This window comes from Thermobia domestica, chromosome 12 (genome assembly GCF_964235325.1).
Source record: "Thermobia domestica chromosome 12, izTheDome1.hap1.1, whole genome shotgun sequence".
Classification (NCBI taxonomy): Eukaryota; Metazoa; Arthropoda; class Insecta; order Zygentoma; family Lepismatidae; genus Thermobia; species Thermobia domestica.
This window is the reverse complement of record NC_137465.1, coordinates 101745078-101817166: the sequence shown is the minus strand read 5'-3', so window position 1 is coordinate 101817166 and position 72089 is coordinate 101745078. Positions and strand designations below refer to the sequence as shown.

General features: G+C 37.1%; 1 long non-coding RNA gene across 3 annotated transcripts; it reads right to left on the bottom strand.

The window, feature by feature from the left end:
- Positions 1 to 41405: 41405 nt before the first annotated feature.
- Positions 41406 to 71862, bottom strand: LOC145666555 (uncharacterized). Of its 3 annotated transcripts, XR_014127781.1 has the most exons (3): positions 71698 to 71856; positions 45339 to 45594; positions 41406 to 42412 (listed from the first exon to the last, which is right to left on the bottom strand). It is a non-coding gene; the product is annotated as an uncharacterized LOC145666555 (long non-coding RNA). The 3 variants fall into 3 exon arrangements; XR_014127780.1 differs by having other exon boundaries at positions 41406 to 45594; XR_014127782.1 differs by lacking the exons at positions 41406 to 42412; positions 45339 to 45594 and adding an exon at positions 59477 to 60087 and having other exon boundaries at positions 71698 to 71862.
- Between the last annotated feature and the right edge of the window lie 227 nt (positions 71863 to 72089).

Genomic DNA, 72089 nt, shown 5'->3' with positions numbered 1-72089 from the left:
TAAAAATTAAAGCAAGTACAACTGAAATTCTCAAGAAAATTAAAAGAAAGAGCTGGGAAACATTTTGTAATTCTCTCTCGTTTCAAACACCGAAACCTATAATTTGGAATTCTTTTAAACAACGCCTAAATAAATTTTCTACGTACTCGAATACAAAGCATATCGATGATTTTTCATGGATACAGGATTTTCATCGCTCACTAGCGCCTGATTCGGTGAATATGTACAATGCAAAAGTACAGGCTAGTTTAAATACTTCAAATAATACAAATCTTGAATCACATTTTACATTAAAAGAGCTAGATCTGGTTTTGAACAATGTTAAGAAGAAATCTTCGCCTGGCGTAGAAGGAATACAATATTGGCATTATAAACAACTTTCTACTGAAGGTAAACATATATTACTTAATGCATATAATAACATATGGGATACTGGAATAATCCCAAATACTTGGAAAAAGTCATTAATTGTACCAGTGTTAAAACATAACAAACCATGCCATGTGGCAACAAGTTATAGACCCATTGCTCTACTTTCCTGTAGTCTAAAAATCTTTGAACAGATGGTCTTGAACTGATTTCAGTGGTATGTGGAACATCATCATTTACTTCCAATAAATATGTCTGGTTTCAGGAAAAATAGTAGTACATATGACGCAAAGGACCTCTAATCTTAGATATATGGCGTACTTACCAACAAAAACAATTTTTAATTGCAGTTAGTATTGATTTTCAAAAGGCTTACGATTCAGTAATTTTGGATATATTACTTCAGAAAATGATTAACGTCAAAATTCCTAACAAATTCACTAGAATTATATATAATCTTCTATACAATAGACAAGTATATATCAAACTACAAAAAATAATAACTAAAGCAAGATTCACTTCATTAGGGTTATTGCAAGGCAGCAAGCTTAGCCCTTTGCTTTTTAATATATATCTCAGAGATTTATTATTAATGTTACAATCACAAATAAATGTTCAAGGTTACGCAGATGATATTCTCATTTGGAATAATTATTCATCAGTAGAATCAGGAATTAATCATCTTAGTAAAATTCTAAATAATTTACAAGAATGGAGTTTCAGGAACGGTCTAGAAATCAATTGGTCAAAATCATCTTACATAATCTTCACCAAAAAAAGAATTAAAAAGACCCCGAGTCTTAAGATACAGAATAATAATTTAAAATATACGACGAAAATTAAATATTTAGGAATAACCTTGGACCAAAAATTAACCTGAAAAAATCATTTACAATATATCACTAATGAAACTCATAAATATCAAAACATATTAAAAAGTCTATGTGCCAGAAAATGGTGTCTTAACCCATATTTAGTAAATAAAATTCTGAATCAAACTTTAATAGCAAAAATTTTATATGGCAGTATGTTTTATAACAAAAATTTAACCTACTTTTATAACAAATTACAACAATTACAATATCAAGCAATCAGCATTATCTTTTCACAGCCGTCCTACTGTCCAAAAATGCTCTTTTGGACACTACTTTAAACTATCCCATCGAATTTCAAATCTTGAAATTAACAGGAAATTACTTGCTATCGAGAATGGGCAAATCTTCGTCTAACACATGTCAAGCACTAGAGAAGCTATTTTTAATAAATAACAAAAAGAAACTACCATATCTAGATAGATTGCCATGGATATACCACTTATATAGTGTACTCAGACCTATTGGCAAGTGCATATCTAAAGCTCCGTCTATCACACCATATCTGTTTCAATATCACATTAACTTACTTCAAATACCAGCCATAATCCCAAATTATGTACAATTTCATAACAAAGAATATTTACCTGTTCATAAAAATATTTGGCTATATCATAAAGAGCAACTTCCGAAAGACTGTATTTTACTATTCACAGATGGCTCAAAACAAAAAAAAATACCAGTAGGTTTGGCAGTCATAATTCTCCAACTTGAAATAAAACGTCAATACAAATTGCCAAAAAATACCTCCATCTTTGAAGCGGAAGCTTTTGGAATAAGACAAGCTATGATTATAATTAAACAACTAAGGATAAAGATAGCATGCATATGTACTAATGCCTGAAGTGTAATAACTGCAATTAACAATCCCAAATGGACAACTACAACGACATGGAATATGCAAATTAAATCCTGTTACGATACTCTACGACGCCAAAATTATCAAATTATATTATTTTACACTAAAGCACATGTTGGCATAAAATATAATGAATATGTGGATGACTTATCTCGGAAAGCAGTTACGTCAGGAATAACAACTAACATAAAAATACCACATCATAACTTTAAATATTTAATCAAGGAATATCAACACCAACAAATTTTGGCATGGAGAAAGAAGAGTGAAACAGGTCCAGGACAGAATTATTGGAAAATAACAGAATGTCACACGCGCCTAATCTCAACAATCATAAATTCTTGGACAAGATCAAAAACTATAATACTACTTAGGTTACTTTTACATACTACGTTAACTCCCAGAAAATTGTGGCAGATTAAATGTAGAGATTCAGATACCTGCTGGTGTGGTAAATCCATTGGAACAATTAATCATTTGATATTTCAATGCGAATTATTCAACAAAAATCGAGACAAATTTATGGAACAAATTGTTAAATATTTTCATACAATACCAGTCAATACTAATTTTATTTCAACAAGCATAAATCAAGAGTTTTTACATATCTTTTTGCAATTTCTACAACAAAACAATTTAAACATATAAAAAAAGTTTAATAATATATTTTTCAAACAGTTTGATGACAGATTACAAAGCATACTGTAATTCAAAATTTCTCATATATATATATATATATATATATATATATATATATATATATATCCTACATAATCTTTACGTTTGATCTTGTGTTTGTTATTTTGATTTTAGTTACAAGAAGAATCCAGTGTTTGAACAAGAAGTTTTCGACTCAAGACTTTATTACAGGAACAATTAATCAAAGTAGCAGGACATAGGCAAACTGGGATGAGATGAGATCTGTGCCTTAAATCTAAACTCCTCGAAAGAGGAAGAAAAAAAACCTTCTAATTCTTTGAATTTTATATATATATATATATATATATATATATATATATATATATATATATATATATATATATATATATATATAATATCCGTCTAGTGTGATTATTTTAAATCAAACATCGAGCAAATAGTGTTATTGTATGCATTTTCTTGTGTTATTTTTTTCAATGTGTAGCACGATAAGTATTCTCAAAAACTACATGCGTGATTTAACATTTCATTATGTTACAGGTATAGTATGTTGAAAGTGGCGCAGTGCAAAGGTACATTTCTCTCTCTGCAAACATCCGGTGTCAGTATTGCCTTTTATACCCACCACAGGTTTTCTGTTCAAAATTATGGACGGGAGATGTTATGTCGTTTTGTCATAATATGGTTGACTCGCCAGGGATGGTGGGCACACGACTTAGTCTCCTTGTAGTAACCCCGGCACCCTAACCTGATAACCGTGAGTGTGTATTCTTCCTTTATAATAATGGGAATTTCGATATCATCATTACATGACATTTCCTCATAGGATATTCGGAATACCAGCCCAGGAGTTCTATTGATGGTCTATCCCAAACGGGAATAGGCAAGGAACGAACCCAGGACTGTGATGAATGGCTTTCCCGAATAGGGACAGGGAAGGATCGAACCTTAACACACTGTGATAAGGTCGGGCGACCGCGGAGGAAACTGTGGATTGGAACCTCTTCCGATCCAACGTTGCGGAAATATAACATTTAGCTCTTCTCTACACATGGCAGCATTATGGGCTGGATAGCCATCTAATTGAAACCACAGCGTCTGATGTATATCGAGCGGTACGTTTTCCAATAGCGGTTGTAGATGATGTCGCAAGAATTCACGAAACATTGCACCTGTTAAATGACCAGTAAAAAACCACCAGTCCCTACAGTTGAGTCCCAACAATGCCACCCCACACATTAATGCGCCATCGGTGTTACCGATTGACTTCTCGCATCCAGTGAGGGTCCTCTGCTGCCCAGTAATGTGCATTGTGGAGATTCACGTTGCCATCACTGCAGAATGTCTCTTCATCAGTCCATTAAATGAAGTGAATGAAATTCGGATGTTCTCTCTCGCGATTGACCACCCAGTTGCAGAACAGAAACCGTAAATTACAATCCGTTAGTTCTTGATGCAGAGAGAGGTGCTATGGGTGAAAATGTGATTTCCACAGAATACACACGACACTACCTTGACTGATACCACGATCTCGTGTGATCTGCCGCGTTTTTGTACGACTCTTCTCCGGACACCATAGCGTCCACGTATGTTGCCTGTCTGCCGCAATTGTGCTGCTAATTGCAGCAAATTGTGGGAGATAGCTTGTCGCTGTGGATAGCGTTCACCGTATAATCGAGCTGCAGCCCTATAATTTTCTCGGCATTCCCCTAAAATCATGAGCATTTGGAATGCTTCCAAATTCGTATACCGCATGAATATTATTTACTACCGACACTTCCTAGTACAATCACTCAAACATCAACAAAAACAAAGAGGTTTCACTGCTTCTGGAAGTTGCGTATTGTCCCGTCAGGAGCTTGTAATGCACAGGGGTAGTAGAACTCAATGCACGACACATTGTCCAGTACACGGACCACTTTAACTCACTGCAGAGATTAATCACTCTCGGTCTCTACACGCTTGTGTTACCTGTTTTGGCTACAGCATCGCTCCTTCTGCCCTCTGTCTGACATAGCAGCAATCGCCTGTTCGAGGCCGCATAGACTATGTCTTGAGCAAGGTCATATATGTGTTAGCTACTGGATCTACAAGAGTACCACCACACAATCACTGGCAACGATAAATGAGTGTGCTGTTCGAAACAACGACAAACAAGCCCACAACACATGCTCCCGGAGTTGGGAGATATTTCATATTGTACGTACGCACACAAGATACATCGGGCGTCCATGTCATTGTGGGTCTGGGCTACCCTTGGCTTAGGCCCCGAGTTAATCCTGCAAAGGCGTCGGCGGTTGTTTGCCAGGGCATGGTTTGCATGTACCCTCCCTGCATTCGCCTGGTGTGGCTGGGGACACCCTCGCACCATCTGACTTTCACCTAGTAATGCGACCGTGTTGCTGCCAACGAGGAAGAAATATGACAAGGTGTTTCCTCTCGACGTTTCTTCCATTGTGCGCTTGTTTCAATGGAGGCACAACCAATCCGTTTCCATGTCAAATTTTGCAGATGGCCCCATAGTAGATATTCACGATACGCCACTGATGTCGCTACTATTGTTATTACGTTCTACACATACAATTTGGCAGTTCAATTTTTTGTTTGAAGGCTCTACGTGCAGTATTAGCTGCGATATAGGCCTGGTACGTTTTTATTGAATCACCATATGTGTGTGCGTGTGTGTGTGTGTGTCGGCCTGATGCACAGATGTAAAATGCTTATTATGACAATATCTTGAAATTGGTTTCTTGGCACTCAAGAACAGATTACTTTGAACTGCTAGACCTCGTGGTTGGTCTTCCAAGTCAAATGTCAGGAAAACAAGGTAGCATTACTCCGTCTTCCCAAGTGACCAAAAGTTCTTCGAAGAAAGAGGAGGAGACACACTCATCGTTAAAAATATGCATTGCTCTCTCTCTCTCTCAATCTCTGCATTGCTTATATGAAATACCTACAAACACGTGACTTGGGATGGGTCAAGTGCAGAATTGAAAATAAATATTTGAATTCAGGGGGCGGTTTCCTCTATAAATCGAGCAAAGGCGTTGTTTGTATTTTGCCAGGAGATCAAGGACAAGCACGCGAAACGGAACATTTTTAAAAATAAAAATGGGACATGTGTTCGCTGGCTGGGGACTCGCTTGCTTTTTTTCTTTGTTGAAACACGGAAAGAGACGGTATTTATTGCCTCCCTCTCTCCTCCCCCTTACCCGTATACAAAAGCAAGAGCCATAAATCTATGACCTGCTACTTACACCAATAATGACTACTCGCAAATCCATATTTCAATTTTGGGTAAATGACCTGCCTACCAAACCCCCTTTGTATGGAATGTTATTTTCGGCTGATAAAGAAGGGATACTAATAAAATACACCATCTGTTGCCAGTTAGGCATTATAAATTTATATTTGTGCTAGGTAGTCAATGTTTCAAGTAAAAGAGGTCAAGTTACTTCAGTTGAGTTCGTAACTGTGTGGAAAATGCTTGTTGATATTTGTTTCCAATTTATTTTAATTTGTGCGTGTAATTAAACTAATAATAGCCTTTTTCTCTGCTCCGACAATGGACAGGAAAAGGAAAAAACAAACAAAGATTGATATATTCTTAAAAGAAACTACCTTTTCTAAAGATACTTCTTCTGCAGTAAGTGTTGGTGCAAATGTGAAGTTAAGTGATAGTGGAGAAGTGGAGTAATCAAATGACAGCGAAGGAGTGTATTTTCCTCCAAATGTTCCAAATTTGATTCCACATTTTCTGACAGTGTGTTACCTTATGCTCGGCATAACGTAACATGGCCCGGTGCTTTTGGGCACCTTGTATATAGAAAGGGAATTTTAATATTTTTAGAATGTTAGGAAAACATGTTTTATTTTGTAGTAGGAAACTGTAGGTCGCAAATTTTGCGTAATTTCATTTAAGTAAATCGTTTCAACGAGTATTAAATGAAGAATATATGATTAGTAATTATATTTTGTATATTTTTACGTATTTAGCCAAAAATATAACATTATCTTAGAAAATAAGTGTATATTTTAGCTTTTCCAATGGTTTTCAGTTTATTTTATATAGATATTTCGGCATAGGGAATCTTCACAAGAAAACTAAAATTTTAATTTCGTAAATTTTCTTCAAAATTCCAAATTAAGAAAGTCAGCCATAATTTCTTTTTGGTGCATCTCTTTGTTTTCGGAGTAAATTATTTGATTGGATAATCCGCAATCACAGCTGTGGCAGAGATTTTCGGCTTTCTTTGATCTCAGCACCGAAGCCTATCATCCGATAGTTACGTCACAATTATCTTCAAATTAGGGATCATCTTCTCATTGTTCTTTGTCTTACATCTTCAGCCATTACAGGAGACAGGCGTGCAGTGATCGTCGTCTATAACAAAATTGTGAAATTAACTAATATTTCTAAAACTGTGAATTGTTCTTCGTTTGGTATCAGTTAGTACTTGTATGGAATGGTGCTTCCAGTAAGTTTTACGTTCTTCAACAGCGAGGAATTGCAGTAAAGACGGTGGCAAAGACTCTTGTCTTGATTTTGGTGAGTAGTGACGAGAAGAAGAGGTGAGTTTAGTAAGCCAGATCTGCAGAAGGAGAATTCGTTTGGATATCTCGCAGCTATGTCAATTTTTGAAACCACCGTAAATGATTCTTTCTAGAATCAGGTGGAAAGATATTATGGTAAAATACTCTGGTTAATAGGTTTCGGCTCATCGTTGGATAAGTTACATCAAGTAAGTGTAACTAGGAAAGTCAAAAGGAAACCGTTTAGAAACTCCAACCTCGAAATCAATGTTTTGTGGCATACATTAGTAGTGTGGTTTCTTGTGCTTGTGTAAAATATTAACATGATGTGCTAAATGCATTAAGTTTTCCCCAACGCCTCTCACATACGGGTCTAGACAATGTGCCATCGTGAATTCATTCAATGGGGGGGGGGGGGGAAGAAAGCTAGAATTATCTCAACGCAGAGCGATTGTCATAACAACAAGAAAATGTGTGTACCACACTCATTTTCCCCCAGTGAAAGAGATGTTTAGATTCCCTGAAACCTCGAAATTATTCATTTTTCGGTAGTACTGCTCGAAATTAATTTGTATAATTTGGCATGTTTTCTTTGGTTTTTTAAAATAATTCTAAACGTTATAATAATTTTGGAAGTAAGTGTCAGAAATCACGGCTGAAGTCAAGTGCAAGGGTACATGAATGTTGCGTACCGGTAACAGGAAACTATCGTAAATAGGTTAAATCTCAGTGATTTTATTCTGATACCCATCGAGTTTTAAAAATTACAGTTTTAATGATTACTAGTAGAAATATTTTATTTTTTTTTCTTAAAGAAAACTGAGAATTTCAGAGCGACACTAAAGTAAATAGCCACTACGTCTTTGGTTATAATGTGGTAGCAAAAAAAAAACAATAATACATAAATGCATAAATGAGAATGGTGCTTCATAAATATGTGTATGACTTTTTTTCTTGCTTAGGTTAAGTTAGTATAGTGTAGCTAGGTTAGGATAGAGATTTTAGGTTTAAGTTGTGCCAATATGTTATATGAGTGTCTACCTGTGCTAGGTTGTCCAGTGGGTCCGAGCTTTAAGAGAGGTAGCGAAAAGCGTAAATCCTCTATGCCGGCCACAATCTCAATGCGCAGAGGATTTTGAGCACCAAAAGAATAGAGAAAGAAAGTAAAATGTAGCTAACCACAATCATATGTAGTGAAGTTTTTTTTAATAGTGTAGTGTATTTATATTGTGTTATTTTCATTTGTTTGTGTCGATCTCATGTGAATGTTTGAAAAGTCGAGAATATTAATGAATATGAATATTTCAGGAATATCTGTGGAAAATTAAATAATGTTTAGGCTCTGAATGTTAGAAAATCGATAATGTTAGTTTCTCAGATGGGTATGTCAGTATGAGCAAGTGTAAAGTTTTCTTTTTATCAAATTTCTTGTCCAATCCTCTTTTCATGAATATTGTCAAATAAAATTTACTAGCCGTGGAAAACATCTTTCTTTTTAAGAACAGAATATAATTATCTTGTAGTTTTAAGTAATAGAAATTTTGAGTTACAGTTATGTTTTGGTATGTATGTGAAGCATGATCAAAGCAAAGAGCAGTACGTACAGAATAATTTTACTGGGGAAATGAAATAGCTGTGAATCAAGGGAAGAGACTTTTCCTTAGTGTGACCGGGGTTGGAAACAACCGAATCTGTAGAAATTTTCTTTATTTTATCGGTTTTAAATCAAAATCTCAGTTTGGATTTTTTTAAAGTTGCTCGACAAAATTCTGTTTTGGGATTTGTAAGATTTTTTTTATTTAGATAGGGCTTTTACAGACAACATTAAGATCTTCATTGTGCTCATTGCCAGCTCCACTCGTAGGTCGATGTCCTGTGTCTGTGGTCGTGGTTCACAACCTATTTCCGGATGGGATGTGGATAATGAACTGCAGGCCTGGATACCGGACTGTGAGTTGAGATGGAAGAGACTTTGCAATCTTTACATTTTCGGGCAAGATTTGAGTTCTATTTTCCGTAGATGATTGGTTTGGTGAGTATATCAGTGACTGTTGATGACGAGCCCATACGGGCCCAGTAGGTTCGGTGTCACTAGTCAGTGATGCATTCAGCATAGCCTGTAGTCTCAAGGAAAGGGAACATCATACAAAACACAATATCAGCATCATCATCATTTTAAATTATTTTATTTTTTTTAAAGTAAAAATGGCGACCCTTACCCAGGATCTCTGTTGTTTCAATGCTACGCGAGTGCTAAGGAAAAACAAACAATCACAGCAAAGTATTTGTAATGGGGATCATTATGACAATCGACTCATTGAGTGATTCATGGTCACTTCTGGATCTGTATGTGCGTGATGTTGAGGGAAACAAATTTAATAAAAGTGAAGATGTCTGCTGGTAGCAGATCTAGTAACGAATCTCGTCATCCGAACGAGTATATATGTTGTAGTAACGAAATCGCAGGGTTCAGTGTATACTGTGACAGTTGCTTCCGATGGGTGCATGCCCAATGCTATGATTTGTCTGATGAACAAGTCCAAGAATTAGATAAAAATAGTGAACCGTGGTTATGTAAGCCTTGCATGGCGAAACAGGTGACAGTGTTGCCACTTCTGAAGTCATCGTAAACAGATACTGAGGAAGGTGAACATGAAACGCGGCGTAGCCCGAACGAATCTGACAAAGAGGAAGGAAATCGAGGAAATGTAGCTTCCGGTTCTAATGTACAGTTAACTGACTTTGCAGCTATGATGGAACCTTTCAGCCAGGCTTTAACTTTAACGTTAAATGAAAAATTTGAAAAAGTAGATTATAAATTTCAGGCTATGAGTAATCAGGTTGATAGTAAATTCCAGGATATGAATAACAGATTCGAAAAGGTAGATAGTAATTTTCAGTCAATGAATCAGAAATTCGACAATGTCAAATTTGAGATGTTGCAAATAATTAATGAGAAGGTAGCTCATGTAAACGAAGATGTACAGGCTATTAGGTCTGAAGTTCGCGATTTGCATACATCTGTTGGGAATTATCAGAGTAAGATAGACGCGCGGGTAGATGCCGTTGAGGAAAGTCTCCGGTTATCGGTTGAGGCGCAGAATCGACGATGTGATGACTTGACTAAGGAGTTCTCACATCTCGAACTAAGTACCCAGTGGTCGTATCAGGCACTTGAAGCCAAAATTCAGACATTAGAAGAGAACCAAAACCAAAGAAAAGACAAACAGTGTGGACGAAAACGATCGTGAGACTTTGTTGTCCGTGATGGGATCGAGTCTGATGGGACCGAGTCTGACATCCAAGTGGATGTACCAGTCTCTTCCGTTGGGGAGACTCGTGCTATTCCCACGGTGACTGTCTCTGTCTGTCAGCCGACCAGCATTCACGGCACAAATGTCCTTCCATTTGAATTTCCCTCACATATGTCGAGCTTAAGCAAGTCGAATACATCCTATGTTGAGTCAATGGGTTGTCAGGCTTTGTCCAGGAGGTCGAATCCATTGTTAGGTTCACCTCAGGTGTCAGGATCTTCAAATACCATGTGTCGGTTGACCCATATGGTGTCCTCCAGTAATGTAGCAGACATGACTCCGTCGTGTGCTGGAGTTCAGGAGGGAATGTGTGGTCACGCGGTGGTATCGATGCCAGACAATTTAACTTCTGGACAAAATTACCAACATTATTCCACTTTCGGACAAAATTATTCGGGTGCAAAGAGCCCCGTGGTTGGCCACAACTCTCCCGTGAACCCCAGTAGGAACGAGGAATGTTTTGGTAAACGAACTTTAAATTTAAGACTTTCTGAACTAAATCATTTACCTACATTCTCTGGTGAATACGGTTTGGCTAGATCATTCTTAGAAAATTTAGAACAAACGTTTAAGGTAATTTCGGCATCGGAACATGAACGCCTAACCTTGGTACCTTGTTGCTTAACAGCTGGGGCCAAGACGTGGTTTCAGACTGTTTGTAAAGACATCAGTAGTTATGCAGACTTTGTGCGTCTATTCCGGGAACACTATTTTTCGGCAAGGATGGAAAGATTGCAAAAGAAGTTTATTCAAGGAATGAAGTATGATAGAGCGAAATACAACCGGTTGACAGATTTTGCCTGGAAAATTGTAGCGGAGTATTATGCGGTGGCACAGAATCCGGATGAAACCGAACTCATTGAAATAGTCTTGGACTGTTTACCAGCTGGTGATGCCAAGTTACTGCGGGCTGTTGAGCCGAAAAATATCCAACACCTTATGGTTAAAATAGCCGAGATTGAAGGACATCCGGAGCCGAGTGAACCGGTCACTGACAAAAGGTTCATACGTTTTCAGGTGCGTCAGGCAAAAGTAGTCAAGAAGTCCGAAAACTCAGGAAAACAACCCACCAAGGATACTTCGTCTCAGACGGAGGAAGACGAAGGAAAGAGGAATGAAGGAGATTCCAATGGAAAAAGAGGAGATGGCCGATTTTCTAGAAACAGGGGTCGAAGAAGAAACTTTCAGACACGAAGACCTTGGCCCAATAATGGAAGGCCGAATTGGGTAAGAGATGACCATGGAAATCGGAATGCTCCGTATGGGTACAACCAGCAGCGATGAGTTACGGGTATCCGCGGAGTACATCTCAGACATGCGCGCCAAACGCGATGAACTCAGCAGGAGCGCAAGCCTATCCGGGATATGCGCCGAATTTACTTCCTGGAGGGGAAGTGGCGACTCCCACGTACACTCCTTCCCCAGGAGTGAACATGGCGATGTCCACTGGATGGCTTCCGCAATATCCGACATTTGTACCTACGATGGCTCAGCCACCGGAATCGAACGGGAATAGTTTGGGAAATGCATATCGCAGCCCTCATTAGGGGAGAGTGTGGACTGCGATGTGGATTCCTCAACTCCCCAAAAAGAACAAGATCAGTTAGCGAGTAGTCAAAATTCCAATTTGGTTACAACCTCATTCGATTTTGATACAAACCCTCCAAATTCAAAATTAATTGTTTCGGAAAGATCCGTATTGTAGAAAATTACATACCATTTGGAAAGGGTGTCAAAACAATAATAGGGTAGGTGTGAAGAATAATTTGGTTTACGTTAGAAATTCTCAAAATTCTGTTTGGTTGCTGGTCATTCCTTCCAGCTCAGTGAAAAATATTGTTTCGGCAATCCACAACAAAGGCCATTTTGGAGTGAAGCGATGTTTGTCGTTTGCTAAGGCCATGTTCCATTCGAGAGGTATGCGTGAGACTTTTACAAAGTATATTCAAGAGTGCCTTCTTTGTGCACGAACCAAGTACTCCTACAGGGTGATTAGAAAGGAGCCCTGTCATGTTGAGGCGTCTTCTTCCTTTGAAAAGCAATGCCTCGATCTGGTCGGGCCTCTTCCTAAGAGCCAGGGATATAAATATATCTTGTCCATCCTGGACGTCTACAGTCGTTTTGTGTGTTTCTTCCCTCTTCGGACGGCACACACAAGAGAGATTGTGGCGGTCCTTGAGAAGAGATATTATTATCAGCTACCATACCCGAAGTATTTGGTGAGTGACCAAGGTCCGCAGTTCTTGTCGGGCGTCTGGAAAGAGTTTTGTCAAAAACACCGGATAAAACATATACTTACCACGCCATACCATCCGGCCTCTCATGGCATTATCGAACGCAGACATCGTGACCTTCATCGCATTCTCCGCCTATATTGCAGTGACAACCAGTCCAAATGGAGTAATTTTCTAAAAGCCGCCCAAGATTTGTGCAATCACTCTTGGTGTGATGCTCTCGGATGTACTCCAGCAGAGCGTTTCTTGTCGTATTCAGCATCCAAGAGCTTCAAAGAAAACTTCATTTGGCCCAAAGAGACTGTGCAAGTAAAAGAAGACAAGAAATTTGTAGTCTCTTTTCCGGCAGCAGTACCGAAGAAGGAAAGAAAGCTGCGGAAACAACAAGGTACCATCACAGAAGGGTGTTTGGTGATGGTGAAAACTCACCATGTGTCGTCAATACCGAAGAAGGTATTCGCCAAATTTATGAATACCTATGTTGGACCGTATAAAGTTGTATCCTTAACTCGAAATTCAGCGAGATTGCAAACTCTGAAGGGAGAAAACATAGAAGTACAGAGTTTTGACAATCTGAAACTGTTCCGCTGTTCTGAAGAGAAAAGAAAAGAATTATTAGAAGGATGAAAAAAACCTTAGTTTATAGGTTAAGGTTAGGTTAGGATATTATATTATATAGGGAGTATGTATAGTTGTGATTAGGATCGAGAATTTATTCAAATTAAAAATTTTGTTTTGTCTTGTATAATCTTCAGTATTTTTGTAGTAAAAAATAAACTTAAGAAAAACTCATAAGTTCAGATTTTTTTTCTCCGAAGCTCCCGGAGGATGTTACCTTATGCTCGGCATAACGTAACATGGCCCGGTGCTTTTGGGCACCTTGTATATTGAAAGGGAATTTTAATTTTTTTTAGAATGTTAGGAAGACATATTTTATTTTGTAGTAGGAAACTGTAGGTCGCAAATTTTGCGTAATTTCATTTAAGTAAATCGTTTCAACGAGTATTAAATGAAGAATATATGATTAGTAATTATATTTTGTATATTTTTACGTATTTAGCCAAAAATATAACATTATCTTAGAAAATAAGTGTATATTTTAGCTTTTCCAATGGTTTTCAGTTTATTTTATATAGATATTTCGGCATAGGGAATCTTCACAAGAAAACTAAAATTTTAATTTCGTAAATTTTCTTCAAAATTCCAAATTAAGAAAGTCAGCCATAATTTCTTCTTGGTGCATCTCTTTGTTTTCGGAGTAAATTATTTGATTGGATAATCCGCAATCACAGCTGTGGCAGAGATTTTCGGCTTTCTTTGATCTCAGCACCAAAGCCTATCATCCGATAGTTACGTCACAATTATCTTCAAATTAGGGATCATCTTCTCATTGTTCTTTGTCTTACATCTTCAGCCATTACAGGAGACAGGCGTGCAGTGATCGTCGTCTATAACAAAATTGTGAAATTAACTAATATTTCTAAAACTGTGAATTGTTCTTCGTTTGGTATCAGTTAGTACTTGTATGGAATGGTGCTTCCAGTAAGTTTTACGTTCTTCAACAGCGAGGAATTGCAGTAAAGACGGTGGCAAAGACTCTTGTCTTGATTTTGGTGAGTAGTGACGAGAAGAAGAGGTGAGTTTAGTAAGCCAGATCTGCAGAAGGAGAATTCGTTTGGATATCTCGCAGCTATGTCAATTTTTGAAACCACCGTAAATGATTCTTTCTAGAATCAGGTGGAAAGATATTATGGTAAAATACTCTGGTTAATGGGTTTCGGCTCATCGTTGGATAAGTTACATCAAGTAAGTGTATCTAGGAAAGTCAAAAGGAAACCGTTTAGAAACTCCAACCTCGAAATCAATGTTTTGTGGCATACATTAGTAGTGTGGTTTCTTGTGCTTGTGTAAAATATTAACATGATGTGCTAAATGCATTAAGTTTTCCCCAACGCCTCTCACATACGGGTCTAGACAATGTGCCATCGTGAATTCATTCAATGGGGGGGAAGAAAGCTAGAATTATCTCAACGCAGAGCGATTGTCATAACAACAAGAAAATGTGTGTACCACACTCATTTTCCCCCAGTGAAAGAGATGTTTAGATTCCCTGAAACCTCGAAATTATTCATTTTTCGGTAGTACTGCTCGAAATTAATTTGTATAATTTGGCATGTTTTCTTTGGTTTTTTAAAATAATTCTAAACGTTATAATAATTTTGGAAGTAAGTGTCAGAAATCACGGCTGAAGTCAAGTGCAAGGGTACATGAATGTTGCGTACCGGTAACAGGAAACTATCGTAAATAGGTTAAATCTCAGTGATTTTATTCTGATACCCATCGAGTTTTAAAAATTACAGTTTTAATGATTACTAGTAGAAATATTTTATTTTTTTTTCTTAAAGAAAACTGAGAATTTCAGAGCGACACTAAAGTAAATAGCCACTACGTCTTTGGTTATAATGTGGTAGCAAAAAAAAAAACAATCTATATATATAAAAGAGAACGTACAAATCCTTTGTCCGCTCATCACGCTAATACGGCTGAACCAATTTCTTTTATTTTTGGGGGGTTATTAGGATTTGGACCCTAGATGGTTTTTATCATATCACTTTAATTTTCAATTACCAGTGTCTTGAGATAATTGACCATTCAGGTGTCCATTACGTACAAATCCTTTGTTAGTTCATCATAGGTATAAAAATAAACGTATGTATATGCAACCCGCATGACCGTGTCACTCGGCGGGTTAACATAAATGACAGGCGTTATAATGGTTTTTATCATATCACTTGAAAGCGAAAAAGTAAAAATTATCTAAGTAACAAAGTTTATTGCGTTCGGGGGTGACCGCAGCGAAGCGGGGCGGGTTAACATAAATGAGAGGCGATATAATGTTAACATTTACTGCAATCTTCTATGGTTTTTATCATATCACTTGAAAGCGAAAAAGTAAAAATTATCTAAGTAACAAAGTTTATTGCGTTCCGGGGTGACCGCAGCGAAGCGGGGTGAACGCTGCTAGTAATACATAAATGCATAAATGAGAATGGTGCTTCATAAATATGTGTATGACTTTTTTTCTTGCTTAGGTTAAGTTAGTATAGTGTAGCTAGGTTAGGATAGAGATTTTAGGTTTAAGTTGTGCCAATATGTTATATGAGTGTCTACCTGTGCTAGGTTGTCCAGTGGGTCCGAGCTTTAAGAGAGGTAGCGAAAAGCGTAAATCCTCTATGCCGGCCACAATCTCAATGCGCAGAGGATTTTGAGCACCAAAAGAATAGAGAAAGAAAGTAAAATGTAGCTAACCACAATCATATGTAGTGAAGTTTTTTTTAATAGTGTAGTGTATTTATATTGTGTTATTTTCATTTGTTTGTGTCGATCTCATGTGAATGTTTGAAAAGTCGAGAATATTAATGAATATGAATATTTCAGGAATATCTGTGGAAAATTAAATAATGTTTAGGCTCTGAATGTTAGAAAATCGATAATGTTAGTTTCTCAGATGGGTATGTCAGTATGAGCAAGTGTAAAGTTTTCTTTTTATCAAATTTCTTGTCCAATCCTCTTTTCATGAATATTGTCAAATAAAATTTACTAGCCGTGGAAAACATCTTTCTTTTTAAGAACAGAATATAATTATCTTGTAGTTTTAAGTAATAGAAATTTTGAGTTACAGTTATGTTTTGGTATGTATGTGAAGCATGATCAAAGCAAAGAGCAGTACGTACAGAATAATTTTACTGGGGAAATGAAATAGCTGTGAATCAAGGGAAGAGACTTTTCCTTAGTGTGACCGGGGTTGGAAACAACCGAATCTGTAGAAATTTTCTTTATTTTATCGGTTTTAAATCAAAATCTCAGTTTGGATTTTTTTAAAGTTGCTCGACAAAATTCTGTTTTGGGATTTGTAAGATTTTTTTTATTTAGATAGGGCTTTTACAGACAACATTAAGATCTTCATTGTGCTCATTGCCAGCTCCACTCGTAGGTCGATGTCCTGTGTCTGTGGTCGTGGTTCACAACCTATTTCCGGATGGGATGTGGATAATGAACTGCAGGCCTGGATACCGGACTGTGAGTTGAGATGGAAGAGACTTTGCAATCTTTACATTTTCGGGCAAGATTTGAGTTCTATTTTCCGTAGATGATTGGTTTGGTGAGTATATCAGTGACTGTTGATGACGAGCCCATACGGGCCCAGTAGGTTCGGTGTCACTAGTCAGTGATGCATTCAGCATAGCCTGTAGTCTCAAGGAAAGGGAACATCATACAAAACACAATATCAGCATCATCATCATTTTAAATTATTTTATTTTTTTTAAAGTAAAAATGGCGACCCTTACCCAGGATCTCTGTTGTTTCAATGCTACGCGAGTGCTAAGGAAAAACAAACAATCACAGCAAAGTATTTGTAATGGGGATCATTATGACAATCGACTCATTGAGTGATTCATGGTCACTTCTGGATCTGTATGTGCGTGATGTTGAGGAAAACAAATTTAATAAAAGTGAAGATGTCTGCTGGTAGCAGATCTAGTAACGAATCTCGTCATCCGAACGAGTATATATGTTGTAGTAACGAAATCGCAGGGTTCAGTGTATACTGTGACAGTTGCTTCCGATGGGTGCATGCCCAATGCTATGATTTGTCTGATGAACAAGTCCAAGAATTAGATAAAAATAGTGAACCGTGGTTATGTAAGCCTTGCATGGCGAAACAGGTGACAGTGTTGCCACTTCTGAAGTCATCGTAAACAGATACTGAGGAAGGTGAACATGAAACGCGGCGTAGCCCGAACGAATCTGACAAAGAGGAAGGAAATCGAGGAAATGTAGCTTCCGGTTCTAATGTACAGTTAACTGACTTTGCAGCTATGATGGAACCTTTCAGCCAGGCTTTAACTTTAACGTTAAATGAAAAATTTGAAAAAGTAGATTATAAATTTCAGGCTATGAGTAATCAGGTTGATAGTAAATTCCAGGATATGAATAACAGATTCGAAAAGGTAGATAGTAATTTTCAGTCAATGAATCAGAAATTCGACAATGTCAAATTTGAGATGTTGCAAATAATTAATGAGAAGGTAGCTCATGTAAACGAAGATGTACAGGCTATTAGGTCTGAAGTTCGCGATTTGCATACATCTGTTGGGAATTATCAGAGTAAGATAGACGCGCGGGTAGATGCCGTTGAGGAAAGTCTCCGGTTATCGGTTGAGGCGCAGAATCGACGATGTGATGACTTGACTAAGGAGTTCTCACATCTCGAACTAAGTACCCAGTGGTCGTATCAGGCACTTGAAGCCAAAATTCAGACATTAGAAGAGAACCAAAACCAAAGAAAAGACAAACAGTGTGGACGAAAACGATCGTGAGACTTTGTTGTCCGTGATGGGATCGAGTCTGATGGGACCGAGTCTGACATCCAAGTGGATGTACCAGTCTCTTCCGTTGGGGAGACTCGTGCTATTCCCACGGTGACTGTCTCTGTCTGTCAGCCGACCAGCATTCACGGCACAAATGTCCTTCCATTTGAATTTCCCTCACATATGTCGAGCTTAAGCAAGTCGAATACATCCTATGTTGAGTCAATGGGTTGTCAGGCTTTGTCCAGGAGGTCGAATCCATTGTTAGGTTCACCTCAGGTGTCAGGATCTTCAAATACCATGTGTCGGTTGACCCATATGGTGTCCTCCAGTAATGTAGCAGACATGACTCCGTCGTGTGCTGGAGTTCAGGAGGGAATGTGTGGTCACGCGGTGGTATCGATGCCAGACAATTTAACTTCTGGACAAAATTACCAACATTATTCCACTTTCGGACAAAATTATTCGGGTGCAAAGAGCCCCGTGGTTGGCCACAACTCTCCCGTGAACCCCAGTAGGAACGAGGAATGTTTTGGTAAACGAACTTTAAATTTAAGACTTTCTGAACTAAATCATTTACCTACATTCTCTGGTGAATACGGTTTGGCTAGATCATTCTTAGAAAATTTAGAACAAACGTTTAAGGTAATTTCGGCATTGGAACATGAACGCCTAACCTTGGTACCTTGTTGCTTAACAGCTGGGGCCAAGACGTGGTTTCAGACTGTTTGTAAAGACATCAGTAGTTATGCAGACTTTGTGCGTCTATTCCGGGAACACTATTTTTCGGCAAGGATGGAAAGATTGCAAAAGAAGTTTATTCAAGGAATGAAGTATGATAGAGCGAAATACAACCGGTTGACAGATTTTGCCTGGAAAATTGTAGCGGAGTATTATGCGGTGGCACAGAATCCGGATGAAACCGAACTCATTGAAATAGTCTTGGACTGTTTACCAGCTGGTGATGCCAAGTTACTGCGGGCTGTTGAGCCGAAAAATATCCAACACCTTATGGTTAAAATAGCCGAGATTGAAGGACATCCGGAGCCGAGTGAACCGGTCACTGACAAAAGGTTCATACGTTTTCAGGTGCGTCAGGCAAAAGTAGTCAAGAAGTCCGGAAACTCAGGAAAACAACCCACCAAGGATACTTCGTCTCAGACGGAGGAAGACGAAGGAAAGAGGAATGAAGGAGATTCCAATGGAAAAAGAGGAGATGGCCGATTTTCTAGAAACAGGGGTCGAAGAAGAAACTTTCAGACACGAAGACCTTGGCCCAATAATGGAAGGCCGAATTGGGTAAGAGATGACCATGGAAATCGGAATGCTCCGTATGGGTACAACCAGCAGCGATGAGTTACGGGTATCCGCGGAGTACATCTCAGACATGCGCGCCAAACGCGATGAACTCAGCAGGAGCGCAAGCCTATCCGGGATATGCGCCGAATTTACTTCCTGGAGGGGAAGTGGCGACTCCCACGTACACTCCTTCCCCAGGAGTGAACATGGCGATGTCCACTGGATGGCCTCCACAATATCCGACATTTGTACCTACGATGGCTCAGCCACCGGAATCGAACGGGAATAGTTTGGGAAATGCATATCGCAGCCCTCATTAGGGGAGAGTGTGGACTGCGATGTGGATTCCTCAACTCCCCAAAAAGAACAAGATCAGTTAGCGAGTAGTCAAAATTCCAATTTGGTTACAACCTCATTCGATTTTGATACAAACCCTCCAAATTCAAAATTAATTGTTTCGGAAAGATCCGTATTGTAGAAAATTACATACCATTTGGAAAGGGTGTCAAAACAATAATAGGGTAGGTGTGGAGAATAATTTGGTTTACGTTAGAAATTCTCAAAATTCTGTTTGGTTGCTGGTCATTCCTTCCAGCTCAGTGAAAAATATTGTTTCGGCAATCCACAACAAAGGCCATTTCGGAGTGAAGCGATGTTTGTCGTTTGCTAAGGCCATGTTCCATTCGAGAGGTATGCGTGAGACTTTTACAAAGTATATTCAAGAGTGCCTTCTTTGTGCACGAACCAAGTACTCCTACAGGGTGATTAGAAAGGAGCCCTGTCATGTTGAGGCGTCTTCTTCCTTTGAAAAGCAATGCCTCGATCTGGTCGGGCCTCTTCCTAAGAGCCAGGGATATAAATATATCTTGTCCATCCTGGACGTCTACAGTCGTTTTGTGTGTTTCTTCCCTCTTCGGACGGCACACACAAGAGAGATTGTGGCGGTCCTTGAGAAGAGATATTATTATCAGCTACCATACCCGAAGTATTTGGTGAGTGACCAAGGTCCGCAGTTCTTGTCGGGCGTCTGGAAAGAGTTTTATCAAAAACACCGGATAAAACATATACTTACCACGCCATACCATCCGGCCTCTCATGGCATTATCGAACGCAGACATCGTGACCTTCATCGCATTCTCCGCCTATATTGCAGTGACAACCAGTCCAAATGGAGTAATTTTCTAAAAGCCGCCCAAGATTTGTGCAATCACTCTTGGTGTGATGCTCTCGGATGTACTCCAGCAGAGCGTTTCTTGTCGTATTCAGCATCCAAGAGCTTCAAAGAAAACTTCATTTGGCCCAAAGAGACTGTGCAAGTAAAAGAAGACAAGAAATTTGTAGTCTCTTTTCCGGCAGCAGTACCGAAGAAGGAAAGAAAGCTGCGGAAACAACAAGGTACCATCACAGAAGGGTCTTTGGTGATGGTGAAAACTCACCATGTGTCGTCAATACCGAAGAAGGTATTCGCCAAATTTATGAATACCTATGTTGGACCGTATAAAGTTGTATCCTTAACTCGAAATTCAGCGAGATTGCAAACTCTGAAGGGAGAAAACATAGAAGTACAGAGTTTTGACAATCTGAAACTGTTCCGCTGTTCTGAAGAGAAAAGAAAAGAATTATTAGAAGGATGAAAAAAACCTTAGTTTATAGGTTAAGGTTAGGTTAGGATATTATATTATATAGGGAGTATGTATAGTTGTGATTAGGATCGAGAATTTATTCAAATTAAAAATTTTGTTTTGTCTTGTATAATCTTCAGTATTTTTGTAGTAAAAAATAAACTTAAGAAAAACTCATAAGTTCAGATTTTTTTTCTCCGAAGCTCCCGGAGGATGTTACCTTATGCTCGGCATAACGTAACATGGCCCGGTGCTTTTGGGCACCTTGTATATTGAAAGGGAATTTTAATTTTTTTTAGAATGTTAGGAAGACATGTTTAATTTTGTAGTACGAAACTGTAGGTCGCAAATTTTGCGTAATTTCATTTAAGTAAATCGTTTCAACGAGTATTAAATGAAGAATATATGATTAGTAATTATATTTTGTATATTTTTACGTATTTAGCCAAAAATATAACATTATCTTAGAAAATAAGTGTATATTTTAGCTTTTCCAATGGTTTTCAGTTTATTTTATATAGATATTTCGGCATAGGGAATCTTCACAAGAAAACTAAAATTTTAATTTCGTAAATTTTCTTCAAAATTCCAAATTAAGAAAGTCAGCCATAATTTCTTCTTGGTGCATCTCTTTGTTTTCGGAGTAAATTATTTGATTGGATAATCCGCAATCACAGCTGTGGCAGAGATTTTCGGCTTTCTTTGATCTCAGCACCAAAGCCTATCATTCGATAGTTACGTCACAATTATCTTCAAATTAGGGATCATCTTCTCATTGTTCTTTGTCTTACATCTTCAGCCATTACAGGAGACAGGCGTGCAGTGATCGTCGTCTATAACAAAATTGTGAAATTAACTAATATTTCTAAAACTGTGAATTGTTCTTCGTTTGGTATCAGTTAGTACTTGTATGGAATGGTGCTTCCAGTAAGTTTTACGTTCTTCAACAGCGAGGAATTGCAGTAAAGACGGTGGCAAAGACTCTTGTCTTGATTTTGGTGAGTAGTGACGAGAAGAAGAGGTGAGTTTAGTAAGCCAGATCTGCAGAAGGAGAATTCGTTTGGATATCTCGCAGCTATGTCAATTTTTGAAACCACCGTAAATGATTCTTTCTAGAATCAGGTGGAAAGATATTATGGTAAAATACTCTGGTTAATGGGTTTCGGCTCATCGTTGGATAAGTTACATCAAGTAAGTGTATCTAGGAAAGTCAAAAGGAAACCGTTTAGAAACTCCAACCTCGAAATCAATGTTTTGTGGCATACATTAGTAGTGTGGTTTCTTGTGCTTGTGTAAAATATTAACATGATGTGCTAAATGCATTAAGTTTTCCCCAACGCCTCTCACATACGGGTCTAGACAATGTGCCATCGTGAATTCATTCAATGGGGGGGAAGAAAGCTAGAATTATCTCAACGCAGAGCGATTGTCATAACAACAAGAAAATGTGTGTACCACACTCATTTTCCCCAGTGAAAGAGATGTTTAGATTCCCTGAAACCTCGAAATTATTCAATTTTTCGGTAGTACTGCTCGAAATTAATTTGTATAATTTGGCATGTTTTCTTTGGTTTTTTAAAATAATTCTAAACGTTATAATAATTTTGGAAGTAAGTGTCAGAAATCACGGCTGAAGTCAAGTGCAAGGGTACATGAATGTTGCGTACCGGTAACAGGAAACTATCGTAAATAGGTTAAATCTCAGTGATTTTATTCTGATACCCATCGAGTTTTAAAAATTACAGTTTTAATGATTACTAGTAGAAATATTTTAGTTTTTTTTCTTAAAGAAAACTGAGAATTTCAGAGCGACACTAAAGTAAATAGCCACTACGTCTTTGGTTATAATGTGGTAGCAAAAAAAAACAATAATACATAAATGCATAAATGAGAATGGTGCTTCATAAATATGTGTATGACTTTTTTTCTTGCTTAGGTTAAGTTAGTATAGTGTAGCTAGGTTAGGATAGAGATTTTAGGTTTAAGTTGTGCCAATATGTTATATGAGTGTCTACCTGTGCTAGGTTGTCCAGTGGGTCCGAGCTTTAAGAGAGGTAGCGAAAAGCGTAAATCCTCTATGCCGGCCACAATCTCAATGCGCAGAGGATTTTGAGCACCAAAAGAATAGAGAAAGAAAGTAAAATGTAGCTAACCACAATCATATGTAGTGAAGTTTTTTTTAATAGTGTAGTGTATTTATATTGTGTTATTTTCATTTGTTTGTGTCGATCTCATGTGAATGTTTGAAAAGTCGAGAATATTAATGAATATGAATATTTCAGGAATATCTGTGGAAAATTAAATAATGTTTAGGCTCTGAATGTTAGAAAATCGATAATGTTAGTTTCTCAGATGGGTATGTCAGTATGAGCAAGTGTAAAGTTTTCTTTTTATCAAATTTCTTGTCCAATCCTCTTTTCATGAATATTGTCAAATAAAATTTACTAGCCGTGGAAAACATCTTTCTTTTTAAGAACAGAATATAATTATCTTGTAGTTTTAAGTAATAGAAATTTTGGGTTACAGTTATGTTTTGGTATGTATGTGAAGCATGATCAAAGCAAAGAGCAGTACGTACAGAATAATTTTACTGGGGAAATGAAATAGCTGTGAATCAAGGGAAGAGACTTTTCCTTAGTGTGACCGGGGTTGGAAACAACCGAATCTGTAGAAATTTTCTTTATTTTATCGGTTTTAAATCAAAATCTCAGTTTGGATTTTTTTAAAGTTGCTCGACAAAATTCTGTTTTGGGATTTGTAAGATTTTTTTATTTAGATAGGGCTTTTACAGACAACATTAAGATCTTCATTGTGCTCATTGCCAGCTCCACTCGTAGGTCGATGTCCTGTGTCTGTGGTCGTGGTTCACAACCTATTTCCGGATGGGATGTGGATAATGAACTGCAGGCCTGGATACCGGACTGTGAGTTGAGATGGAAGAGACTTTGCAATCTTTACATTTTCGGGCAAGATTTGAGTTCTATTTTCCGTAGATGATTGGTTTGGTGAGTATATCAGTGACTGTTGATGACGAGCCCATACGGGCCCAGTAGGTTCGGTGTCACTAGTCAGTGATGCATTCAGCATAGCCTGTAGTCTCAAGGAAAGGGAACATCATACAAAACACAATATCAGCATCATCATCATTTTAAATTATTTTATTTTTTTAAAGTAAAAATGGCGACCCTTACCCAGGATCTCTGTTGTTTCAATGCTACGCGAGTGCTAAGGAAAAACAAACAATCACAGCAAAGTATTTGTAATGGGGATCATTATGACAATCGACTCATTGAGTGATTCATGGTCACTTCTGGATCTGTATGTGCGTGATGTTGAGGAAAACAAATTTAATAAAAGTGAAGATGTCTGCTGGTAGCAGATCTAGTAACGAATCTCGTCATCCGAACGAGTATATATGTTGTAGTAACGAAATCGCAGGGTTCAGTGTATACTGTGACAGTTGCTTCCGATGGGTGCATGCCCAATGCTATGATTTGTCTGATGAACAAGTCCAAGAATTAGATAAAAATAGTGAACCGTGGTTATGTAAGCCTTGCATGGCGAAACAGGTGACAGTGTTGCCACTTCTGAAGTCATCGTAAACAGATACTGAGGAAGGTGAACATGAAACGCGGCGTAGCCCGAACGAATCTGACAAAGAGGAAGGAAATCGAGGAAATGTAGCTTCCGGTTCTAATGTACAGTTAACTGACTTTGCAGCTATGATGGAACCTTTCAGCCAGGCTTTAACTTTAACGTTAAATGAAAAATTTGAAAAAGTAGATTATAAATTTCAGGCTATGAGTAATCAGGTTGATAGTAAATTCCAGGATATGAATAACAGATTCGAAAAGGTAGATAGTAATTTTCAGTCAATGAATCAGAAATTCGACAATGTCAAATTTGAGATGTTGCAAATAATTAATGAGAAGGTAGCTCATGTAAACGAAGATGTACAGGCTATTAGGTCTGAAGTTCGCGATTTGCATACATCTGTTGGGAATTATCAGAGTAAGATAGACGCGCGGGTAGATGCCGTTGAGGAAAGTCTCCGGTTATCGGTTGAGGCGCAGAATCGACGATGTGATGACTTGACTAAGGAGTTCTCACATCTCGAACTAAGTACCCAGTGGTCGTATCAGGCACTTGAAGCCAAAATTCAGACATTAGAAGAGAACCAAAACCAAAGAAAAGACAAACAGTGTGGACGAAAACGATCGTGAGACTTTGTTGTCCGTGATGGGATCGAGTCTGATGGGACCGAGTCTGACATCCAAGTGGATGTACCAGTCTCTTCCGTTGGGGAGACTCGTGCTATTCCCACGGTGACTGTCTCTGTCTGTCAGCCGACCAGCATTCACGGCACAAATGTCCTTCCATTTGAATTTCCCTCACATATGTCGAGCTTAAGCAAGTCGAATACATCCTATGTTGAGTCAATGGGTTGTCAGGCTTTGTCCAGGAGGTCGAATCCATTGTTAGGTTCACCTCAGGTGTCAGGATCTTCAAATACCATGTGTCGGTTGACCCATATGGTGTCCTCCAGTAATGTAGCAGACATGACTCCGTCGTGTGCTGGAGTTCAGGAGGGAATGTGTGGTCACGCGGTGGTATCGATGCCAGACAATTTAACTTCTGGACAAAATTACCAACATTATTCCACTTTCGGACAAAATTATTCGGGTGCAAAGAGCCCCGTGGTTGGCCACAACTCTCCCGTGAACCCCAGTAGGAACGAGGAATGTTTTGGTAAACGAACTTTAAATTTAAGACTTTCTGAACTAAATCATTTACCTACATTCTCTGGTGAATACGGTTTGGCTAGATCATTCTTAGAAAATTTAGAACAAACGTTTAAGGTAATTTCGGCATTGGAACATGAACGCCTAACCTTGGTACCTTGTTGCTTAACAGCTGGGGCCAAGACGTGGTTTCAGACTGTTTGTAAAGACATCAGTAGTTATGCAGACTTTGTGCGTCTATTCCGGGAACACTATTTTTCGGCAAGGATGGAAAGATTGCAAAAGAAGTTTATTCAAGGAATGAAGTATGATAGAGCGAAATACAACCGGTTGACAGATTTTGCCTGGAAAATTGTAGCGGAGTATTATGCGGTGGCACAGAATCCGGATGAAACCGAACTCATTGAAATAGTCTTGGACTGTTTACCAGCTGGTGATGCCAAGTTACTGCGGGCTGTTGAGCCGAAAAATATCCAACACCTTATGGTTAAAATAGCCGAGATTGAAGGACATCCGGAGCCGAGTGAACCGGTCACTGACAAAAGGTTCATACGTTTTCAGGTGCGTCAGGCAAAAGTAGTCAAGAAGTCCGGAAACTCAGGAAAACAACCCACCAAGGATACTTCGTCTCAGACGGAGGAAGACGAAGGAAAGAGGAATGAAGGAGATTCCAATGGAAAAAGAGGAGATGGCCGATTTTCTAGAAACAGGGGTCGAAGAAGAAACTTTCAGACACGAAGACCTTGGCCCAATAATGGAAGGCCGAATTGGGTAAGAGATGACCATGGAAATCGGAATGCTCCGTATGGGTACAACCAGCAGCGATGAGTTACGGGTATCCGCGGAGTACATCTCAGACATGCGCGTCAAACGCGATGAACTCAGCAGGAGCGCAAGCCTATCCGGGATATGCGCCGAATTTACTTCCTGGAGGGGAAGTGGCGACTCCCACGTACACTCCTTCCCCAGGAGTGAACATGGCGATGTCCACTGGATGGCCTCCGCAATATCCGACATTTGTACCTACGATGGCTCAGCCACCGGAATCGAACGGGAATAGTTTGGGAAATGCATATCGCAGCCCTCATTAGGGGAGAGTGTGGACTGCGATGTGGATTCCTCAACTCCCCAAAAAGAACAAGATCAGTTAGCGAGTAGTCAAAATTCCAATTTGGTTACAACCTCATTCGATTTTGATACAAACCCTCCAAATTCAAAATTAATTGTTTCGGAAAGATCCGTATTGTAGAAAATTACATACCATTTGGAAAGGGTGTCAAAACAATAATAGGGTAGGTGTGGAGAATAATTTGGTTTACGTTAGAAATTCTCAAAATTCTGTTTGGTTGCTGGTCATTCCTTCCAGCTCAGTGAAAAATATTGTTTCGGCAATCCACAACAAAGGCCATTTCGGAGTGAAGCGATGTTTGTCGTTTGCTAAGGCCATGTTCCATTCGAGAGGTATGCGTGAGACTTTTACAAAGTATATTCAAGAGTGCCTTCTTTGTGCACGAACCAAGTACTCCTACAGGGTGATTAGAAAGGAGCCCTGTCATGTTGAGGCGTCTTCTTCCTTTGAAAAGCAATGCCTCGATCTGGTCGGGCCTCTTCCTAAGAGCCAGGGATATAAATATATCTTGTCCATCCTGGACGTCTACAGTCGTTTTGTGTGTTTCTTCCCTCTTCGGACGGCACACACAAGAGAGATTGTGGCGGTCCTTGAGAAGAGATATTATTATCAGCTACCATACCCGAAGTATTTGGTGAGTGACCAAGGTCCGCAGTTCTTGTCGGGCGTCTGGAAAGAGTTTTATCAAAAACACCGGATAAAACATATACTTACCACGCCATACCATCCGGCCTCTCATGGCATTATCGAACGCAGACATCGTGACCTTCATCGCATTCTCCGCCTATATTGCAGTGACAACCAGTCCAAATGGAGTAATTTTCTAAAAGCCGCCCAAGATTTGTGCAATCACTCTTGGTGTGATGCTCTCGGATGTACTCCAGCAGAGCGTTTCTTGTCGTATTCAGCATCCAAGAGCTTCAAAGAAAACTTCATTTGGCCCAAAGAGACTGTGCAAGTAAAAGAAGACAAGAAATTTGTAGTCTCTTTTCCGGCAGCAGTACCGAAGAAGGAAAGAAAGCTGCGGAAACAACAAGGTACCATCACAGAAGGGTCTTTGGTGATGGTGAAAACTCACCATGTGTCGTCAATACCGAAGAAGGTATTCGCCAAATTTATGAATACCTATGTTGGACCGTATAAAGTTGTATCCTTAACTCGAAATTCAGCGAGATTGCAAACTCTGAAGGGAGAAAACATAGAAGTACAGAGTTTTGACAATCTGAAACTGTTCCGCTGTTCTGAAGAGAAAAGAAAAGAATTATTAGAAGGATGAAAAAAACCTTAGTTTATAGGTTAAGGTTAGGTTAGGATATTATATTATATAGGGAGTATGTATAGTTGTGATTAGGATCGAGAATTTATTCAAATTAAAAATTTTGTTTTGTCTTGTATAATCTTCAGTATTTTTGTAGTAAAAAATAAACTTAAGAAAAACTCATAAGTTCAGATTTTTTTTCTCCGAAGCTCCCGGAGGATGTTACCTTATGCTCGGCATAACGTAACATGGCCCGGTGCTTTTGGGCACCTTGTATATTGAAAGGGAATTTTAATTTTTTTTAGAATGTTAGGAAGACATGTTTAATTTTGTAGTACGAAACTGTAGGTCGCAAATTTTGCGTAATTTCATTTAAGTAAATCGTTTCAACGAGTATTAAATGAAGAATATATGATTAGTAATTATATTTTGTATATTTTTACGTATTTAGCCAAAAATATAACATTATCTTAGAAAATAAGTGTATATTTTAGCTTTTCCAATGGTTTTCAGTTTATTTTATATAGATATTTCGGCATAGGGAATCTTCACAAGAAAACTAAAATTTTAATTTCGTAAATTTTCTTCAAAATTCCAAATTAAGAAAGTCAGCCATAATTTCTTCTTGGTGCATCTCTTTGTTTTCGGAGTAAATTATTTGATTGGATAATCCGCAATCACAGCTGTGGCAGAGATTTTCGGCTTTCTTTGATCTCAGCACCAAAGCCTATCATTCGATAGTTACGTCACAATTATCTTCAAATTAGGGATCATCTTCTCATTGTTCTTTGTCTTACATCTTCAGCCATTACAGGAGACAGGCGTGCAGTGATCGTCGTCTATAACAAAATTGTGAAATTAACTAATATTTCTAAAACTGTGAATTGTTCTTCGTTTGGTATCAGTTAGTACTTGTATGGAATGGTGCTTCCAGTAAGTTTTACGTTCTTCAACAGCGAGGAATTGCAGTAAAGACGGTGGCAAAGACTCTTGTCTTGATTTTGGTGAGTAGTGACGAGAAGAAGAGGTGAGTTTAGTAAGCCAGATCTGCAGAAGGAGAATTCGTTTGGATATCTCGCAGCTATGTCAATTTTTGAAACCACCGTAAATGATTCTTTCTAGAATCAGGTGGAAAGATATTATGGTAAAATACTCTGGTTAATGGGTTTCGGCTCATCGTTGGATAAGTTACATCAAGTAAGTGTATCTAGGAAAGTCAAAAGGAAACCGTTTAGAAACTCCAACCTCGAAATCAATGTTTTGTGGCATACATTAGTAGTGTGGTTTCTTGTGCTTGTGTAAAATATTAACATGATGTGCTAAATGCATTAAGTTTTCCCCAACGCCTCTCACATACGGGTCTAGACAATGTGCCATCGTGAATTCATTCAATGGGGGGGAAGAAAGCTAGAATTATCTCAACGCAGAGCGATTGTCATAACAACAAGAAAATGTGTGTACCACACTCATTTTCCCCCAGTGAAAGAGATGTTTAGATTCCCTGAAACCTCGAAATTATTCATTTTTCGGTAGTACTGCTCGAAATTAATTTGTATAATTTGGCATGTTTTCTTTGGTTTTTTAAAATAATTCTAAACGTTATAATAATTTTGGAAGTAAGTGTCAGAAATCACGGCTGAAGTCAAGTGCAAGGGTACATGAATGTTGCGTACCGGTAACAGGAAACTATCGTAAATAGGTTAAATCTCAGTGATTTTATTCTGATACCCATCGAGTTTTAAAAATTACAGTTTTAATGATTACTAGTAGAAATATTTTATTTTTTTTTCTTAAAGAAAACTGAGAATTTCAGAGCGACACTAAAGTAAATAGCCACTACGTCTTTGGTTATAATGTGGTAGCAAAAAAAAAACAATAATACATAAATGCATAAATGAGAATGGTGCTTCATAAATATGTGTATGACTTTTTTTCTTGCTTAGGTTAAGTTAGTATAGTGTAGCTAGGTTAGGATAGAGATTTTAGGTTTAAGTTGTGCCAATATGTTATATGAGTGTCTACCTGTGCTAGGTTGTCCAGTGGGTCCGAGCTTTAAGAGAGGTAGCGAAAAGCGTAAATCCTCTATGCCGGCCACAATCTCAATGCGCAGAGGATTTTGAGCACCAAAAGAATAGAGAAAGAAAGTAAAATGTAGCTAACCACAATCATATGTAGTGAAGTTTTTTTTAATAGTGTAGTGTATTTATATTGTGTTATTTTCATTTGTTTGTGTCGATCTCATGTGAATGTTTGAAAAGTCGAGAATATTAATGAATATGAATATTTCAGGAATATCTGTGGAAAATTAAATAATGTTTAGGCTCTGAATGTTAGAAAATCGATAATGTTAGTTTCTCAGATGGGTATGTCAGTATGAGCAAGTGTAAAGTTTTCTTTTTATCAAATTTCTTGTCCAATCCTCTTTTCATGAATATTGTCAAATAAAATTTACTAGCCGTGGAAAACATCTTTCTTTTTAAGAACAGAATATAATTATCTTGTAGTTTTAAGTAATAGAAATTTTGGGTTACAGTTATGTTTTGGTATGTATGTGAAGCATGATCAAAGCAAAGAGCAGTACGTACAGAATAATTTTACTGGGGAAATGAAATAGCTGTGAATCAAGGGAAGAGACTTTTCCTTAGTGTGACCGGGGTTGGAAACAACCGAATCTGTAGAAATTTTCTTTATTTTATCGGTTTTAAATCAAAATCTCAGTTTGGATTTTTTTAAAGTTGCTCGACAAAATTCTGTTTTGGGATTTGTAAGATTTTTTTATTTAGATAGGGCTTTTACAGACAACATTAAGATCTTCATTGTGCTCATTGCCAGCTCCACTCGTAGGTCGATGTCCTGTGTCTGTGGTCGTGGTTCACAACCTATTTCCGGATGGGATGTGGATAATGAACTGCAGGCCTGGATACCGGACTGTGAGTTGAGATGGAAGAGACTTTGCAATCTTTACATTTTCGGGCAAGATTTGAGTTCTATTTTCCGTAGATGATTGGTTTGGTGAGTATATCAGTGACTGTTGATGACGAGCCCATACGGGCCCAGTAGGTTCGGTGTCACTAGTCAGTGATGCATTCAGCATAGCCTGTAGTCTCAAGGAAAGGGAACATCATACAAAACACAATATCAGCATCATCATCATTTTAAATTATTTTATTTTTTAAAGTAAAAATGGCGACCCTTACCCAGGATCTCTGTTGTTTCAATGCTACGCGAGTGCTAAGGAAAAACAAACAATCACAGCAAAGTATTTGTAATGGGGATCATTATGACAATCGACTCATTGAGTGATTCATGGTCACTTCTGGATCTGTATGTGCGTGATGTTGAGGAAAACAAATTTAATAAAAGTGAAGATGTCTGCTGGTAGCAGATCTAGTAACGAATCTCGTCATCCGAACGAGTATATATGTTGTAGTAACGAAATCGCAGGGTTCAGTGTATACTGTGACAGTTGCTTCCGATGGGTGCATGCCCAATGCTATGATTTGTCTGATGAACAAGTCCAAGAATTAGATAAAAATAGTGAACCGTGGTTATGTAAGCCTTGCATGGCGAAACAGGTGACAGTGTTGCCACTTCTGAAGTCATCGTAAACAGATACTGAGGAAGGTGAACATGAAACGCGGCGTAGCCCGAACGAATCTGACAGAGGAAGGAAATCGAGGAAATGTAGCTTCCGGTTCTAATGTACAGTTAACTGACTTTGCAGCTATGATGGAACCTTTCAGCCAGGCTTTAACTTTAACGTTAAATGAAAAATTTGAAAAAGTAGATTATAAATTTCAGGCTATGAGTAATCAGGTTGATAGTAAATTCCAGGATATGAATAACAGATTCGAAAAGGTAGATAGTAATTTTCAGTCAATGAATCAGAAATTCGACAATGTCAAATTTGAGATGTTGCAAATAATTAATGAGAAGGTAGCTCATGTAAACGAAGATGTACAGGCTATTAGGTCTGAAGTTCGCGATTTGCATACATCTGTTGGGAATTATCAGAGTAAGATAGACGCGCGGGTAGATGCCGTTGAGGAAAGTCTCCGGTTATCGGTTGAGGCGCAGAATCGACGATGTGATGACTTGACTAAGGAGTTCTCACATCTCGAACTAAGTACCCAGTGGTCGTATCAGGCACTTGAAGCCAAAATTCAGACATTAGAAGAGAACCAAAACCAAAGAAAAGACAAACAGTGTGGACGAAAACGATCGTGAGACTTTGTTGTCCGTGATGGGATCGAGTCTGATGGGACCGAGTCTGACATCCAAGTGGATGTACCAGTCTCTTCCGTTGGGGAGACTCGTGCTATTCCCACGGTGACTGTCTCTGTCTGTCAGCCGACCAGCATTCACGGCACAAATGTCCTTCCATTTGAATTTCCCTCACATATGTCGAGCTTAAGCAAGTCGAATACATCCTATGTTGAGTCAATGGGTTGTCAGGCTTTGTCCAGGAGGTCGAATCCATTGTTAGGTTCACCTCAGGTGTCAGGATCTTCAAATACCATGTGTCGGTTGACCCATATGGTGTCCTCCAGTAATGTAGCAGACATGACTCCGTCGTGTGCTGGAGTTCAGGAGGGAATGTGTGGTCACGCGGTGGTATCGATGCCAGACAATTTAACTTCTGGACAAAATTACCAACATTATTCCACTTTCGGACAAAATTATTCGGGTGCAAAGAGCCCCGTGGTTGGCCACAACTCTCCCGTGAACCCCAGTAGGAACGAGGAATGTTTTGGTAAACGAACTTTAAATTTAAGACTTTCTGAACTAAATCATTTACCTACATTCTCTGGTGAATACGGTTTGGCTAGATCATTCTTAGAAAATTTAGAACAAACGTTTAAGGTAATTTCGGCATTGGAACATGAACGCCTAACCTTGGTACCTTGTTGCTTAACAGCTGGGGCCAAGACGTGGTTTCAGACTGTTTGTAAAGACATCAGTAGTTATGCAGACTTTGTGCGTCTATTCCGGGAACACTATTTTTCGGCAAGGATGGAAAGATTGCAAAAGAAGTTTATTCAAGGAATGAAGTATGATAGAGCGAAATACAACCGGTTGACAGATTTTGCCTGGAAAATTGTAGCGGAGTATTATGCGGTGGCACAGAATCCGGATGAAACCGAACTCATTGAAATAGTCTTGGACTGTTTACCAGCTGGTGATGCCAAGTTACTGCGGGCTGTTGAGCCGAAAAATATCCAACACCTTATGGTTAAAATAGCCGAGATTGAAGGACATCCGGAGCCGAGTGAACCGGTCACTGACAAAAGGTTCATACGTTTTCAGGTGCGTCAGGCAAAAGTAGTCAAGAAGTCCGGAAACTCAGGAAAACAACCCACCAAGGATACTTCGTCTCAGACGGAGGAAGACGAAGGAAAGAGGAATGAAGGAGATTCCAATGGAAAAAGAGGAGATGGCCGATTTTCTAGAAACAGGGGTCGAAGAAGAAACTTTCAGACACGAAGACCTTGGCCCAATAATGGAAGGCCGAATTGGGTAAGAGATGACCATGGAAATCGGAATGCTCCGTATGGGTACAACCAGCAGCGATGAGTTACGGGTATCCGCGGAGTACATCTCAGACATGCGCGTCAAACGCGATGAACTCAGCAGGAGCGCAAGCCTATCCGGGATATGCGCCGAATTTACTTCCTGGAGGGGAAGTGGCGACTCCCACGTACACTCCTTCCCCAGGAGTGAACATGGCGATGTCCACTGGATGGCCTCCGCAATATCCGACATTTGTACCTACGATGGCTCAGCCACCGGAATCGAACGGGAATAGTTTGGGAAATGCATATCGCAGCCCTCATTAGGGGAGAGTGTGGACTGCGATGTGGATTCCTCAACTCCCCAAAAAGAACAAGATCAGTTAGCGAGTAGTCAAAATTCCAATTTGGTTACAACCTCATTCGATTTTGATACAAACCCTCCAAATTCAAAATTAATTGTTTCGGAAAGATCCGTATTGTAGAAAATTACATACCATTTGGAAAGGGTGTCAAAACAATAATAGGGTAGGTGTGGAGAATAATTTGGTTTACGTTAGAAATTCTCAAAATTCTGTTTGGTTGCTGGTCATTCCTTCCAGCTCAGTGAAAAATATTGTTTCGGCAATCCACAACAAAGGCCATTTCGGAGTGAAGCGATGTTTGTCGTTTGCTAAGGCCATGTTCCATTCGAGAGGTATGCGTGAGACTTTTACAAAGTATATTCAAGAGTGCCTTCTTTGTGCACGAACCAAGTACTCCTACAGGGTGATTAGAAAGGAGCCCTGTCATGTTGAGGCGTCTTCTTCCTTTGAAAAGCAATGCCTCGATCTGGTCGGGCCTCTTCCTAAGAGCCAGGGATATAAATATATCTTGTCCATCCTGGACGTCTACAGTCGTTTTGTGTGTTTCTTCCCTCTTCGGACGGCACACACAAGAGAGATTGTGGCGGTCCTTGAGAAGAGATATTATTATCAGCTACCATACCCGAAGTATTTGGTGAGTGACCAAGGTCCGCAGTTCTTGTCGGGCGTCTGGAAAGAGTTTTATCAAAAACACCGGATAAAACATATACTTACCACGCCATACCATCCGGCCTCTCATGGCATTATCGAACGCAGACATCGTGACCTTCATCGCATTCTCCGCCTATATTGCAGTGACAACCAGTCCAAATGGAGTAATTTTCTAAAAGCCGCCCAAGATTTGTGCAATCACTCTTGGTGTGATGCTCTCGGATGTACTCCAGCAGAGCGTTTCTTGTCGTATTCAGCATCCAAGAGCTTCAAAGAAAACTTCATTTGGCCCAAAGAGACTGTGCAAGTAAAAGAAGACAAGAAATTTGTAGTCTCTTTTCCGGCAGCAGTACCGAAGAAGGAAAGAAAGCTGCGGAAACAACAAGGTACCATCACAGAAGGGTCTTTGGTGATGGTGAAAACTCACCATGTGTCGTCAATACCGAAGAAGGTATTCGCCAAATTTATGAATACCTATGTTGGACCGTATAAAGTTGTATCCTTAACTCGAAATTCAGCGAGATTGCAAACTCTGAAGGGAGAAAACATAGAAGTACAGAGTTTTGACAATCTGAAACTGTTCCGCTGTTCTGAAGAGAAAAGAAAAGAATTATTAGAAGGATGAAAAAAACCTTAGTTTATAGGTTAAGGTTAGGTTAGGATATTATATTATATAGGGAGTATGTATAGTTGTGATTAGGATCGAGAATTTATTCAAATTAAAAATTTTGTTTTGTCTTGTATAATCTTCAGTATTTTTGTAGTAAAAAATAAACTTAAGAAAAACTCATAAGTTCAGATTTTTTTTCTCCGAAGCTCCCGGAGGATGTTACCTTATGCTCGGCATAACGTAACATGGCCCGGTGCTTTTGGGCACCTTGTATATTGAAAGGGAATTTTAATTTTTTTTAGAATGTTAGGAAGACATGTTTTATTTTGTAGTAGGAAACTGTAGGTCGCAAATTTTGCGTAATTTCATTTAAGTAAATCGTTTCAACGAGTATTAAATGAAGAATATATGATTAGTAATTATATTTTGTATATTTTTACGTATTTAGCCAAAAATATAACATTATCTTAGAAAATAAGTGTATATTTTAGCTTTTCCAATGGTTTTCAGTTTATTTTATATAGATATTTCGGCATAGGGAATCTTCACAAGAAAACTAAAATTTTAATTTCGTAAATTTTCTTCAAAATTCCAAATTAAGAAAGTCAGCCATAATTTCTTCTTGGTGCATCTCTTTGTTTTCGGAGTAAATTATTTGATTGGATAATCCGCAATCACAGCTGTGGCAGAGATTTTCGGCTTTCTTTGATCTCAGCACCAAAGCCTATCATCCGATAGTTACGTCACAATTATCTTCAAATTAGGGATCATCTTCTCATTGTTCTTTGTCTTACATCTTCAGCCATTACAGGAGACAGGCGTGCAGTGATCGTCGTCTATAACAAAATTGTGAAATTAACTAATATTTCTAAAACTGTGAATTGTTCTTCGTTTGGTATCAGTTAGTACTTGTATGGAATGGTGCTTCCAGTAAGTTTTACGTTCTTCAACAGCGAGGAATTGCAGTAAAGACGGTGGCAAAGACTCTTGTCTTGATTTTGGTGAGTAGTGACGAGAAGAAGAGGTGAGTTTAGTAAGCCAGATCTGCAGAAGGAGAATTCGTTTGGATATCTCGCAGCTATGTCAATTTTTGAAACCACCGTAAATGATTCTTTCTAGAATCAGGTGGAAAGATATTATGGTAAAATACTCTGGTTAATAGGTTTCGGCTCATCGTTGGATAAGTTACATCAAGTAAGTGTAACTAGGAAAGTCAAAAGGAAATCGTTTAGAAACTCCAACCTCGAAATCAATGTTTTGTGGCATAACATTAGTAGTGTGGTTTCTTGTGCTTGTGTAAAATATTAACATGATGTGCTAAATGCATTAAGTTTTCCCCAACGCCTCTCACATACGGGTCTAGACAATGTGCCATCGTGAATTCATTCAATGGGGGGGAAGAAAGCTAGAATTATCTCAACGCAGAGCGATTGTCATAACAACAAGAAAATGTGTGTACCACACTCATTTTCCCTCAGTGAAAGAGATGTTTAGATTCCCTGAAACCTCGAAATTATTCATTTTTCGGTAGTACTGCTCGAAATTAATTTGTATAATTTGGCATGTTTTCTTTGGTTTTTTAAAATAATTCTAAACGTTATAATAATTTTGGAAGTAAGTGTCAGAAATCACGGCTGAAGTCAAGTGCAAGGGTACATGAATGTTGCGTACCGGTAACAGGAAACTATCGTAAATAGGTTAAATCTCAGTGATTTTATTCTGATACCCATCGAGTTTTAAAAATTACAGTTTTAATGATTACTAGTAGAAATATTTTATTTTTTTTTCTTAAAGAAAACTGAGAATTTCAGAGCGACACTAAAGTAAATAGCCACTACGTCTTTGGTTACAATGTGGTAGCAAAAGAAACAATAATACATAAATGCATAAATGAGAATGGTGCTTAATAAATATGTGTATGACTTTTTTTCTTGCTTAGGTTAAGTTAGTATAGTGTAGCTAGGTTAGGATAGAGATTTTAGGTTTAAGTTGTGCCAATATGTTATATGAGTGTCTACCTGTGCTAGGTTGTCCAGTGGGTCCGAGCTTTAAGAGAGGTAGCGAAAAGCGTAAATCCTCTATGCCGGCCACAATCTCAATGCGCAGAGGATTTTGAGCACCAAAAGAATAGAGAAAGAAAGTAAAATGTAGCTAACCACAACCATATGTAGTGAAATATTTTTTTAATAGTGTAGTGTATTTATATTGTGTTATTTTCATTTGTTTGTGTCGATCTCATGTGAATGTTTGAAAAGTCGAGAATATTAATGAATATGAATATTTCAGGAATATCTGTGGAAAATTAAATAATGTTTAGGCTCTGAAAGTTGGAAAATCGATAATGTTAGTTTCTCAGATGGGTATGTCAGTATGAGCAAGTGTAAAGTTTTCTTTTTATCAATTTTTTTGTCCAATCCTCTTTTCATGAATATTGTCAAATAAAATTTACTAGCCGTGGAAAACATCTTTCTTTTCAAGAACAGAATATAATTATCTTGTAGTTTTAAGTAATAGAAATCTTGAGTTACAGTTATGTTTTGGTATGTATGTGAAGCATGATCAAAGCAAAGAGCAGTACGTACAGAATAATTTTACTGGGGAAATGAAATAGCTGTGAATCAAGGGAAGAGACTTTTCCTTAGTGTGACCGGGGTTGGAAACAACCGAATCTGTAGAAATTTTCTTTATTTTATCGGTTTTAAATCAAAATCTCAGTTTGGATTTTTTTAAAGTTGCTCGACAAAATTCTGTTTTGGGATTTGTAAGATTTTTTTTATTTAGATAGGGCTTTTACAGACAACATTAAGATCTTCATTGTGCTCATTGCCAGCTCCACTCGTAGGTCGATGTCCTGTGTCTGTGGTCGTGGTTCACAACCTATTTCCGGATGGGATGTGGATAATGAACTGCAGGCCTGGATACCGGACTGTGAGTTGAGATGGAAGAGACTTTGCAATCTTTACATTTTCGGGCAAGATTTGAGTTCTATTTTCCGTAGATGATTGGTTTGGTGAGTATATCAGTGACTGTTGATGACGAGCCCATACGGGCCCAGTAGGTTCGGTGTCACTAGTCAGTGATGGATTCAGCATATCCTGAAGTCTCAAGGAAAGGGAACATCATACAAAACACAATATCAGCATCATCATCATTTTAAATTATTTTATTTTATTTTATTTTTTTAAAGTAAAAAGTGTTTTAAATGACGTGATCAGCTATGATCTCAAAGATATTGGGAATTATGTTGATTTAAATTTTCAGGCATGTTTGTCGGACACTGCAGGTATGATCTCTTAGTACCTCCATTGCAGCCTAGCCAAACGTATACACAAGATGCTGTGAATGGAAAGCGTCCTTTTCTAAACAAATTATTTAGTCAGTTTCCTTGGCTTTCATACTCTAGAAAGCTACAGGGAGGACTATGTAGGCATTGTGTTTTATTTCGGCCACCTATAAAAAGGGGATTTCAGGAGTCTTTTAATGTAACTCCATTCCAAAAGTACAATGACTTTTTTTGCCTGTGCTCGTTCACACGAAAAATCTGAATGGCCCATCTCATCCACAGAACGTGTTCAAGCTTTTTCAAACGTTATGACTAACAAACCTTTACCTGTTGAACAGAAAGTAAACGAAGACGCTGAGAAACAGGCTGAGGAGAACAGGAGAAAGTTATCATCTATTATTGAATCAATTGTATTTTGCGCAACACATGACTTATCTTTGAGAGGGAAGGATTTCAATTCCTGTAATTTCTATGATCTTCTCCAATTTAGGGTGGATTCTGGCGATGGTTTACTAAAACAGCACTTTGAGACTGCCGCTGAAAACGTCAAGTATGTGTCAGTACGTATTCAGAATGAGCTTATATCAATTGCCGGTATTCCGAAATTATATAAAACCTAAGATTATGTCTTCCAAGTACTACAGCGTGCTGGCAGACGAGACGGCCGATATTGCGAGTATAGAACAATTATCGATAGGAATTCGATTTTATGACCTCAGTAAAAATAAGGTACGCGAAGACTTCATCGGATTCATTCCATTAGATGAGTTCAATGCCGAACGCATTGCTAAGACAATTCTAAAGGTTTTAGAGGAGACGGTTTATCTGAATGTGAACTTGTTGGACAAGGCTTTGATGGCTGTTCTACCATGGCAGGGTGTAGTAATGGAGTACAAAGTATTATTAGGAAAAAAATGTCCAAAAGCATTTTTAACCACTGCGCTTCACATAAGCTAAATCTCGTTGTTAACAAATTGTGTTCCGTTTTCGACATACGCAACACCGTCGATACTGTTAAAAAAATCATTACTTTCTTTCGGGGAAGCCCATTGAGAAGGAAACTTATTCCTAGTATCCAACTACTTTCAGATACTAGATGGACTTCTAAATACAATAGCATAAGAATATTTTCTGAACACTTCGTTCAAATAATGCGTGCATTAGAAGACTTATGTATAAATTATCCTGTTTCACATACAAGAAGCAATGCTTATATCCTTTTCTGTACAGGACCTACAGGTAGTTTCATAGTTTCTTTGGTAATTATCAGTAATTATTCTTCCTATCTTGAGTCAGTGGCGCAAATTTTACAAGGAATCCGATTGAACTTAATGGCAGCAAAGTCTCATATCAATGAGTTGATTGGTATATTTAGAAATCACGGAGTAAACGCAGAAGAAACTTTTCAAGCGATTTTCAAAAAGTGCAATAGTGTAGCGAAAAAACTTGATATTCACTTAACAGTTCCAAGAACTTCGTCTCGACAAGTTCATCGTGCTAATCCCCCTTCTACATGCACAGAAGAATATCGCAGAGGAATTTTTGTTCCATAAATCGATTCTCTTTTACAGTCACTAAATAACAGATTTTCTGAGGATAATAGTCCAGATTTCTAGCTGTTTGCCTTACATCCATCCGAGATGAGAAATCTTTCTAAGTCTCAGTTCTTGAAGAAGATGGAAGAAGTAAGCCGAACGTAGAAGATATAAAATTTCATTTTTCAGACAGAATGCTGGTTTGATTTGTGGAGACAGAAATCTGGATACTGCCAATTTAGAAAAACTCACTCTTTTCAACTTGATGGACTAATCTGTATTTTACCCAGCAATAAAAGAGGCAATTCAAATTTCTATTACACTTCCTGTTACAACCTGTACCGTTGAAAGAAGTTTTAGTATATTAAGGCGTGTTAAAACCTGGTTAAAAACGACCAAATCTACAGAACGATTAACAGGATTATGCATGATGAGTCTCCATCGAGAAATTGTACAAAAGAACAAAACAGAATTTATATCTGTTGTGTGGGATGCCTTTGGAAAACAGCCAAGACGTGTACAATTTTTGTTCAAAAAATAACGCATATAAAGTATTGACTGCTTATTTTTCGTGTGCTATGTGAATCTGGTTTTAATATTTATTAGAGTAGTTTCGATTAAGCAAATTTAGTATATTTTAATTAACCACGTGGCTTTGAAAAGAGCATTATCAAACAAACTTCCCACATATGCAAAATTTCTGCATTAGTAGTACTTCATTAATTGTGATTCGTATAATGAATAATAAAGGATAGAAATTCGTACTTCAAATCAAATTTAGTAAACAATTTAGTTGTGTGAGTGAAATATGAAATGGTTTCAGTTACCAGAAATATGAGGACGTTGGCAGAACGTAGCCCGTGACCAGGCACGCAGCCAAGGGGAACGTGAAAAAGCTAATGTTATTCTATGCTGACATTTTTTCGCAAAAATGACGTCCGAACAATCCCCTCGAAATATCGAAGCGACATGGCCCTATCCCTCCCCCAAAACACAATACGGAATACGTGCTTGCCATTGACTATATAGTCTATTGTGTAAACAACTTTAATTCGAGTGATGAAGATGATGAAGATTGTTTATGCATTCTGTTGCGGTATCTAAGTAAATTAATACTAAACCGCTCGGACAGTACGTTTTGCGGTGTTTTCTCAGATTATAGATAGAAGCAAAGATGAGATTTTCAACTAAACAAATATAACAAATTTTATTAGAATTCAAAAATCGAAAACAAATGTGAAAACAACTTCTCAAAAAGGAGATTAATAACTCAAGCAATTTCAGGTTAAATATCAAACAAAATAGACTATCCGCGAATTCAATTAAACAACAATTTATAAAATAAATATCTGGATAGCATGTTATCTCATTATATAATGTAAACTCCAAATTAATGTTCCTTTTTAGTCTGCATGCCAATAATAGGAAATAAAAAAATACATACCAAATGTCCTCTTGTCTTAACATCTAATCGTCCTATTCAATTTGGTTATCGGCAGGTCAAACAGGTTAACGTAACAATTTTCCTTTTCAATTTTGATATTAACAAAACTCAACTTTCTTAAACTTTTCATTTCACAAATCCAAATCACTTTTCACTTTTAAATTCTCATGCAGCACCAAATAATACAAATTTCGAAGAAATAACATGCTTTGGTAATGAAAATGGCCTACAAACGAAAAAGTAGGTTTAACTATGCTTACCTGATCTTCATAACTGAAGAGGGGAGGTTAGCTGCATAACCACGAAAGCTCGTAGAGGGCAGCACCTTCCACTGAACAGTCATGAGTCAAGGTAGCCAGCTCGTAAACTTCTAGGATAGTTACCTATCCCAGAGGCTTACTTATGCTGAGGCTTTACTTTTCTTTTCTTTTCCGAGAACAAATAAATTTAGTCACACAACAAATATCTCGGGTTGCGCACAAACTATTCCTGAACACTTCACTGAAAAAAATTATATGTTCACCAATCACATCCACTAGATCTTCATCATCACTAAGTTCAGATTCTTGGACAGTTCCAACTGTGTATTCCAAGGGCCCTTTTTACGTAGAAATACAAGGATGTTCGTTTGAAGAAAGTCCTCCATCCAAAAAATCTAGATGATAACATTTAGAAGGTGGTACCACGACCTCCTAAATCTGGGTCGAAAGAGTCTCTCATGTGTGTTTGGCGACACCCCAGGTTTCAAAAGCTGTGAAATAATAAACACAAAACAGTATCTTTCTCTCATAAACATTTCCTTAAATCTATGAAGATGTATATCTGATGTTTATACCTAGAAATATTTTTAAACATGGCATGCTTTTTTTTCACATTTACAATATTTACAACAATTCTATAATAAACTTAAGTAACTGTTACATTGTTAGCTGCTGTTGCTGCATCGGCATTTACAGAGTTTCTTCTTTCATAATATTTCTTAAGGAAATTAACATGTCTTTTTACCTTTACATCTGGATTTTCTACTAACCTAGCCCAAACGGTGTTCTATGTTGGTAAGTCCAGGATTTCATATGGGCCTTTATAGATTTTATCGAGCTTGGGATTGTATTTCTTTAACAACGATGCTTTTCTTATGTTCTTTATAAGTACCTTTTGTCCTACAGTAAACTCAGCAGGGATTCTCTTTCTCTTATGTTCTTTCCTTTGTTCTTTCCTTTTCCATGACTTACTGATGTTATCTGATATTATTTCTAACATTTGTTCTTTGTTTTTACCTTTTTCAAAAAGATTTACAATTAAAGACCATTTGCAATCTAATGGACTAAAAAGTTTTCAACCAAAATAAACCTCTGCTGGAGAAACTCCAAGTTCGCTAATAATACTAGAATTTAAAGTGAATTGAATTTTGTCTAAAAGTTTTGATCAAATACTTTGATTATTATTTACGTAACAACGTAAAATTTGTTTGACTATAGCATTAACTTTTTCCACTAAATTTGGTGAAGGATTATAACGACTAGTGGTAATATGTTTTATACCTTGGCTAAATAAGTACGTCTCAAAGGCATCGCTTACAAAATATGAAGCTCTGTCTTATACTAAGTTATTTATCCACCCATAATGACACAAGATTTTATCTAACTTACTTATTATTACTCTGGAATTTAACTGACGTAAAGGTTCTAAAAATGAATATCTACTTGCACTATCTGTAAGTATTAGAATATACTTAAAACCAGAATTGCTAGGAAGTGGGCCTTGTACATCTATGTAAAAGGTATGGTTAGGTATAGTAACAGTTTTTGAGTAATACGTTCCTACCATTTTCGTATTTTTCGGTTTGTTTTCTTGGCAAATTTTACAGCTCTGCACGTAATCTCTAATATCTTTAAACATTCCTGTCCATGTACATTTTCCTGCAATTCGTCCTATTGTTCCTTTTATTCCTTGATGAGATCCTGATCCTAGAAAATCATGATGGTATTGCAAAATAGTATTGATCATATTTTTCGGAACGACTGCTCTGTAACCTTTATTAATTTTACATTTAGTCTCTTTTAATAATACACTATCTCTGATTAAATAATTTGGTACTGTTTTACCTTCCTCTATTTGTGAAATTATGCCTTTCAATTCAGGATCTTGGCGCTGTAATTCCTGTAAAGAAATGTTTAAAGAAGGAAGCTTCCAAAAATTAATAAATGAAAGAGTTACTGTTATTCCTTTATATTCTGAAATTTGTTCTATTTCAGAGGATGGAGAATGAAAATAGTTTGTATCGTATAATCTACTGATAAAATCAGCTTGGCTGTTATGGGAACCTTTTAAATATACTATATCAAACTGAAATCAACCTATTTTTTCTATAAGAGTACCATATTTCCTCTGTCTACCGTGATTTTTCAATATCCAGCTTAAGGCTTTTGAATCAGTAAAGATTGTGAATTTCCTGTGTAAATAAGGTTCGAATTTTGAAAGAGCTAAGACTAATGATTTTAATTCCAATTCAAAGACGTTTTTACTCCAGTCTGTTTCTGGTACAACTTATGAATAAAAATAAACTGGTCTAAGGTTACCACTCTCGTCATATTGACTTAAAATACTGCTATAATTTTTTGTGCTGGCATCTACATGAATTACAAAGGGTGAATCAAAGTCTGGGACTTTCAAAATTACATGTCTTTCTATTTCTTCTTTAATTTTATCTAAAATCTTATTTTCTGCTTCACCCCACATAAATGGTGTTTTTTCTGATCTTAACTTATGTAAAGGTAGAAGTAATTCTGAATAATTGGGTAAATATCTCAGGTAATATCCTAAAAATCCTATAAGTTTATGTAAACCACGTCTGTTCTTCGGCGCAGGTAAATTTCTTAACACCCTTACTTTGTTTTCATCTGTACACATGTTACCATCACTAAATTCGTAACCCATAAATTTTACCTTTTTCTTACACAGTTTACTTTTCTTTGGAGAAACAGTTATTCCCCATTTTCTACATCTTTCTAAGAATTTTTCTAAAGTTCTTTTGTGACTATATCTGGACTGTGTATAATAAAGTCGTCCCACAAAATATCTAACTGGTCGCTTAATAGATCTTTAAATATATTATTAAACAGATTCGCTAGTACAAAAGGTGAAACTCATAGACCCATAGGAAGCCTTCTAAAAGCTAGAAGTCTATTAGGTGTGGCAAAAGCAGTATATAATTTCGATTTTTCATCTAATAAATACTGATAAAAAGCAGATTTCCCATCGAGGACACTAAATATTCTATGTTTACCTATGTTTCCTATAATACTTTCACAATTAGTAGCTGGAAAAGCCTGCATAATTACCTTTTCATTCATAGAAGAATTGTTGACAACTAATCTCTTACTATTGTCACGATTATTAACTAAAAAGCATGGTGATATGTAGGGTGAACTCCTAATCTCTTCTACAACTCCCTGTTTGATTAATTCGTCTATGTAATTATTCAATTCTTTCATCTTATGTTTAGGTAAAGCATAAGGCTGTTGTATGCTAGGTTTATCATCTTTTAACAAAATTTCATATTTAAAATTTTTGATAGTACCTAATTGATCTGAAATAACATCACTGTACTTCGTTTGTATCTCTGACATAATCACATAAACTTTCATCAAAAATGTCGGTTTGAATATCGTTATTACCTTGGGATTCATTCATGTTGTCATCCAACTCATAGTCATGAATTGTGTGGTATACTGGATTGAACACGGGCTGTCCTGCAGCAGGGAAAAATCGGTAGCCTCCTTTTTTCGCTCACCTATGCCACCTTTCCTCGGCTGTGAACGCTGATGATTTGCCTGACTGGTAGATGGTTGTTGATTCAAATGTCCAAGGTTGTTTGTCCTCTCTCCAGCAATGTCTAGTGCGCCTGTCGACATAGCTGTTGAGTCGGCAACCCTGGAACGAGAATTCCAAAATGAGTAGTTTTCCGTTTTTGAAACACTGTTTTCTTCCAGTTTAAAGTTCACAGTAATACCATCCTTACCCAAAAATACTCGTTGTTCTTTATACTGAATACATGCATCGTGATTTTGTAAAAATTGTCTTCCAATTAACAACGAAATATCGGGAGAGTCTATCACAAGAAACCAGTCTGTAAATTGCCTATTGTTAATAAAGAAATGAATTTCCACTGCTTCTTTAATTGTAATCGGTTCTTGACTCATGGAAGTAACTACATGATTAACTGTCTTTCTTTTGGGGGTACACTTTAACTTGATCTGTTCAAGTAATGTTCTACTGATATAGTTTGTACTACTGCCAGTATCTATGTAACAACGCACAGGTATACGACACACGGAAACCATAATCTGAACCATATAATCTTGCCTTTTATTCGAAATATTGTAGCATTTTTTATTTTCTACCAAATTTCTTGTCTTTTTTCTTTTCTCAAACCACACTGACGCCAAAAATGATTTCTCATTCCACAGGAATAACTGTCTATTTTGACTCTGATTTATTCTAACATTCGATACATTCAAACCACTAGGTACTTGTGACCGCAAGGTCGCGTTTGCATAATCTATGTTATACTTCCGGTTAAAATCGTACGTTTCAGCAAAGGACAATAATACATGTTTTTGATTGGGAGTTGAAGTTAACAGAAATATATTACGAATCTCAGGTGTGATAAGATTTACTATCATGTTACAAAATTCTACGTCAGCCATATACATATTAAATATTTCTAAAGTATTTTCTTTTTCTAGCATAAATTCCTTAAATGTTTCCTCTGGACGTATTACTCTAAACAGCTTTTCCCTAATGATTTCTGTTTTTATAATACTGCTTACATATTTTTCTACAATTCTATTACACACTATAACCCAATTAGCGTTTTCATTTATAAATTGTTGGAAATCTAAAAATAATGGACCTGCAATTCTATTTAACAAAAGCACTAATATTATATCTGTAGGTGCCACATTCTGTTTTATCAAACTGTTAGCCTGCATTAAGAAATGACATATCTGGTGGTCATCTACGGAATTTAATATGGGTATATTATTAACCAAACTATCTACTGCTTTATATGCACTTAAATTCTTAAACTTGCTAAAATCACATCTGATACCTGTATTCTGTCCTATATTAGGAGTATGACTTAAGGTGTCGTGAGGGATAGTAGCCCCCGCAAAATCAATCAGATCCTCTACAGGTCGCATCTGACTACTTCTGCCCAGTTCTACATGTCCAGACGAACACAAACTTCCCACATTAGCACTATAACCACTGCTATTTAAATGGGTATTTCCTTGATAGCGGTTAGGAATATAATTCCCCCTATTAAATTGGTTATAATTATCATATGCCTCTGCAGCGTACATGAAATTCATAATGACTTATATCTAATTTAACGTGCTTCTCTATTACAATTCTAAACTTTAATTTACAGGTTTGAATTTGGTAGGTTAAATTCTTTCCTAATTGGTTTACAGTCCAAACAAGTACAAATTTTCTCCTGAGCATAAAGCTCCTACCTAATGAGAAACACGGAATTATGAAGATCAGGTAATTTTTGTCTTGTTGCGGTATCTAAGTAAATTAATACTAAACCGCTCGGACAGTACGTTTTGCGGTGTTTTCTCAGATTATAGATAGAAGCAAAGATGAGATTTTCAACTAAACAAATATAACAAATTTTATTAGAATTCAAAAATCGAAAACAAATGTGAAAACAACTTCTCAAAAAGGAGATTAATAACTCAAGCAATTTCAGGTTAAATATCAAACAAAATAGACTATCCGCGAATTCAATTAAACAACAATTTATAAAATAAATATCTGGATAGCATGTTATCTCATTATATAATGTAAACTCCAAATTAATGTTCCTTTTTAGTCTGCATGCCAATAATAGGAAATAAAAAAATACATACCAAATGTCCTCTTGTCTTAACATCTAATCGTCCTATTCAATTTGGTTATCGGCAGGTCAAACAGGTTAACGTAACAATTTTCCTTTTCAATTTTGATATTAACAAAACTCAACTTTCTTAAACTTTTCATTTCACAAATCCAAGTCACTTTTCACTTTTAAATTCTCATGCAGCACCAAATAATACAAATTTCGAAGAAATAACATACTTTGATAATGAAAATGGCCTACAAACGAAAAAGTAGGTTTAACTATGCTTACCTGATCTTCATAACTGAAGAGGGGAGGTTAGCTGCATAACCACGAAAGCTCATAGAGGGCAGCACCTTCCGCTGAACAGTCATGAGACAAGGTAGCCAGCTCGTAAACTTCTAGGGTAGTTACCTATCCCAGAGGCTTACTTATGCTGAGGCTTTACTTTTCTTTTCTTTTCCGAGAACAAATAAATTTAGTCACACAACAATTCATAGCTTTGAACCTTTCTCCAACTCTCAGGCAAAGGAGAAGTGGGTCAGGTACACAAAATGCAACAACTGGGCACACGAAAACTGTACAAAGGGAGATGTATTTTTGTTCGCGTTCATTTTGTGTTCGCGTATTATTATTATGTGATTCAGACAATGATGACTTTTATTAACTTGTTGATTAGTCCTACCATAATCTCACTTCTCTATACTGTCCAAGCAATAAACAAAAGGTACATTTTCAGTAAATGCAATGATTTATTCTGCGTTTTATTAGCATGTGAAGTAGTTGGAAAACTTGCCCCTGTATAGTTTTAGTAGGTTGGCCAACTTGCCCCGCATACGGGGCACATTTTCCAACGTCACATGATCACACTTAACCATTGGTAGTGAAACTCAATATTCATTTTGGGAAAAAATACCTGTTCCACTTCATTCATAAAGGTATAAGGGAGAAAATTATACCCTGTTTACCTCTAAATAGGTTTCAGATAAAATACCACACATGCAATTAAAAAGTTGGCAAATGTGCCCCGGTCTCCCCTACTTTTGATGAAATATCTGATTTAATACTGCTAGAAGTTTTAAAAGTAGGTCATGTCAGTGACTGAATAGACAGTTTTTGACACTTATAAAGAGAAATCAATAAAGTCCGCTGAAAGAACTTTGAGATGTGCTGATGAAGTGATACCATTTCATGTTTTGAAGAGTGCACATAAAGTACCAAACTGGAAGCGACTCTTAAGAAATCATGACAGTAAGAACAAGCTAACGAGAATCCTGGCAGAAAGTTGTCAGCAAAAGGAAAAAAAGAACATTTGAAAGGAAAAAATGTTCGTAATGTGTGGAAACAAGTGTTTAAAAAGAACAGGAAAATATATCAATTAAGTGCCAGAACAAGCTCTCTCAGGAACAAGCTGATACGACAATGATGTTACATATTAAACATGACTCACAAGAGTTTTCAAATGTCATATGTAAATCAAATGACACGGATGTGTTCATTCTGTGTGCATATGCGTCTGTGCATATTGAAAATCAAAGTAATGTTTCCCAGGATTGGGTAAGTTACTTGTAAAAATGTAACGCGTTACAACGTACTTTACTTTCCCTTAAAATGTAAAGCGTTACTAACGCGTTACTTGCCTCCAAAACCTAACTGTTACCCTACTTCGAGAGTAACGCGTTACTTTAGGTCCGAAACTTTGAATATGTGAAAAAAATCTTATTAGTTCAATTTTCCGTACTATTATTATTACCACTATTATTATTATTATTATTATTATTATTATTATTATTATTATTATTATTATTATTATTATTATTATTATTATTACTATTATTATTATTATTTATAACAACCATGTGTATGGACATGAAATATAAACGGTTTGTACCTAAATACGGAAAAACTAGTTGATTGCCAACTTCGTTAGTCGTGAAGTCTAGGAGCCAAGGACATTGCTCACGAGCTTCTGAATTTGGGTTGAGAGTCTAGGCTCTTGAATATTCGGGCTCGAACTAAACATTGTTAAAAGTTATAGAGTGCTGGCCAAATATGTTCGAAACTGCTTGGCCCGGGTTTAGAATTGTCAACGATTCGAGCAGCTCGACTCACAGCTCATTCACTATCGAGCCGAACCGAGAAGTGAGCAGAGCCAACAGCTCAGCCAAATGAACCGGCTAGAGCCCTCGGCTCAGTTGAGCCGAACCGAGCAGATGGCTCATCCCAACCAAGCCGGCTCGAACCGATGGTTCATCCCAAGCGAGCCGGCTCGAGCCATCAGCTCAGTTGAGCCGAGCCAAACTGAACTCGTTATAAAAATCTCTTGTGGTCTCGTTATCGAAACGAGACGAGATGTGAGCAGTGTCCCCTCTCGTGAGCAGCACTAAAAGTATTCCATATTACTGCTTACATTTCTCATGCCTTTCGGTTTCAAATGTAATCAGACTATCATTTCAAAACGAGTTAAAACGAGCGAGCCATTTATCACACTCAACTTTACTCGAAATCGACGTCAAAAACAATGAATCGGCTCGGAACTCGACTCGAGAAAATTACCTTTGACTCGAGTCGAAAGTCGGCTTGAATTCTAGTCGAACCGAATTTTAGCTCGATTCGTGCCCACCCCTATGCTAGAAAAAGAGCTGTGTATTATTATTCTGTTAAACTAATTATATAATAATAACAATGTTGTTATGTGAAATTAAAATACAGAATGTAAAATAAAGAAGCAAAATGTAAAATGTAAAATAGAGAAGCATTACACTACATCTAATAAAATGAGGACACATGAACTGGGAGTGAATCAAAACTTGCCACTAAATCGATACATGCTTTTTAAAGCTAGTTGTTCCAAACTCTATAATCAACGAGACACTAGGATACGCAAATTGATGTGAAAGAATTACAATATTTCATACCATCAGCAAACTATTTTCTACACAGCTTATTCATGTTAACCCCTTACTGTATATGGTTAATTATGGCACCCTAGTTGTTGATAAATATTTCCCGTCGGGGCACTTCAGAAACTTTACTTTTAAATTCTGTCCACCATCATCCCCAGCTTTTAAGAAAAAGTATTCTTTTAAATGTTCGAACGGTAAAATGTTTTCGTTCTTCATCTTTATAAAAACAACACCAATCAAAGTAAAATAGACTACCGATACCATTACACTCGTAGTTCACTCACTGAATGTATTGATTTGGAGCTGTCAAAATCTTTCAGGTGCTTGCAATCAGATGGGGAAAGTGGGGGAATACCACGCACTTAAGGTACATTTTCCAATATCTCACTAGAAATCAAACAAATTAACACGAGGAAAATGTATGTTGTAACTTAATCATTCTACTTTCATATTCGGTCATTGGTAGTGCTCCTTGATTTTCATAGGTTCTGTAAAAATAAATTTTGTGGAAAACGAGAAACGCGTGGTATTCCCCACCACATCGGGTAATCACACGCATTTTATCGGGTAATGACACGCATTAATTACTAGCGCAAATTCCTTAACGTGAAGCATCAGAATCACTTTCCAAAAACTTAAGTTTTTTGTTGACTTTACGTTTAGGCAATCTTGGGAAGTAACGTAACGCAAGTAACGCGTTACTTATAAGTAACGTTTCTTAGTAACGCGTTATAATTTTTCCAAAGTAACTGTAACGGTAACGCGTTACAAATTTTTAAGTAATGTACCTAGTTTGCGTTACTTTTTTCGCGTTACATTTCGGATGAGTAACTACAATATATGTATATTTTTTTCGGAAACAAATGTTTGTTTCCTGTAAGTGAATTTCTCAGAATGGAACAATGGAGCATGAACGATGTCAGTGACCGACAATTCCTGCATTGTTCGCCTTTTCCCGTTTCGCCTTACGAAATTTATGCTGGTAGGCTTGCCAATACATTCATAGATACAATTTGATTTGTTTATTTACATAACCAAATATAGTGCCACTTGCTGGAAGATGAGGACAGCCTCAGGGAAATCACGTGTACTGATTGCAAGCACCTGGAAGTTTTGTCTTAGATTTTGACAGCTCCAAATCAATATATTCAGTGAGTGAACTACGAGTGCAATGGTACTGGTAGTCTATTTTACTTTCATTGGTGGTGTTTTTAAAAAGATGGAGAACGAAAATATTTTATCGTTCGTACATTTGAAAGAATACTTTTTCTTAAAAGCTGAAGATGATGATGAACAGAATTTAAAAGTAAAGTGGTGCCCCGGCGGGAAATATTAATCGACAACTAGGGTACCACCCGGATCCTGGCTTTTTGGGCTATTTTTTAGACTTTCAGTCAAGCAGCTACTGTATCGTCACCATTTATCCTAGGATCGTGGTTCATACCTCACTCTCTTCAAAATAGAGCTGGCTTTCAGGCGGTACCATTCACATGTCTCCATCATGTATCTAAGGCGGGAAATCCCAGAAAAAGGGATTTTTGGTCTAAATTTCCCTTTTTTCAACTTTTAGCCCCTCTGGACCATCCCCTGTTTTAACGCAGAAATCTAAAAAAAAATTGTTAAATTCTACTCGGTGGACTGAATGTTTCTGCACAATTTCAATCTTCTAGGTGCAAAAATAAGCCCGCCAGAAAAAAAATCAGAAATTTCCCCATGTTACCCTATACAGAAGTATATTTTGAAAAAAAATCACTGAGACGTCCCTAATTACCCTAGAATAATAATTCGACCATCATTCTCTTCAGAATAGAACTGCCTTTCAGATGGTATGACTCACGTGTCCCCATCATGTATGTGAGGCGGGAAAATTACGAGAAACGGGATTTTGGGGGTAAAATATCCCTTTTTTCACCCCTTTGCCCCTCTGGTACCCCCCTGTTTTAGTACTGACATCGGAACAAAAAATTTGGTTAATACTACTCGGTGGACTGAATGTTTGTGCAAATTTTCGATCTTCTACGTGGAAAAATAAGCCCACTAAAAAATATTGAACATAGGCTTAGTAAATGAGAAAATAAATTTTTGATTTATGACGTCATCACCTCCTATGTCTGGACTCAGGAAGGTCTGAAACCATACGTATTGTCTTCTACAAGGCCTGTGGACTTGGAAACAAAAAAAAACCGGACAAAAAAGCTCAAATAGAAGAGAAATAACGCAATGTACCATGAAAAATGCGTATGGTACAAATTGTACCATAGGATCCCCAAAGGGTTAACGACATTCAGTAAGGGGTTAATATGAATAAACTGTGTTCTGATGAGCAGGCCTACTTTATTTTGTAATGTTGATGGTATGTAATATTAGAGTTCTTTTAGATCAGTTTGTAAAGTCCCGTTGATTATGAGTTTGGAACAACTAGCTTTAAAAAGCATGTATCGATTTTAGAGTTACTGGCAAATTTTGATTCACCCGCAGTTCATGTGTTCTCATTTTGTCAGTTGTAGTGTAATGTTTCTCTATATTCTGTATTTTTAATTTTACATAGCAACATTGTTATTATTATATAATTAGTTTAGCAGAATAATAATAAGCAACCATTTTTTTCTAACGCATAGGGATGGGCACGAGTCAAGCTAAAACTCGACTCGAATCCAAGTCGAGTTTCGAGTCGAGTCAAAAGTAATATTCTCGAGTCAAGTTCCGAGCCGATTCACTGCTTTTGGCGTCGAGTTTCGAGTCGAGTCGAGTTTGATAAATGGCTCGCTCGTTTTAACTCGTTTTGAAATCATGGCCTGATTAGACTGGAAAGCGAAAGTCATGAGAAATGTAAGCTAAGCAGTAATATGGAATACTTTTAGTGTAGCTCACGAGAGGGGACACTGCTCGCATCTCGTCTCGTCTCGATAGCGAGACTACAAGATATTTTTATAACAAGCTTAGCTCGGCTCGGCTTAACTGAACCGATGGCTCGAGCCGGCTCGTTTGGGGTGAACCATCGGCTCGAGCTGGCTTGGTTGGGATGAGTCATCTGCTAGGTTCGACTCAACTGAGCGAAGGGCTCTAGCCGACTCGGTTGGGTGAGCTGTTGGCTCAGCTCACTTCTCGGTTTGGGTCGATAGTGAATGAGCTGTAAGCCGATCTGCTCCAATCGTTGATAATTCTAAACCTGGGCCGAGCAGTTTTGAAGATATTTGGCCAGTGCCCTATAACATTTAACAGTGTTTGGCTCGAGCTCGAATACTCAACCTAGACCCTCAACCCAAATTTAGAAGCTCGTGAACAATGTCCTTGACTCCTAGACTTCACGACTACCGAGGTTGGAAATCAACTATTTTTTTAGTATTCCTATATAAACCGCCTATATTTCATGTCTATACACAGTGTTGCTATAATAATAATAATAATAATAATAATAATAATAATAATAATAATAATAATAATAATAATAATAATAATAATAATAATAATAATAATAAGTTGTAGTAGTAGTAGTAGTACCATTGATAATAATTATATTGTCTATGTAAGATACTTGAAGAGAGTACTCGAAACTATACGCCAGATTTGGCTCAACTCGACTCGAAACTCGACGCGAATTCGAGTCGAGTTGGAGGAAATGTTTCAAACCGAGTTCTCGGATCGAGCTCAAAGATGTCTGTTTCTAGTCGAATCGAGTTTCAAAGAAAATATGCTCGAATTCACTTGTGCCCATCCCTACGAGTAACGCAGTATGGCATTTTAGTCAATGTTACATTACATTAAAATTTTCATATAGTTGTCAAGTAAAAATTTGTCCTTGCATTTACATAAATCGATTCAGAACCTGCTATAATAATAATAATAATAATAATAATAATAATAATAATAATAATAATAGCGGTAGTATTAGTAGTACGAAAGACTGAAGTAATAAGATATTTTTCACATATTCAAAGTTTCGGACCTAAAAGTAACGAGTTAGTAACGCGTTACTTTTTAAGTAAAGTAACAGTTACTTTTTTGAGGCAAGTAACGCGTTACCAACATTTTAAGAGAAAGTAAAGTAACTCGTAACGCGTTACATATTTACAAGTAACTTACCCAACACTGCGTTTAGGTCTACTTCTAATTTGTTTCCTCAGGTTGTCTTCATGTTTTCCACCAACATCGAATTTTCGAGTTTTCTTCTCAACTTTGCTTTCTTCGCTTACTGCTCTTTCTGAATTCAGCATCTTCCAATATTCGTTTGATTGAAGTAGAGGTTAAGATTTCTGAACGCTTTTTGTTATTTCGAGGAGTTGACTTGGCAGGCCTGGGGATAGGAAAAAAATTGTGAGACTTTCACAGCCTTATTTTGTAAAGAAGACGGTTGGACAAGCAATGGTAACTGATGTGATGATGTTCCGGGTAGTTGATGTTCTCGATTTAGCTCTATTTTCGTGGAAGACAGTTCTTCATTTTGGCGTAGACCTATATTAGTTTGAGCATTGGAAAGCAATTGGGAATTCACTTCTTCAGAACAGTAGCGTCATTTTAGATTTGGCTTGGGGGGGGCAAGATCCCTTGATATAAGTAAAATTTCGCGATTTTCACTGACTTACTACTACTCTATTGATAACATCTATATAAATCTCAAACTCAGGGGGGCCAAATGCCCCTCCCTGCCCCCTCCCCCCCTAAGTGACGCCTCTGCTTCAGAAGTCTCTCTTTCATCTTCAAGTTCTACGGCCTGGAGTTCCTAAGTAGCTTCAAAATCTTCTTTTCTAAAAGTGTCCGACAAATACCTGCTTGTTTAAAACCATTAACAGCTTTCTTCATATTTGCTGCTTTCAGATAAGCTCTATTGAAGATCTCAGCTAAGTCATATGAAGAAATTAACGTAGCGCTTCGCAAACAGTGTGCATTCTTGGTTAAAATATGTTTTAAGGGAAACAAAACAAAGTGATGTCTAGCGGTTGAAGTTTATGTGAAGTATACGGTGATATTGTAACCATAACAATTCTTTTCTCCTTACAAAAATTGTAAATTTCTAATGAAATATGATTCGTATGATCGTCCAAAATAAGTAGGACTGGATGACCTGTTATCTGTTTCGCAAAAAGAGCAAAATGTTGCAGCCACTAGATTCATTGCTCCACCCACGAATATATAGATCCACTGGATTGTTCTTTCTGTAGCTGAGGTGACATGCGTTTTCTTGGGTAAATAAACATAGGGGGTATGTAAGACCTGGCAGCTTTGTAACGGTTTTACCCCTTTCCCATGATATTAGTGCTCCGAGCTGTTTCACTCCCTTTGGATCCAAAATATGCCCTGTTGTCTATACTGTGAATATACCTGTTTCGTCAATGTTAAAGATCGAATCTTTGCAAAAAAATATTTTTCGGTAACTTCTGTCAGGTTCTTAAAATACCCTTTCACCTCTTCTTCATTGAATTCGTCGACCCTGTTAATACTAATTGCTTCAGGTTTCTTTAATATTATCGTTGAATTGTCCTTTAAAAACAATTCCAACCAATCTTTCCCAGCAAATCGACTTTCTTTATTCAAATTGTGTTTGATATTATTAGCTTCTGCGTATTCATAAGCTATTCTGCGTAGTTCAATTGGAGACATTCCGTAAAACAACTTGGCTAAATGTAAAGCGTGACCAGCAAGTTCCACTTTTTGTGTAGAGCTGAATACAGCTTTTATTCCCATTTTCTTAGAACAGACAGTCCCAACTTTCATTTCTGTTCTTAATGTAGCCTCATGTATCCCAAAAACATTTGCTACCTTTCTAATTTTACTTTCGTCATTTATTGCTCCTATGGCGTTTGGGAGCTGTTCCAATGTCCATTTGCATTTTTCTGTTTGCCTAGTATCATGGCATCTGCAATATACATAAAAAGGGAAAAGAAACGCAATATAAACTTTTTTGATAACTGCTTCGAGAAGGGGCAATACCACGCACAATGGACGACATGCGTGCAATTCCCCCATTCCAAGCCGAGAAAGAAAATTTGGACCTTCAGCCGTTTCACGTCGTTTCATATAAATATATTTAGCACGAACTTACTACTGACACACAAAGCTAAAACTCTGTATACACAATATAAAAATCAACGAAGTATTGCAATACATACTTCTAAATCTGTGAACGAAGTAAATTAGAAGAAATTACAGCAAAACAACATTTCGCCATGCCATGAACCACACCTAGCAGTAACTGGCGCCTCACTGATGCAATATGTCTTTCATAGTCTAAACTAGATAGTAGCACTAATCTGAATCAGTTTCGAAGCATTACAACTGAGAAAATAGGGTGCGTGGTATTCCCTCGTAGCGTGGCATTCCCCCACTTTCCCCTACACGTGATTTCCCAGAGGCTGTCTACATCTTCCAAGAATAGTAAGTGGCACTATGATCTTATCTGTTTCTCTGTGTGTCGGTGACTGTCAGTCATTGACATACATAGTTCATGCTCCATTGTTCCATTCTGAGAAATTCACTTACAGGAAAAAAAAAACATTTGTTTCCGAAAAAAAATGTATATACATATATTGTAGTTACTCATCCGAAATGTAACGCGAAAAAAGTAACACAAATTAGATACGTTACTTAAAAATTTGTAACGCGTTACTGTTACACTTACTTTGGAAAAATGTAACGCATTACTTCCGTTACGTTACTTCCCAAGACTGATGTTTCCATTAAACGTGCAACAAAAAACCTAATTCGACTTATTGATGTGAGGAAACTTGTCTCAATTTTGTGATCCCCTTTATTGTCTGCTTTACTTTCCCTTCACACAATGACTGGTTTTAATTCAGTTGACTATGTGTAGTCAAGTAAAATTAAATGCAATTAAACTGTTGCGAAATGATTATGAATTTATAAATTTATTTTCTTTCTTTGGAAGAGATTGGAATATAAACAGCAGTGGTCGAAGTGAGACGGTATGCGGTGGTATGCCATATTGCCTCTGGATTTTTCAGTAACGAGGACATACCGTCTCTGTTTTTTCAGTGATCTAGACAATATTTAAATAACAGGTATGTTGAGTCAAAATTATAATAAAATATACCACCTCTGCTTTTTTTCCACTTCGAACACTGATTAACAGTGAACTTTTCAGCCAACTACAAAAGTTTGTTTACTTCCTGTATTTGAGACATAAGCGTATTGATCAAGTAAATGAGGCACACTATTTCGAAGTAAACGAGGTGTAGTCGATTCTGTTCAAATTACACCCTGCGAAGATTGCTTCTATCAGCATACTCTCAGCATCTGCAATTCGGAAACGATGCCTGGAGAACTTTCCTGAAATTCCCGAGCCTGAAAACCATGGCTGGACAATTGACGAGAGTGGACATGTATCTGATCAGTGGATGACCGATTACCAGTTCCAGAAGCTGTCTTGAACCTTTTGAGTTGCCCTTGTTTTCGTTCCTGTACGCTACCTAGCACTTCTTGTTTGCTTAATAACATGAAGTATACACCTGCTTGTAAGTTCGCAGACTATGACAACCTACCTCAAACAGATCCTGAGGATTATACAGTTAACGAAGAGGTTGGGTTTTCAGACAGTAAAGAAGAGAACTAATATTTGCAAGGTAAGTATACATTTAAAGAGAGTAAAATAATATGAAATGTAGCTCATGTTACGTGCTTTTTGCTGAAGAGAAGTTTTATTTTAAAAATTAATATTTAATTTGAGTTTTCTGAGCGCCGCACGACTTTGAACATTCAAATCTTGATATTTCCGGCTGTATTATTGGGTGAATATGCCACTAGTCAGCCCCTCACCGGTAGTCAGCCATTTACGCATTGTCGAAACAAAAATAACAAAACGTTACCTTTTGACCCTTATCAACAGGAAGCCTAGCTTTTAGGCATTCATCCTGTACACAGCCGACCACATATCACACCGAAATGTCACCTAGTGTCGCAGCAATAGGTGGACAAAGAAGACGCTATGCTGTAATGCGTTGATCTGCTACGTAAAAAATAACAGACGAGACTTTTTTTTACAAGTGTTTTTGTTATCTAATATAAAAATAATAAATATTCATTTTATTTTTTAATTTGTATATATTAAGGAAATGAAAACAAAAAATATTTTTGTAAATTTTGAGCATTTCGTTTGTATAGGGAGGCCCAGTGGCGGCGAAAGGCAAACTGGGGCCCGGGACCACTGGGCCAGTGAAGTAGATCGGGGCCCCTTTTCGAGCAATCGTGATTTATACACTTCTATTTTTGACATTCATTTACATAATCATTCTTTCTGTTTACTACTCTCCCCTTTTCCGTTGATGTTTGTGTTTAAACTATCTTAATTTGGGATATATTCAATTTGGGTGACATTCAGTATCCCTGTGTATTTTATTAATGGTCAGAACCACCTTTAGGCTGGTATCTAAAAATAAAACCGGGCCAGAGCTATCGTTGCATATTTTTTATTCGTTTTTAAACAAGGGACATGATCAGGGTGCGAATTACCGAGGGGGATGAGGGGGATTTTCCCCCTCAATCACATTTTGTTCCCCCCCAAAGAAGTCAGCTGAAGTATCCCCACCGGGGATGTTCGTTTTCCCCCCCAAACTATGCTCAGCATAACTCCAAATTTCTTCGGAATGATCGATGTAAACTATTTAGATTTGGTCATTTCTACTTACCACCTAATTAACTTCTATTTTCAACGTTGTTTAGTTGAACTATATTATTATGACTACGGTTGTTACTTGCAACTGTATATTCGTACCCTTCAGTACGTAGGGGAAACTGTTGTACCATGGAACACTTTTTGCATTTTCCAAGATATAATATTACCAACAGTTATTTTTGCAATTCTATTGCAGTGCATTTAAACTTGGATGTTTTCTGAATGAAATTGTGTCAGTATTTAAGTTCTTATTTCCGTTCTTCGTTATGTTTTTAAGCTTTCAAAAATTCCCAAGAAAGTGTTCCATGGTACAAATACTCATGTACCTTGGAACACAGCCTCATGTACCTTGAAACATATTTCTAATATGGTAATTCACAAAAATAAAGTCACAAATCATTATTCTAAGATTTATTTTGTATATCCAGATTTGTTGTTTTTGATATACAAAAGCGTGTGAAAGAAAAGAATGGAAATTTTAATACTTACTCTAATCAGGTTTTTACCTTCATATTGAGCCTAATATTAATCGGAAGGTCAACCTTATTTATTTATTGAAAAATTCGTAAACTTAGCAATAACTAAAGTATGAAAAGAACACTATAACAGTATTTTACTTGTTAGTCTATTCTTAAAATCCTGAAGAAAAAAAAACAAACAATAAAGGCTCTAAAACAGTTACAAAATTGTCATCTCAACAGCCTCGACAGATAAGTGCGTTTCATGATTATCGACGTGGTCATTGGCCAGATTTGTTATGTATGTAGTTAATCTCTCCCCTCCGTCCTCACATTTCACACTATACTCAAATGTTTCTTTCCCTGACTGTCTAAAATATTTCAGATGTCGGGATAAAGTAGCTAAATACACTTGGTAAACTTTGCAAACTTCACGAATGGAAATACGCTTCTCAGGCTCAGAAATGACTGCTTTAATTGCGTTCTTGATTGAATTTGGGTTAATGGCAGGCCTTCTCTTTCCTATCTTGCCTCTTGGCATTTCGATTCCTGCAACGATAGTAAAATAATGTTCAAAAAAATACACTTGACAATGAGTTCATGTACATTGGAACATGTTCCAAGGTACAAGATGTGTTTCTGTTTCATGGTACAAGAGGCTGTAGACAATTACTAAAATGGCGCAATAATGATAACGCTACATTCAGAGTAGAAAACCAAATCACAAAAATGCTCACCTAGTCCCCCTGAACCAATAGATTATTACAGATTATACAAACAACAAACAGTAATGGCACTAAAAAACAATATTTCAATTTCTAAATAGTTCGTTTTATCCCTGAAAAAAAGTCTTTCACTTTCATAGATCACATACGCTTCTAAGCGCAATGAAAGCAACGATGGGACTGTCTGACAATGTCAAAGCATCATATAGTTCATTGAATCACTACTAGATAGTATAGCAGCTCAGAAACATGCGAGTGTTCCAAGGTACACTATGCTCAAGGTACAACGGTTTCCCCTACCCTTCGTACCCTTGGCCAAGAAGAAGTAAACAAATAGCTTCTTCCACCATACTTGGCGAAGTTCGGACATGTCATATTCATCCCCTACATTTGTATCGATTATCATCTTATTTTAATTTTTGTTATAACATGTTATTTCATTTTCCAATGTACTCTTTGTTAGCAGATGGTCTTCATGCCCTAGTAGTTTGTGTGTATGCAACTCAAAAGTTGCGTTTAATTTGTGATTATTAGCATAGTAATCACTGCCTTTTACAGTTTACCTAAATGAACTTTTAAAACTGTACTCAAAATCTAAGATATAGGTATTCTCTCGTAAGTATATGTTAACGTAGACGCTGGGGATACGCTCCTAGTGAGCAGACATGTTAGTGGAAATGATTTCTAGGTGAATAAGGGCATAATTGAAGATTTGTTTCAACATTTGATAATACGTCTGGTTCTCCGTGTCTGTATAAGCATTTCAATTGGAGCGAGTTTTTTAAAGTTAACCCTTCATTTTTCCATTTTACTTTTCGCTGTACAGTTTGCTGTCCACGCTAATAATGTTGTCTGAAAAACTTCAATGTAATGTTTTACTTTATTTGAATAAAGTAGTCCATAGTGAATCAACTCATCTGCAACTTAATAGTAAAGTAATTGTAAGTGTTGACTTCCTGAGCCTCATCACGAAATCGATATTTGGAGGGGAAAAAGTCGTGAAGAGCGCAGCTTTAGCGGGGAGTAGAAGCATAAGCTCGAAATTTGAATTGAGAGATTTTAAATATTTGGCCTTCGATTTGACCTTGAAGTCAGAAATCGGGACCAGTAACAATCCATTTCTTGTTTGATAGGCTAATATCTAGATTTTCTTTCTTTTCTTTTTTTTTTTTTTTAAAAAAAAGTATGTCCGGTTTAACTGATAATTTTAGAGGTTTTCATAAGGATGAAGTATTTTTTTCTTGCTACCTGTATGTAATTACGCAAAGTGAAAGATTTCAAAATGAGTGGAAAAATTAACATATGCTTGTGATCATGGCTATCGCTCGGGCCGAATTATTAACTATTTAAACCTTAGAGAGCTACAGGAACAAGAATGAGTATAACATTCAAACACGTTCAGAAAGGTTTGGTGGTGTGTGTGTGTGTGTCAGACAATATATACGTGCATAGTTATTGTTGGTAAATTTATTAAATTAATAAATCTCTTATTTGTTACAGATATCACACACATACACACACACACACACACATATATATATATATATATATATATATATATATATATATATATATATATATATATATATATATATATATATATATATATATATATATATATGGGGGTAAGGCATTATTGTCTCATTTTGAAATTTGCACCTTCAGACGTTATGTCTTGTGGGCCTAATTTTATCCCCCCCAATATAGATTATCTAATTCGCACACTGGACATGATAGAAAAGGGGTTAGAGATACAAATTTAACGGAAGCTACAAAGAATCCAAAATTTATCCTACATCTAAGTTATCCTAGTTTAAACGCGTACTGTAATTAGACAGAATAGAAGAAGTAATGCTCCTAATAATACATTTAGAGACAAATTTATGTCCAAAATGTAACAATGAGCTGTAATTGAAAAAATCGCAAATAATAATGTAACCGATGCGATTTTTAAATGTAAGCTCTAAGTTTTCTATAATTTTCTTGTTCGGTTCTCGCATTTGGTGTTCCTCCTGCACAATTTTTTATATGGTTAAGTTTATTCATGGTTTCTCACCTGTCTGAGTTTACGCTACATGGGTTTTATTTGATTAGATTTTTCTCCTACAATTAGCCCCATTCACTTTAACATTCGGTTTCTCTCAAGCAGGGCCGCCCACAGGGGCATGTATGGCGCAAGCTGCGCCATTGAGAAAAGTTTTGGGGGGGATTTTACTCTATTTCGAACTAGCAATTTTACTGTCGGAGTAGCATTAAAACACGATTTTGAGAAGCTAATTTTCAAAAATTTTCCGGGGTGAACCCCCGTTACCCCTGCTTCGATACTCGATGAATGAAGTACCGCGCAAGTAGCCGTATGAAAGGAAAGGTTGGTTATTTTTAAGAGAGAAGAACCGCCCACAGGAGGGATGAATGGTGCAAGTTGTGCCATCGAGAAAAAAATTGGGGGGAATAAAAAAAACGGGGAAGAATTTTACTCTAATGTCGAATAAGTAGTAATTTTGCTGTCGTCAGAATAACATTGGAACACGATGCGATTTTTTTTTTTTTTTTTTTAAATCTCGAGAATGAATCCCCCTACCCCCCGCTTAGAAACTCTAGGAATGAAGTACCGCGCAAGTTGCTATATGAAAGGATGGGCTGGTCGGTTTATCGCTTTGTGTAGGTAATTTACCCATTTTCTGCTGGGAGCATTTATTTATTTCTTATTTATACCATGTACGACACTTAATAAGTAATGCTGTTCAACTGCTACATGATGTATAATAAATGAATTAATGATAATATTTTGTATAGTTTTCTGTTTGTTTGATTACATTTTCCAGGGCCTGCGGTAAACTGAAAACCAGCTCAAAAGTGGCATCACTGTGTACAATAGAGACTTTCCGTGAGAGGTCGCTCCAGTAGTATTCTATATATTCAGCTCCATGTATTGTGCAGAGTGAAGCCAGCTAGGCAGTTGTTCGTTTTTCGCAGATCCTGGAAAATGTAATCACACATTCACACACACAGAAAACTATAGAAAATATGATCATTCATCATACATCAAGTAGTAACAGAATATTGTTACGTATTATATGTCGTCCATAATAAATAAATAAATAAATAAATGTAAACGTAACCGAACAATAGGTCGGTTAAAATAGCCTGGTACTGCAGTTCTCTCATATAATTTTATATTGCGTGAAATGACATCAATAAAACGACCTCAGCACGCACTCTGTATAGTATTTATCTCTATGACTTAAAGTGGAGAGAGAATGTTTCAGCAGACGTGTTGTTTGCTTTGTTTGTTGTAATCTAGAATTTTGATTGATTTAATTATGCCTCGAAAACTGAAAAGATTGTTGAAATATCAATGCTTAGAGGTCATGTGTAATACGGTGCATCGACAGGACAAATGGGCAGAACATTGCAAAAAGAGACGCGCTTACAAGTTTAAAAATAATATACACATAAAGTACAGAGTTATAGCAGTGAAAGAAGGTGATAAGCCATGGACACCCTACATGGAATCTAATGAAGTGACATCATAAAGTTCTACGAAATCAACTAAAGAAAGGTAAATAATTTTTAAAATATTTACTCATATCCATTATGGGCTTATGTATAGCCCGCTCCCCGCAGCAGAGTTGCCAGAGCTACTGATTTTGCAGGAGATCTCCTGCTTTTTTCACGTTCTACTGATCTACTGCGAACGAAAATGAAAAGTTAACAATTTCCTGTTTTTTTTTTTGTTGTTTTTTTTATTTGGAGATGTTAAAGAAATATATTATTATTAATATTGAATTTTCATTTTTCCCTTTATAAAAAGATGGAATTGCTCTGTATGCATACACAAAGATATGTAGAGCATATAGTTATAGAGCTTATTGTATATAATATAAATACAAGGATACAACTATACGTCATCTTCTGTATGCATGATGGTTGGTGATGTTTCTGACTTACTGTAAAAATTACGAGTACATGTTGTTTAGACTGGAACTTGGGTTGGAAGAGTAGCTTAGATCCTCTCCACGATCGTTAGCGAAAAATCGTCTTACGTTATGATCACGTGTGACTGTAACATATAGCTAAACTATCGCTAGGTGCATGATAAGACATTTTCGCACTCCACTTTGATCTTTCACTACGTCTCACTTTCACATATGTGTATGAAACATTATTGATATAAAGGGGCCATGAGGGTCTTTCTACCTCCAAAAGATTACCAAATCATCGAAAACATGAAATTTAAAATTCAAATTTATGTTTTGTATGTATTGTTTTACTTTGAAATGAAAGTAATAATGAATTCCGGACTCCTTGTTTTAACCACTGTCCTCTTAATAATGACAAATTTTTTGCTCTCCCTGGATTTGCACTCAAATGACGCCCCTTTATGTGTCTACTGCTTTCTTCTGTTTTTTACCTTTGAATCTTCTGCTTTTCCATCTAATCGGTCTGGCAACACTGCCCCGCAGTTCATTTGGTATTTCACAGGTCGAAGCATGTATATCGTTGTGATTTTTGCTTAAAATAACTGTATTTCAATATTGCCAAAGCAAACAAACCTAACTTAAACTAACCTGAAGTCCGAAATAGCAAGTGACCTTTGCTTTCTCGTCTGCAAGGAGCAGGCTATCCTCAATCCCAATTAAGATTTAAAATGACAGGCGTTACGGAAACTAGTTCCCCATATAGTAACCTAAAATTTCTCTAATTTTCAAGTACAAGGGCCAAATTTTTACTAAATACAAATCACTACAACGCAAATTTATTTAGTTTACTAATTACAGTATAAAGCAAACAAACCTAATTTTACCTAACCTGAAGTCTGTAATATGTATGGGGGACCAGCTAATAACGCTTCCCTTTAAAATTTGAAATTGTGATATCTTTTTGCTTTCAGTTACAATAGCAAATTCAATTTTTTCTTCCGATCTTTGTTAACAAATAGCTATAAAGAAGCTGACGGCGATGAGTGATGTATAGTTTTCACAATAGACACACGGTGACATACCCACGTCATACGTAAGGAATGTAAAAGCTTTGGATGTATTGTTTTCACTCCGCTTTTTAAACGACATTTCTGCTCCGAGCAGTAATGCACTCAATCCGTTGGATAAAGCGAAGTGCCAAAACACTATAGACGTACCGCGAAGGACATTTGTCTAAGTTCCATGGTTTATGTCTTGGTTTAGACCATTTTGACAATCAAGCTTGCTTGACAGTAATCGAAGGAGAATATAAAAACCCTTACCCCTCGAAGCAAGATTTTACTAAGTGCCGAACACTCGAAAAAATTACCGTCAAATGGGGTGAATAGAAACATGGGGGTGAATAGAAACAAAACTCCCAGATTAGTTTTGGATTTATCTGGACGATAAATTAATCAAGAAAACTGAAATTTCTTAACATAGTCTTATACGGCTAAAGTGTCCAGGGCAGAGACAAAATGTTTTACTGAGTTGGGAACACTGAGGTAGACGGCAGTAGCATTAATGTGTTACTGAAATCTTACACGGTATTTTAGCCCTCCTTAAACTTTCTTGGTAAGTATGACATTTTCATATTTGTTGCATTTGAACATATGCCTATTTTGTAGTTTGTTGTTTCATTTACTGACGTTCATAGTAAAAGTTTTTCTTTTGTAAATTATTTTTAATCAAAATTTAACTTTACTGGGTTATTATTATGATTTTTAATTAGTGGGGTGAATAGAAACACTTCTTGGGAAATTCTTGAAATTCCTCAAGGAGTGGAAAATTCTTGAAGAGCAGAAAAAAGGACCTGATAGGAATGTATCAACCATCTCTAAGAACAAATTTCCAAGTCTTCTGAAAAAAAAAAAAAAGTGTGAAACTGAAGGAGGAAAATATCAGGGCTGAATTTGAAAAGAGTGGAATTTTTCCCCTTTGTCGAGACCAAACACTGAGGATGTTGCCAAAAAAAAGACAATGAACAAGAAGAAACAGAACACCAAAAGTCATCTCAGACTGTAAACCGTTCCCTTATGGATCTTCTCAGGAGCATGAGAGAAGATGAAAAAATTAAATAAGGGAAGAAGAGAGTACGAATAGATGTTTCTGGTAAGAGTTTTGGTTTGTTTTCTGAAAATGATACATTTTCATCAAATCACAACGAAACTCAACCTACCTTTGTATTGTCGGAAGAGGAGAAAGACAACATTCCAGACGATCACGAACTAGATGATGGTTTTCTAAAGCTGGTGATTTTGCTGTGATAAAATGAGAAGCTAAAACTCGATGAGACTATTCAGCACCCAAGTGCGAAAATGGGAACATGATGCATATGTGGGAGTGTTTTATAAGAGAGCACATAAACAATGAAATTTTCAGAACGAAACTGTTGGGTTTTATTAGGAGTTCGTCAACACGCTTTAAGTATATTGTAGAGATATTGGATTTCCCTAATATTTTTAATATTCAGTATATAAACAAATCAAGATTTAAAAACGATATTATTTTTTATTTTTTTTCTTTCTTTATTTTCTGTGGATGATGAGAGACAGACACAACTTGGAATAATAAGACAGTCAGCAAACATTTCAAAATTCTCTTTAGTAGACGATTCCTCATTCTTCATTCTTGGTAAATTTATGTAACTTATGTAATCTGATGTAACCAAAGCGTTCTGTAACTGTTGACAAATTATTAAATAAGTCGAGAATTCCATTTACCTTGCACTTTCCTGAATCCTACACGTGCGTACTTTGGATGTTTTTCCGTAATTTCGTCGGCCATCTTCCTACTTTGTTTCATATAAAAACGTCCCAGGACCCGGAAGAGGGGAGTAGCACTCGAGAAGCGGTGAAGTACACGAGGAGCGGTAAAGTTCACGAGGAGCGAGTGTGAGCAACGACAGGAGAGACCTATACCAAGTTCCTCGCCAATTCGACACAGAAGCCGAGACATGGAGACCACCAGTCGACGACCAGGAACGGAGGTACGGAATACACATCCAAGGTCCTAAACGCCCAAACAACCTTCCTTTTCTTTCTTCCTAAACAAACTCTCGACTCTCTTTTTTTTTTAAATATTTGTTTTTATTTATTTCTACCCACATGCCCTATAAACTAAAACGCTCGTCGTCTTCTCAGTTACCTCTCAATTCTACCAGTGAGCTATATTTCCCAAGTTAACGATAATAGTTTCCTTTCTTTCTTCAAAACGACGACGAAAGCATTCCTACCGAATGCACAAGCGTAAGATGATGGAGATGCTGATCTTTTTTCTCGCATCAGCGTAAGAAGGTGATCAATGCTAGTTGTCTTTCAAACTTCTAAACTGTTTTCTCTTCATTTTTTAGGCTTTTTAGAATCAACTTAATTTAGAAGCAACTTAAAAAGAAGCTAGAATTTTCGGAATCATTTTCGGATATTTCTCCTGATTCTTTAGACGTAACTGTTCGTGGTTCTAGTTCTAGCAGTATGGCTACAGGAGGAAACGATCCACCTCCGTCCATGCACGGCACGATTGTGAAACCAGAGCCTTTTTATGCCCGGTTGGGTGACGATGTAAACACGTACATCAGACGCTATGAGACCATCGCTAGCATTAATTCATGGGATGGTATGAGACGAAAATTGGTGCTGGGGAGCCTACTCCGTGGCCCCGCTGAAAACTGGTTTGCTGGCATAGAAAGAAAGCCAGAATTTGCCCAAATGACTTACGACCAGTTCAAGCAAGCTTTTATAAACGCTTTTAAGGACAATTTGGTGCCACAATTATCTGAAGCTCAGATGCGAGCCCGTGAACAGAATGAATCAGAATCCGTTCTAGAGTACGTTTATGCGAAGCAGGATTTGATTTTACGCGCAGACCCGACTGCCAATGAAAAGAAACAATTACAATTTATTGTGGAAGGACTTTTACCCGATTACTTTAAAGTTGTAGTACGAAAGGAGTACAACACGGTCAGTGACCTTCTGAACGACCTAATTATCGAGGAAAGGACTAAATTGTTATTGAAGCGTAAGGAATTAGAGAAATTCTTGAAAAAGAATTCTGCTGTTTTGCAGTCGTCTTTATTTTCTCCGACTAGCATAGATGCTAATACTCAGAATAATGCTGAAGTAAGGGTTCAAAGTTCGATTACTGCTCAACCATATAATACACAGTCAGCATACTTGCAAAACCAGCAGACTCAACAGAACCAACCGGTAATCGACCCGTTGACTGACATACAGCAACAACTGTCAAAGTTGACGCTGCAGATTTCAGCCTTAGCTCCTTCAACAAATTGTGAAAGAAGCGATGATTTTCAATATAGGAAAAAGCAGTTTAATCAGCCGAAAAATGTAGGTCAGGATTACCAAGGAAAACGGAACGGTAATCAAAACAACAGAAGTCAGAATAATAATGCTGATACTAATAAAAAGTCCAGCAGTGATTTTGCGTCCTCAAGTAATAGTAATTCTTCGCCAGGTCAGGGTTCGACTCCGGATAGAGGCCAAATTATTTGTTACAAATGCAAATTACCGAATCATATTGCGAGATATTGTCGTATGCCTTCTTTAAACATGCAGACAGAGTAGATGGTCGGGACGAATCTACTCAAGGTTCCGTTATAATTCCTTATAAAGTGTTGCACGCACATTTATCTGAATTTGAGAATATCATTTTGAAAAATGGATATAAGTTAGCCATAGATAAGTCGTTATTGGAGATGTATTATTCTATTAATGTTTTGACTTGTTCAATCACCGACACGTACATTTATCTACAGATGAAAATTCCGATCGTTGAAATACAGCCTTCATTTGAGTTATATGATGTGCAGCCACTTCCGTTTGCTGTATACAACCAAACTTGTACCGTTGATATCCAGCCTTTAGTTATGGTAGTTCAAGATAAAAAAGATCTTATACCAATAACAGGAACAAGCCTACTTGCTTGTCATTATAGCCAATCAAAGTTATGTAAGATACCTACACACACTGTGACACGTTCTCGTTTAATAAATTGTGCTCACGCAGCTTTCGTTGCCAGTACAGTCAGGGAAATATTACACAACTGTGACCATACGTGCTATGATTCGAAAGAGGCACAGATTATAGACATTGGATCGCATGAGTTTGTTTTAATACACCCACCAGAATTTCTAACTTTGAAGACTAGAGAAAATGTGTCTACCATTCGAGTTCCAGAAGAAGCCAGATTATACGGAGCCCTTAAAATTCGAATACCATGCAATACTAAATTAATTGTGGAGAGAAATCTTTTCGTCAGATCGGATTTTCCGTGTCTCGACAATGATCTTACAGAACCTGTATTTTTACATCTTTTTCCGAGCCAGCTAGTCTCTAATGATCTGATGCTATTACGATCTACGTATAAAGGGAATGAATTTTTTAATGTTTCATCTTTACTTAACGATGTTTGGAGTTCTTCAATCCGACATATGAATATATCAGCATTTACGATAATTGACCAGACGCCCATTAAGATGCCTATCTATAAGCATGAATATTTTATACCAGGAATTATTATTATTTGGAATATCATCATCACTCTTCTACTTATTTATTTGCTAAGAGAACATGGGATTTTCAATTTTATATGGTTTTGTAGAAAATGTAATGCGTCTATGGAATTTTCTTTGCAAGAATTGAGCTACTTTTTAGACATTGTGCAAACCGTTATTGCAATTGTAAGTCTAATTTTGCTCTATAGAGTTATGAAAAGTTTAATGAAAAAAATTGGTGATGATACGCCACTGCAGATGAAGAGTTTTGAGAATAAATGTAACGAGAGGATTGAAGAAAGAGATCAAGAACCTGAAGTGACCCCAGAAAAGTTCACCATTTCGAACAGAAATGAGGATGCACATTCAGTGTCAGAATTGAGTTTACCTCCTCCTCCGGAAGAATTGATAGTTAATGACGGAAGTTTTGGTACAGAGATTATAGTACCACCTTCTACCGTCCTGGAATTAAGGAATTCTAACGTAAAATCTTCGTACATTTCCAACTACATAGTGTATTCTTAAAAGCGGATACGGAAACTGAGACGTCGAGTAATTCACGCATTTTGTGAAACAGCATCTAGAAGAAGATATTAGAACGTATATACGCACGACCATATAAAATTGAGAATCATTACCGGACATACCTACTTTTATGAATTTAGAGACCTTCTTCCCCCCCCCCCCCACAATTTTTATTTCCAACATAATTTTACTAACACAATCGAGTATTGGGCGATAAAACCCAATCCAACCTCTAGTTACCTTAAATTCCCAACCTAATCAGGAAATGGGTTAGGTTTATGTTGGAAATAACGAGCCCCCCGGCCCCCTTTAGAGTATGATATTAAGGAAATTGTATTTAAGATTTTAATAGGAAATTGTTTAGATATTTTGGGCATTTGGTCAGATCATGAATATGAAGTACTTATACTAATACTAATTCTTTCTTTTTTTATGTTTCTCTATTGTCCTAATTTTTCTGATGCCTCCTACCCACCTCTACTGAAATACTACGATCACTCTCAGACTTTCATAAAAATCACCCTCACAGTCCTCAAATAACGACACTTCCTTTATTTATCTTCCCTGATTTTTTTTTTTTTACGATACCTTGATATTCTTACCTGAGTTGCCAACCCTGTTTCTCACCGGAAGTGTCTTCGGACAATAACCTTACCGCATTTCACTCTAATTTTCCTTACTTTCAAATCTTCTCCACAATTCCACTATTTTGTAAAACCAACCCCCCGAGACGCCACTGGATTCACGTTTAGGTACCTTGACTTTGAAATCGCCTTTCAAAAGCCTAATAATAGTTATCTTAATCAAATCTTACTTTCCCAATATCATTATCCTTGTTTTTGAACTCTTGTGCCCCCCCCCCCAAATTAAAAACAGCCATTATAACTTGTCATTCGTTTTGCTTTTATCCTTCTGTTTGTAAACAAACATCGGCCATTACTATACCGAGAGCCTTTGCGAAAACTCCCATCCCTCCGTCATAGCGTCATGGCAGCCATCTTGAAAATTTTCATGTTTACATTTTCCCACGGCTTAGAGACTGTGTTCCTTTGCCATATTTTCGCTACAATTCCTATTTCTTTATATTATAACATCTATAATTTCACTTTTTGCCCCTTCTGATACACACCCTTTCTTAATCTTCATCCTAGATACACATATACAGAGTCACATGTTTCTGATAACTTCAATCACTATTCCTTTTTTCCTTTAATATTTTTTTTATAAAAAAATTTATCTCCCCACAACCCCTTTCCGTACCTCAATGCAGCATTACACCACTAAGAAGAAGAGGATTTATGGACATCAAGAGATATCGACGCTCAGATTTGAACCTCACGATTTGCCCACCAACCGACGCAAGGAATGATATGTTGCTGAACGTTTTTTTCTCTCACTTTTTGTTCACACTAATTTTTTTGATGCACGTAAAACTCACCTTATCACACGTCACGGACATAAATACTGCAAATATAAATATATATACATCTTCAAGAAGCTCACAGCCACACCCCATCACGCCCAGCGTCATCTATCCAGCCAAGCCGATAACATCTGCCATCTGGTGACAGCTACTTCAACTTCACTACGTCCTTTGCATATGGTCAACGACCAAGCTGGAGTAGATTATCTTGCAGCTGAGACTCTGCCGATTCAGCATTCTACAGTTTCAAGTTCAATGTTATAAACAAGACCATGTGCTTCAGTATCTTAACGATTACGTCAACTATTTAAATGGGAGAAAAGACAGGAACTATCCAAGACATTGAAAGATGATGCTTTCAAATTGACAAATTAACTTTCTTGTGTGTTTATTCTTCAAATATTGAT